At 29.9% G+C, this 68,612-nt stretch overlaps 7 protein-coding genes across 14 annotated transcripts; 6 read left to right on the top strand and 1 right to left on the bottom strand.

The window, feature by feature from the left end:
* Positions 1-7,342: 7,342 nt before the first annotated feature.
* LOC137820054 (GTP-binding nuclear protein Ran-3) lies at positions 7,343-9,436 on the top strand. Its single transcript, XM_068623832.2, has 8 exons — positions 7,343-7,463; positions 7,545-7,614; positions 7,746-7,802; positions 7,892-8,009; positions 8,312-8,401; positions 8,509-8,688; positions 8,779-8,856; positions 9,202-9,436. Exons 1-8 carry the CDS (start codon positions 7,461-7,463, stop codon positions 9,269-9,271), a joined length of 666 nt encoding a protein of 221 aa, XP_068479933.1. The 5' UTR covers positions 7,343-7,460; the 3' UTR covers positions 9,272-9,436.
* A 3,273-nt stretch (positions 9,437-12,709) lies between these two features.
* On the top strand, positions 12,710-15,030 carry LOC137820055 (GTP-binding nuclear protein Ran-3). Its single transcript, XM_068623833.1, has 8 exons — positions 12,710-12,887; positions 12,979-13,048; positions 13,183-13,239; positions 13,335-13,452; positions 13,790-13,879; positions 13,985-14,164; positions 14,266-14,343; positions 14,831-15,030. The coding sequence occupies exons 1-8, from the start codon at positions 12,885-12,887 to the stop codon at positions 14,898-14,900; spliced, it is 666 nt and encodes a 221-aa protein (XP_068479934.1). The 5' UTR covers positions 12,710-12,884; the 3' UTR covers positions 14,901-15,030.
* Positions 15,031-17,506: 2,476 nt separating this feature from the next.
* LOC137820053 (GTP-binding nuclear protein Ran-3) lies at positions 17,507-20,023 on the top strand. Its single transcript, XM_068623831.1, has 8 exons — positions 17,507-17,656; positions 17,737-17,806; positions 18,034-18,090; positions 18,222-18,339; positions 18,957-19,046; positions 19,142-19,321; positions 19,427-19,504; positions 19,811-20,023. The coding sequence occupies exons 1-8, from the start codon at positions 17,654-17,656 to the stop codon at positions 19,878-19,880; spliced, it is 666 nt and encodes a 221-aa protein (XP_068479932.1). The 5' UTR covers positions 17,507-17,653; the 3' UTR covers positions 19,881-20,023.
* A 3,381-nt stretch (positions 20,024-23,404) lies between these two features.
* On the bottom strand, positions 23,405-27,699 carry LOC137820051 (Plant Tudor-like protein). 6 transcript variants are annotated; one of them, XM_090294705.1, is made up of 6 exons: positions 27,539-27,699; positions 26,462-26,890; positions 26,009-26,278; positions 24,979-25,032; positions 24,815-24,873; positions 23,405-24,666 (listed from the first exon to the last, which is right to left on the bottom strand). In XM_090294705.1, the coding sequence occupies exons 2-4, from the start codon at positions 26,858-26,860 to the stop codon at positions 24,991-24,993; spliced, it is 711 nt and encodes a 236-aa protein (XP_090150831.1). In that variant the 5' UTR covers positions 26,861-26,890; positions 27,539-27,699; the 3' UTR covers positions 23,405-24,666; positions 24,815-24,873; positions 24,979-24,990. The 6 variants fall into 6 exon arrangements, with proteins under 6 accessions (XP_090150831.1, XP_090150828.1, XP_090150830.1 ...); XM_090294707.1 differs by lacking the exon at positions 24,815-24,873 and having other exon boundaries at positions 24,528-24,666; XM_090294706.1 differs by lacking the exon at positions 23,405-24,666 and having other exon boundaries at positions 24,761-24,873.
* A 3,950-nt stretch (positions 27,700-31,649) lies between these two features.
* On the top strand, positions 31,650-32,585 carry LOC137822249 (uncharacterized). The gene has a single exon (XM_068627144.1). The coding sequence runs from the start codon at positions 31,650-31,652 to the stop codon at positions 32,583-32,585; it is 936 nt and encodes a 311-aa protein (XP_068483245.1).
* Positions 32,586-42,534: 9,949 nt separating this feature from the next.
* On the top strand, positions 42,535-48,047 carry LOC137822047 (uncharacterized). 3 transcript variants are annotated; one of them, XM_068626940.2, is made up of 10 exons: positions 42,535-42,767; positions 43,439-43,527; positions 43,666-43,780; positions 44,740-44,776; positions 45,173-45,242; positions 45,421-45,525; positions 46,606-46,756; positions 46,887-46,969; positions 47,483-47,576; positions 47,661-48,047. In XM_068626940.2, the coding sequence occupies exons 2-10, from the start codon at positions 43,497-43,499 to the stop codon at positions 47,749-47,751; spliced, it is 777 nt and encodes a 258-aa protein (XP_068483041.1). In that variant the 5' UTR covers positions 42,535-42,767; positions 43,439-43,496; the 3' UTR covers positions 47,752-48,047. The 3 variants fall into 3 exon arrangements, with proteins under 3 accessions (XP_068483041.1, XP_068483042.1, XP_068483043.1); XM_068626941.2 differs by lacking the exon at positions 42,535-42,767 and adding an exon at positions 43,092-43,222; XM_068626942.2 differs by lacking the exon at positions 42,535-42,767 and adding an exon at positions 43,307-43,341.
* Positions 48,048-52,559: 4,512 nt separating this feature from the next.
* Positions 52,560-54,075, top strand: LOC137822650 (RNA-binding protein csdA). The gene is made up of 4 exons (XM_068627590.2): positions 52,560-52,698; positions 52,984-53,359; positions 53,557-53,673; positions 53,756-54,075. The coding sequence occupies exons 2-3, from the start codon at positions 52,989-52,991 to the stop codon at positions 53,654-53,656; spliced, it is 471 nt and encodes a 156-aa protein (XP_068483691.1). The 5' UTR covers positions 52,560-52,698; positions 52,984-52,988; the 3' UTR covers positions 53,657-53,673; positions 53,756-54,075.
* The last annotated feature ends 14,537 nt before the right edge of the window (positions 54,076-68,612 follow it).

Raw genomic sequence — 68,612 nt, 5'->3', positions numbered from 1 at the left:
CAATCATTAAATTTGATTCAATGTAATAAGAGGTAATATGATAAAAAATAATAATTATGTGAAATATTTTTATAATATATAATTTAATATGGTATATTAATTCTTAATGTATATTTGAAACTATATGTAAAATTTTATTAATTTAAGAAATGTAATATTTCATCTAATTCAACATACTAATTATTCATAATACAAAAATAAAAATTATTAATAAAACTATGTATAAATATTTTAACTAGTCTCTTCACTTTTTACTTTTTAAATAGATGTCTGCGAATAATTCTAAGCTTCAATATAATATATTATAACTTATAACACTTCAATAATCAGTAGAAATATAATATAATATTTTATTTGATCGTTGACAACTATAAGTTAACGTTGTAGTTTACCAATTGAAACTTAATATAAATATTAAATATCATCTTTAAATTTGAATTCTCTTTATATTTTTTATATAAAAATAAGAGGAATACTCAACTTAAATTGTTGTTGTCACGTATAGTGAATTTTATGATATAGTTCATAAGACATATATTCTAATTAATGTTTTTTATATTTCATGAAATTAAAGTTAATTGTATTTTATATTAATCTCTAGATGTTTTTTCACCGAAAATTGACGTAAGATTTTAGAGGTGGAAAAAAATTGTAAGTCAAAATCTTTAATACTAGAAAAAGAGAATTGAAATTCCTCAAGATTTTCTAAGACAAAGTCCTTGCTGAATAGATCATTTATGACGTATTAAAGTAGTTATTATCCTTATTTTATATATTAAGAGCATTGGTTATGCCTAATTATTGAATGTATCATTCTATTATTTTGGGTAAATACAAAATGTATAATATTGATTTTACGTAATTACTTTTATTTCATATATTGTTTATATGATGAAAAAATTAAATATTTTTTGTGTAATAATTTTCTTATAAACCCTAAACATGAATACAACATTTATTCATGGTGTTATCAATCATAAATAAAAGTAAAAATGTAAAATGTATGATGATATCTTGAATAAACAATACAATTTGTCATATTCTTTTATGAGAGTAGATGATGATAAAAAAGATGACAAATATTATATTTGTTAAATTACAAAAGTTGTTTATTTAATTCTAAACAACTAATAGACTATATGATTTAACATGAATAAACATATTGCTTTGGAAGTGTGTATACAAAAATACTCTATCATTGACACTTGATTATACACTAATTTAGGAAGTTAACTTTTACACTTATCTGAATTATTAAAGTGTCATTCAATAGACCTATACATTTTTTTACATAAATGGACATGTTTTCATAGAAGAAATATATACCATGATAATTATGAACAAATAGAACTTTGTAGAGTAACTTTATAATATAAAAATATATTTATCACGACAATGTTCTTAATTTTAAAGTATGCAGTTGTCTTGATTTTTTTTCCATATATATATATATATATATATATATATATATATATATATATATATATATATGATTCGTATAGTATTAAAACTCAAAAAAGTAGTGACCAAAGACTAATATGTGCTCACGGGATATGAATATTGCTCGCTAATTAAACTTCCTTGTCACATTCAATCCGAGCTTATGTTGACAAAGTCAATGGGTATACTAATCCAACCAGGAACAAAATTCATGCATGGTCTCGTTCCTTTTTTTCTTTGATTATATTCATCATCGAAAAATATATTTATATTAAAATACAAAATAATTATTATTATGAAAGTTGAATGACTATTTTGTAGAGGATTCAAAATTTAAAACGGTTGTGATTTTTTTTATAAAAACTTTGATATGTTAAATATCACGGTACAACTTACATTTCAGTTAGGTTGACACTTCAAGTAACAACAATCATCTGTCATCACATGAAAAAAAATATTATTTAAAAAAAATACAAAAATATGGGAGACTAGACTAAAACTCGTATGTTAACAAAAACGATACATATGTAGACTATACTTATTCATAAATAATTCTAAAAACATACTAGATGAAAGTTTATTATACCAATGAAATTATTCTTTATGAATAAATCCTAAATTAGCCAATTTTTCAGCACACACATTCCCTTCACAAAAAATATGACTAACCATAAACTTGATTCTCACACAGTAATTAAGATAAATATTTCATCGATTACGAAACATCCACAAAACATTAGTCCTAGCAGTAAACGCAACACAAACCAAGGCAGAATCACATTCAAATCAGACATTAGTAAGCCTCATCTTTTGAACTTCCTCCATAACATGTATAATTCTATAAAACTCAGCAATACCAGTCTGAACTTCAAGAAACACAGAGAAAGCACTAATAAACTTCATCATACTTCCACGAAAAATACCTCCATAAGTAGCAAAACCAAGATACCTCCTAGCAGTCCCATCAGTATTAATGTTAACCCAACATGGTGAAGGAAAATCCCATCTAACAGAAAGAGGACGAATAATTTTACCACTACAAGTGTTAATACCAAAAAACGTAAGCACTTTGAATTCCAACATATCATTCTTCATTGAAACTTTTGATGAATTTCTCACTATACAAGTTAAATATTTAATTACCGAAATAGCCCTAGAAACCTCAATCTTATCTTGAAATCTAGCATAATTCCTCATACACCATATCATCCAAATAGAAAATTTTATCATTGCAAGCTTAATTAATTTAACCAAGAGATTACCATCACTCTTAATAAAAGAAATAAGATCATTCTTATTAGAAAAATGAGAAGTAAGAAAAATGTTGAACTCAACTCCAAATATGCAAAGCATTAGAACATTCAAAAAATACAAGTTTAATATATTTCCCATGCTTTTCACAAAGCGTACACATAGAACATATATGCAAACCTTTATTCTGAATATGTTGATCTATAAGAAGCCGACCATGAAAAACTTTACAGAGTACTAGAGTAGAGTTTTGGAAGGCGGAATAGATGAAGACCAAATGAATTTACCCCAACCACAGGGAACTCCTGGTTCCAAGAAAAAAGTCATAGTCGATTTAAGAGTGAAACGATCAGACTTATCTAGAATCCAATTAGGAATATCGTGTTCCTCCCTAACCATGATATGATTAAAAAATGCAGCATTTGCTGTAAAGATAAGGGAATATTCCAATCATAACCTATCCAAAACTAAGAGACTGTATCCAGAATGCTAGCACCATTAAATAATTCTGCAATATTTGTTAAAAAAGTAGTAAAACACCACTTATCATTCCATAAATTAATAAAAAAAACTTGTACCTACAGTTCAAGAAGTATAATCAAGTATAGTAGAGTAAAACTTCTTAATTACACGCCAAAGAGATGAGAATCTATAAACCATTCTAAACTCGTATTTTGATTTAAGAACCATGGTTTTCAAGAGCAAAGACCAAGACATGTTGCTATAAGCAAAGTTCCAAGCAAGCTTAATAAAATATGCATTATTTTAATAACTAAGATTAATAATCTTCAAACCTTCATTTTCAAGAGGAGAACAAATCGTTTCCCAATTCACGGTAACTGTGCCTTTTTACAAAATATCACCAACCCAAATAAAATTTCGACACAATTGCTCAAATTGGCTAAGAAGTGAAATAGGTCATTTATATATATTAAAGCTATAAGCTAGAAATCCAGTAATCACTGTATTGACCAACTGAATTCAACCCATCATGCCAAGAGATTTACCTTTCCAAGATGCTAGCTTCAATTTGACTTTGTCAACCAAAGGTTGAAGAAATTGTCACTTTGGAGCACCAACAAAGATAGGCACTTCTAAATAATTGAAAGACAAACAACCATGACTATAAGAAAGAATACGTTGAATTTGTTAGTCTTAAACATGACTTTACTTTATCGACTTCATTTTACTGACTTTACATAAAGTTGTAATAGCAGTGCATTTTAATGAAGTTGTAGATCAGATGTGCGAATTCAGCCTTTATTAATTTGTCTAACGATTCAACAAATGTTAATTAAAATCATATGCTTGCAATACGATTTATGCACGAGTATTTTGGATTGTGATTTAGTTTGAAGTCGTTTGTTATTTACACGATTTATTTGAAATTTTTTTCTACCCATCAAAAGTCGTTAGCATAGAATATGATGTCTGTTAAATATAGACCTAGATGATACATTTGCTAACATCTAAAAACACATTAGTTATGGATTTAATCATTTAAAACAAAGGTCTTAATTAATATTGGTCCACCACAAATTTTTCAATCTTTTATGTTTTAGCGGATTTCTAAAATTTTGGATGCTAATCTATACTTTTTTTTTTTATAAAAAATTCTAACCAAGTGTGCTTTTAATTATTGAATTTAATAATTTTTTGGATTGTCAACAACATGTGTTATACCAATAAAAAAGTATGATGAAAAGTCAAACCTATTGTAATATATGGAGGCAAAACTCTTTGTTCTTTTAAAGTCTTTTACCACAATTATATGTCTCATTTTCAATTTTTTCATGAAGTAAATAATATGGAAGTCAAATAGATTAAATATACCTAAAACAAATTTAATTGTGGTCAATCTAATATTCTTATAGAATATCTCAACTCTGAGAAATTCATTGTGGAGTAAGGAATCCCACATTGAGTTAAGATGAATAAGATCAATGGTATATAAAGATAAAGACTCACAAATTAATTGTCTTCAAAGTTTTGGGTTGAAGGTGGTGTCAAATATGTTATACATGAGTTGATTCATGACTTAAAACTTATTAGATCCACAACTCTCAAGTTAAAGTTAAGTAACAAGTCTCCCAAAGTATGTCTATTCAAGGAACCCAACATCATTAAAGTCTATACTTTTTTTTAACATATTCATTCACCCTTAATTTTGTTTCAATATATCTCCACTTGATTATTTTTATTTTATTTAATCTTAATATAATCATTTCCTCACAATAACTTTGTTATTTTCTAAATGTTCAATAATATCTTATTTATATGAAAAAACTCCAAATTTTCTTATTGTTATTATTTATAAAATGCATTTGAATGAATCATATTCTTTTGAAAGACTAAAACTTTCAATTTTCATTTAAAAGAATTTTCTTCATATCTTTTATCATATTTTGTGAGGACTCATTATGAATGTCAACATGATTTATTTTAATATTTGTATTATCGTTGAGTTTATTCATTCTTTAATTTGTGTCTCATATTTTAAATGTGTTTCAAAATTCATAAATTTTAAGAATTTATTAAATAAGAAAGGTAAGATCTTAAGGTAAATAATTTATTTGAATTTATTCTTATAACGAGGATGAATGAGTTTTGAAGGTTTTTAAATAGTTTAAAAATATATATTCAGACAATGTTTAGGTTTTTGAAATGGCTTCATACATTACTAATGGTATATAACTTAGCGCGATATTGAAATATGTAATAGTAACATTTTTAGTTGAATTGGTATAATGATAACCTAATATATTTTTATTCTGATTATTAATATGTTTTATTTATTATTTATAGTATAAAATTTAATGTTTTTATGGTTACTTTTACTTTTTAAATATAGTTTAGGGTTATTATATATGGTTATGAATAATCATATTTTCTAATATAATTGATTGATCATGCTTTTTAACACAACTGATTGTTACTGGTATATGTGGCTGTCAATGCCTTTTTAATAACTGATGCTTTATTTTTTCAATATATATTATAAGTCATTAAAAAAATAACCTAAGACGCTACACACCTTTTTTTTTACGAAAAAAACAGATTAAGAATACTTTATATAAGGAATTCTATATTGAAATAAACATGTGATTTGCAAATTATTGATGGGAAATTCAACAAAGTACAATAATAACTCAACAAGAGCAACATGCAGGGATAATAATTTATCCAACTTGTAAGAATATGTGAGTAACAATAACAAATAATAACAAAAACAAAAACATAAGGAAGACACAAAAATTGTGGAAAACCTTATCAATGTGAGAAGTAAAAACTACGGGCATGAGTCAGTCAATCAAGTTTCACTATGATCAAAATTAGGATATAGGAGAGTCTCAAATCATAACACAATTCGTATTCAAAATAATCATTCAAATAGCAAGACAACATAGATGAAATAGAGAACAATAAACCAGAAAATTCACCAAACTGCAACTACTTTACGTGGCCTATAAGTCACTGTTCCAGAAAACTGTGAACAAAGTGTCAACGGCGACTAGAAGTTGTTGGAAGAATCTTCCTCTCTCTTCACTCTTTTCTCCTTTCCTTTTCTCTCTTTGTCTCTACTGACGGCTCTCACTATGTTCAAGAAAAAACCCTAAAAGTGATTAATATTGGACTACTGCTCAAACAACTTCTCAAAGATCCTAACGGGTCGAATTGAAGTACCACGTATGAACCTGTTGACAAAATTTCTGCCTGATTACGAAGCCGGTGATCCGAAAACTTTCGTCCTAAAAAAATGCTAAAAGTGTTGCTGCAGTGTGAAACAATTTTCTTCCTACTCAAACAACTTCTCAAAGATCCGAATGATCGGATTAAAGTACCACAAGGTATGAACCTGTTGACAAAATTTCAATCCGATCCAACGTGAACAAAGGGTGTCAATCGGAAGTTGCTGGACGAAACTTCCCCTCTTTACTTTTTTCTCCTTTCCTTTTCTCTCTCTATTGACGACGACTCGCACTCTGTTCAGAATTTTTTTTTAAAGATGATTAATATTGAACGGGACCACCATATAAAAAGTGAGATCAACCCAACAATAAAAATCAATTACATAAAAAACTAAATCAATTATAAAGAAAATCAAAACAATTACATCAAGAAAATCAATTATAAAGACTAAATCAGTATATATATACACTCAAAACAATAAAAATACAAATTTAAATTCTAGGTTATAACTTTTGTCTTCCCTGTAAGAGAAAAAAAAATCCACGATCATGCATTCACAAATTGGAATATCAAAATTGTAAACGTGACAAATTTAATTATAGTTGATTTATTTACCTGAATTAAACAGATTTAGATGGCACTTTTATCTGTAGTTAACTTTTTTATATCGCAATAAAGTATAAAGAAGAAGAATGAGAATGTGATTAATCTTAATATATATATATATATATAGATAATATTTAAAAAAATCGTTTGTAAAAATCAGATGTAAAATTATAGCATTAGGTAAAATTGGCAAGGGTTGGATAGGCAGTGACAGTAAGTACAATAACGAGCAAAAACAGATGTCGGGTTGGTGGTTTGAAATTTGAAATTGAGATTGAATCTGTCATTTAATCCAAGGGTGGAGAATGCTGCGTCATGTTGACGCTGGAAGAGACGCTCTCACATCTACCTATAAATAAACTTGAAAACCCTTTCTCTATAAAACCCTCGCTCCTTCCTTCATTCTCAAACCCTTTCTCCTCACCGCCTCAAAACGACACAGTTCTACTTTTCACACCAACACACTCTCCTTCATGGTACGCTCTTTCTTTACCAAATCACTTGTTTTTTCAATTCTTCTTGTAGCTTTTCATTCCAATTGGATCTTTCATTTCTAGGCTTTGCCCAATCAGCAAACCGTGGATTACCCAAGTTTCAAACTCGTAATCGTCGGTGACGGTGGCACTGGTCAGTTTTTCTTCTTTTTTTCTCGCTTTTATTTTCTCCGATTACCCTTTTTTCAGTTATTAAAAGATGTTCTGTTGTAGCGATCTAGGCCATACCTTGGCATATGACCTTATTTGTGACAAAATTTGCAGGAAAGACAACATTTGTGAAAAGGCATCTTACTGGGGAATTTGAGAAGAAATACGAACGTAAGATTCGTTTAGTCATATCAAGATTAAGGTTCTGTGTTTAAAGATTTTCACATTAAACTTATTGTTTATGATTTTGTCCATAACAGCCACAATCGGTGTAGAGGTTCACCCATTGGATTTTTTCACTAACTGTGGAAAAATTCGATTCTACTGCTGGGATACTGCTGGACAGGAGAAGTTTGGTGGTCTCAGAGATGGATACTAGTAAGTCATTTGGTCACAAATTTGTGTAAACAAACCAATCAGGACACTTAACTTTCCATTTTTATATCCACTTATGTACATGTTTTGATTGGTTACTCTGAGTTGGCGTTGTTGCTTTGTATGGTAGTTACTAGTATTCGTAGTTTTTATTTCTGTTAGGTTTAATGTGTTTAGATGTATAGAATCTCATTTCTACCATGAGGGTTTTAATTTGTGCCCCTGGAAGTGTCTCTAAGTTTTTATTGAATTCTTCAGTTATGCAAACTCCTATTACTTGTGTTTAACGGTATTCTACGTTGCAGTATTCATGGGCAATGTGCGATTATCATGTTTGACGTTACTGCTCGATTAACATACAAAAATGTCCCTACCTGGCATCGTGATCTTTGCAGGTTCGTAAATGAAATCATCTAAGCCATTTTGAATGTGTTGTCTCCAATTTTTGGAATTGTGTGGTTTTTTGACACCATGAGCAATTTTTGTCTGAATGATTTTTCAGGGTCTGTGAAAACATCCCAATTGTTCTTTGTGGTAACAAGGTTGATGTCAAGAACAGGCAGGTGAAGGCAAAGCAGGTTACTTTCCACCGGAAGAAAAACTTGCAGTATTATGAGATCTCAGCTAAGAGTAACTACAACTTTGAGAAGCCATTCTTGTATCTTGCTCGTAAACTTGCAGGGTATAGCCAGAGTTTGCACTTCATAATTTCTATTTACACGTTTTAAAATGCATGTCAACTTATGTTTTGCTACTTGGGACATTTCTGCAGGGATCCTAACTTGCACTTTGTAGAATCTCCTGCATTGGCTCCACCTGAAGTTCAAATTGATTTAGCTGCACAACAACAGTAAGTCCATCTGTCCATGAGCTTCATCATCGTTTCTCCGATTCCATCACCCTTTTATGTTTTATGATTGCCAAATTGCGTTGAGTTAAAAATGCTTTATAAAAGTGGATTGTAGGTAGTGAGGAGAATTGTAGTTAAAAGTGACTCCCATAATGTTAAGTTTAATTAATCATGGGGCATGGGAATTGTTTCCAATAATACTCTTTCCCTGCCAACATCGACATCTCGTTCATATGTTTTAAATTCCACAAATGCACTGCTTGTTTCATGAAGGTCTTTTACATTTATTATTGTTTTCATTTGATTTGATTGTTTCTTATATTAATGTGTTGGTGACTTTTGCAGGCATGAAGCTGAGCTTGCTGCAGCTGCCAGTCAGCCCCTTCCTGACGATGACGATGACACTTTTGAGTAGAGGATCAATGTAGTGTGTTTATGGAATGTCATCCTTATCGTTGGTATTGTATGCTACTGAAGTAATTTTGGGGGTTGCAGTGTTGACATTTTTGGATTTGAATTCGACATCTGAATTCAATTATAATCCGAGATCCGTTGCTTAAATTAAATCTCATTTTTACTATATTGTGGGTGTTTTTAAGATGTGGATTGGTTGCTTGGACAATTATTTTTGTCTTCTAAAACACGAGGCTGTGCTATTTGATTCAGTTATTATCCAACGGTGAAGAAATTGGTTGCATTTCACAGTACACATTTTTTTTAAACTTAAAACTGATTGCTTTGTAGTGATAGTTAGGCTCCCTAATATTATTTAGATCTATAGAAATAAGAATAATGGGTCTGATTTTCACAGAACATAAACTACGTCATTTTAATGTAAAATAGTATCGTAATTATCCTTTCAGAAATTAGGAAAAAGACTAATTTGTGATTGTTTATATTTGTAAAATTAGTTTAGAAAAAACAGTCGAATTTATGAGAAAATCAAATAACTTAATTTTAATTGGTTTTAAAACTGTATTTTTTTTATGTAGTTTAGATAAATTTATGACTATTTTTTGAGAGAACTCGAGTGATTATTTAATGAATTAGAATTATAGGTTCATCGTCATGCGCGCCAAATCTTGGTTTGTGGTTTTATTAATTTGTTGTTGAATTGGTAAGATAGTGGTTTCTGGTTTATTAGTTTTATTTGATTTGTGATTATATAACTACATAACTATATTACTATTACTATTAAATTACAATTTAAAACAATAAATAAATATAAATACTGGTATGTTATAAAATAAAATTAAAAATTATATAATATATTTCGTCTAGAGTTATTTATATGGTTATATTTTAATTTATGTACCTTTTAGTGTATCGTTCTTGTAATTTTTATCGCCAGTAATTTTTTTATCTTTAAAGCTTATAATGTTTTTTTTATGTATGTATAAACTTATTTAACGCTTAAATTTTGAAAAATAAATTCAAACTGATTTATCAATAGATGAATTGATTCTGAGAAAATTAGTCCAATTTAGCTTCCACAGCATTGCATGTGATATTGGAAGGGTAGGATCGTGCTGCATTTGGTACATTTGATCAGTGGCTTTTAATTTGTTTAGAAAGCATATTACTGCAAAAGCAGAGATTAAGGACATTATGATGCACTTTCTTGCTTTTAATATTATGTTTAAAGTTTGTTGGGCAAAACCTAAAAAGTAAAATAATTATATTTTTTTTTTCTATTTCTACATTATGATAAATATATGTAAATTAATTATAATTTGGGTGGGATGAAATGTACAATTGACAAAAAAATGTTTATTGAATTATCAAAAAATAATTAAATTAAAACAAAACATGTTAAAAATCTGTCATTTAAAAAGGAAAATATGGAAGTAATTAGGAAACACTCCTTATATATATATATATATATATATATATATATATATATATATAACCTAAGATAAAATAAAATACAGTATTTTAAAAAACAAGAAATTAAGAAAGAAAGCTTTAAGGTGTGGGATCCATGACTAACGTGTAATATAATTTAAAGTATTTCCCTTTTTTTTAAATTGATAAATCTTTAATCAGTGTTTTAGAAATGATGAAATCCAGTTCTTTTTAATAACGATAACGACCAAAGCAACGCAAAGAAATTAGTTGAATCGGATTACAATTTTTTATATGTAAAATGAAAAAAATATAATATATTTCTAGATTTAGAATACGTATTCTAAAATTATTTTTTTAAATGTGATCTTGATTTTTTTTAGATATATTTTCAGAACATAAAATTCTATTTTAGATTTATTTTTCAGAATATATTTTTTAAATTTCGAATTTTCAGTTTTGAAATGAAAGATAATTTTGGAAATTTAAAAAAGTTTTGGTGCGGGTCACAATTTATAAGGTGCTGGAAGAATTTGACGCAAAACAATTGCCGATACTATGTCCCAAACGAATCCAAAGTTTTTTTTAGTGGCTTAAAAATCCGAAGTTGATAAAATAAAATCAGGGAACCAGAATATTTTGACCCAATAATAATAAAATCAAGGCAATTTATCCCTCCACCATATATTTTTTATATACACCCTATGTAAGTTTTTAAATCCAATTTTCTCTTTGTCACATATTTGTATACGAATATTAATATTCGGAAGTCACATATTTACTTATGGATATTAACATTCGGAAGTGTTAGTTTTGCCTACTAATATTGGTATCAAAAAGTGTCATGTTTATCTACGTCATTCAAAATTGTATTATTTGACTATGGACATCTTTATTCGGAAGGTACCACCATACTTTCGTATATACATCTCTAGAAATCAATCTTTCTCATCTTTTTTGTTTTACAGTGTGTGATGATTTTGGTATTTTTAATGGATTAAAACCCTCTAAACCAAACCAATTTAAAATAATATAAGTAAAATCAACATTAAAATGTATTTATATGGTCAAAACAAAATTAAGTTATACTTCAATATCAAGTTCAAACAACATCATTCTTGGATAAAAATATTACAACAAATGTTATAATACATAATCAATCATTCTTACGTGAATGTCTTATGACATACACATCTCTGTCATACATTGCTCATCGTGCTAACATCAGGCTTACTTGTATTCTTTTCCACACAAAGCTTTTTCTGGTTTAATATAATCTTCAAAGTTCTTATTTATAACTAAAGTATTATAACTACCACACCTTCTTCTCACATATGTAGTTGGTCGCATATGGTCCACATTAAAAATAAAATTCTCCTCTAGTTCTCACCAAGTTCCTAATCATAAAATACGATAAAATTAATTAAAAAAAATGCACCTACACTAACTTTTATATTTCCACATTCAGAATCACTTGAAAACACTACCTTATGGATTTTCTCATCCGAAACCCATACAATCTATATCTGAAAACAATAAATAAATAAAAAATCCTTTCAGACATAATCATCTACAACCCCTTTGGATATACACTTATAGAACACATAAAAACACTTCCACATATATATAACTTTACCATTTTGTATTACTTGTTTTTTACTGCGTATCCTCCTCCGTCAACTACACCTCCTTTTCGTTACGCTACTGTCGTCGTTGTCATGACTTAAGAACGCTGGTGAATGGAATTTCGAATATGTTGAATTTCGCCCTTGCCTGAATGATCCGGAAGAATGAATGCGGTGTGGAGAGTGTTAGGTGTTGGTGCATCTAAAATTTAATCTAATTTTATTTCATTAAGGGTAAAACAGTAATTCCATATTAACCTATTGGTGTCAATAGAATATGATATGGTGCAGTGAGAATCTATCTAAAATCAAGAAGAAGTCTAGAGAGCTTATGCGTTGGGCCGAGCCCAGTTAAAGATTGAATTCAAATTTAAAGTGAGCGTAATCAGAGGGTGGACACCGTTGCGTTAGGGTAACGCGTTCATTCAAAATACGGAACTTCAAACCCTTACCATATAAACCCTCGCTTGGGTGTTTTCTCTCACAAACCCATATCTCTTTGATCATTTCTCGTTCATTACCTTTAACCCAACACAGCGTAGCTACATTTCCCATTCCATGGTATGCTATATGCTATTGAACTCTTCTTTCAACGCTTTTCTTTCCACTTTTATTTCGCACTTCCGTTTATTCTTCATCTTTTTCGATGCAGGCTTTGCCCAATCAGCAAACTGTGGATTACCCGAGTTTCAAACTCGTAATCGTCGGCGATGGTGGCACAGGTTATCTTTTCTTCTTCTTTTTTCTCACTCTTATTTTCACCATTTAGCCTGTGTTTTCAGTTATTAAAGGTTATTCTGTTGTAGCGATCTGGTTATACCTTGGCATGTGAACTTATTTGTGATGAAATTTCCAGGAAAGACAACCTTTGTGAAAAGGCATCTTACTGGGGAATTCGAGAAGAAATACGAACGTAAGATTAGTTTATAATTAAGATTAAGGTTTTGTGTTTAACATTTATTTCAAATCAAACTTCTTGTTTATCTTGATTTTGCTTTTTCACAACAGCAACAATTGGTGTGGAGGTTCACCCGTTGGATTTTTTCACTAATTGTGGAAAGATTCGATTCTATTGCTGGGATACTGCTGGACAGGAGAAGTTTGGTGGTCTCAGGGATGGATACTAGTAAGTCTTGTGTCCACAATTTTTTTCTTTTAACAGTATTCTATGTGTATCTGATTGCATGTTGTAGTTTGCATGGAAGTTACCTGCACTTTTTAGTTTTTATTTTTTGTATGACGACTGTTAGACACACACACTCATATATTTATTGCATTTAGTTTTTTAATTTGTTCCACTGGAAATTGTTGGTCAAATTATAGAATATAGGTTTATATTGCAAGCCTGTTTTATAGATTTGATTTAGGCCTAAATTTTCTAATGAAAAGGTGTGTAAGAATTTTATTTGTTATGCTGTGATACCAACCCTTTATGTTGTGTTAAATGGTATCTTATGTTGCAGTATCCATGGACAATGTGCGATTATCATGTTTGATGTTACTGCCCGACTAACATACAAGAATGTCCCAACCTGGCATCGTGATCTTTGCAGGTTTGTAAATGAAGCCCCTAATCTTTTTCGGCTGTGATGCCTCTTATAACTCTGAATTTGGTTTATTTGGCTCCATAAGTAATTTCTGCCTAACCTATTTTTCAGGGTCTGTGAAAACATCCCAATTGTTCTCTGCGGTAACAAGGTTGATGTCAAGAACAGGCAGGTGAAGGCAAAACAGGTTACTTTCCACAGGAAGAAGAATTTGCAGTACTATGAAATCTCAGCTAAGAGCAACTACAATTTTGAGAAGCCATTTTTGTATCTTGCACGTAAAATTGCAGGGTAGAGCCACTGAGTTTTCATTTCTTACATTCATTTCATTTTATACTACGCTTTTAAATGGACACCAATTTATTTTTTTTCTAACTGTGTCAATTTTGCAGTGATCCTAACTTGCACTTTGTAGAATCCCCTGCATTGGCTCCACCAGAAGTTCAAATTGATTTAGCTGCACAGCAACAGTAAGCCATCTGTCATTAACTAAATTGTTTCTCCGATTCTATCAGCATTTTACTTATTATTGGTTTCTTGGCATGATAAGAAAAAGATGGGTTGTAGATTTGTCAAGTGTGCGTTTTGAATTAAAAAAATTGCTTAACGAAAACGAATTACCACTAACCAAAATAATGGGGAGGAATTGAGGAGAACTGTTTGAGAAAGTGTCTTTTGTGTTGTTAGCTGGGGGAAGACTTTGCTGTTAAATATACTTAAATAATAACGAGGAATCGGAATTGTTTCGTATAATTAATCATTCCTCTTCTGCCAGCATTAACATCCAAACAAAGTGAACTAATTAGCCGGCATAGCTTTCATATATTTTTAAATTCCACAAAATGCATGACTTGTGTTTCGGAAAGGTCCTTCTAACGTAGTAGTATTGTTCTCATTTGATGTGGTTTTGTTCATTTTAAATTTCTTATATTTATTATGTATTGGTGGCTTTTGCAGGCATGAAGCCGAGCTTGCTGCAGCTGCCAGTCAGCCCCTTCCTGACGATGATGATGACACTTTTGAGTAGAGAACTAGAGTGTTTATGGAACAAATGTTGGTTTTTGTAAGCTATTTCAAATCCTTTAAGGGGTTGTAGTGTTGACACTTCGTTGTTTAAATTACAATTTGTTTTTAAAGTAAAATTCTCATTTTTACTATGTAGGGGTGTTACGAAGGTGTGAGCTGGTTGTTTCAACAAAATTTTGATCTTTTATTATGCAAGGATGTGCGTGTTGGATATTTTCAATTACACATCTAGGAATTAAGGATGTGATTTTCACAGAATATAATTGAAGTTAATTTGGTGTAAAATAAATTGGTCATTTTTTTTAAAAGTTAGATTTTTGTTTTTATTTGATTCCTCTGTTAAGATAACCTGACATTAGACGTTTCTGGTTTTATTGTTTATAATAACGGTATCACTGATATTTTAATAGAAAATGTATTAAGATTTGGAAGGGAACATTTGATATAAATGAAATTTTAGTAGTTGGTGTCTATTGATAAGGAAAAACTGAGGCTATTTTAGTGGATTCTAGAAGTCAAATCAATACTGTATTAGTGAGAAATTTGTGGTGTAGATTTTCTTATATAAGCACTGAAGACATATCTCAGTGAAAGCTGAAACCTGTTTTTTGTGTTCATTTTCATTTTTTGGTGTCTAGTTTGATGCACTAGGGTACCATCCCTTCCTACATATATATATACATATATATATATATATATATGTCTTTTTTTGCATTGCTAGTAAAAAAGAATTAGTTGTGTTTAATTTGTTTATATTGGCATTAACTAAATTGAAATTTATAAGTAGGGAGAACTAAATGTATATTGTTTCTTAAAAAGTTTTATTTTATCTTCAAATGTTTATGTTAAATTTTAAAAGAATAAAAATTTGGAAAAATAAGTTTTAATTCAAACTAATTTTTCTATGCTAGTTGTTTTTATTGTAGTTTTTAATTTGTGTCAATGAGTTTCTTTGATGGGCTCAGCTGGACTCAAACAAGTTTATTTCTTGGGCAAATTCTTCCTACACCCAACATTTCACAATTTAAAAAAATCCAAAAATAACCTTTATTTCGAAAATGAAAATTCGAAATAGAAAATAGTACATCCCGAAAAACATGCGCCCAACACAATTTAAAAAATTCCAAAAATAACTTTTATTTCGAAAATGAAAATTCAAAATAGAAAATAATACATTCCAAAAAAATAATATCCGAAGAGCATTTTGTGTTTCAAAATAGAAAAATAATACATTCAAAAAATATATCCGAAGAGCATTTTGTGTTTAAAAATCCGAAAAAAAAATCAAAAGCTCGGATAAGAAAATCCGTAATATAAAAAACAAACAATACATTAAGGTTATTTTTGTCTTTTCCATTGAAATTAGGTGCAGTGATATGCATTGCCTATTTCTTGTCCATTTATTCTGCATCCCCCACTAGTTTGAAGGTGCACCTTCATGGATGGTGAAATTTTAAAAGTGTTCTCCTATTTCATATTTGTAAAATGTATTTTTTTTTACCTTTTAAAATACATTTCTAGATTTAGAAATACAATATAAGTTGGATAATTCAAAATATATTAAGTATAATTCCAAATACATTAAATCTGAATCGTTCATTCTGTGTCTGGAAATATATTTTGGATTTTAGAGTCTAAAATGTACATTTGTATTCTATGATGTACATTTTGTAATATAAATTTTGTTTTTAAAATTATATATTTTGTAATAAAAAATATTGATGTTTCATGAGAATGAAAGAGTAAATTTGAAATGGTACAGTCAATGGGAGTTCAATTAAAAACTTTACTTTTATATTTTGATTATACCAATGAACTCTCCTTAATCATTTAAACAAGTACAGTACTTCTCATATAACTTCTTTTTCAAAGTTTTTTAATCAGCAAAAAATTTGATTTTTTTTTTTTGTAATAGCACATAAATTAACTGGTATAAATTTATTGAATCTAATCAATTTAAAATTGTGTTAACTATTTTAATATGAATTCTTACTCTCAATAGAAATCTTATTTAACTATAAAAATATTTTATTCAATAAAAAAATGGTTTATATAAAAAAAAACTCCAACTTTTTATCCCATGACCTGTTGCTCATAATATCTTATATTATTAATTTATTTGTTAAAATTTTAGTAAGTTTTTCAAGTATAAAATAATTTTATTACAGAGTATATCTCTACTTTAATGCAGAGAAAACCAAAGTATAAAAAAAAATGTTATAAAAAGGATATTTAATACTAAAATGGGCAGTGTTGGTGCATTCCCATGCTTTTTGAAGTTGCACACCCATATGGTGGCAAACGAGTAAAATTTGGCAAAGTGATAAAACTGACCTTTAAAAAATATATTCTGAATGTTATATTTTAAATATATATTATAAAATATAAAAATTATATTTTATAAAGTACCATTTAAAGTATCAAAAAATAAGTTTTAATATTTTAGAATATACTATATGAAAGGTTACTGTATTGCAGAATTGAAAACTGGAGCAGCAAAAACGGTAATAATTTATTTTCAGTATTTATAGGGTGCAACTTGAAAAGTATGGGGTTGCACAATGCAATACCTGTAATTAATTATATTAGGAGGCCCATTTATGGAAAAAATAATATATGACCGAAAAAGCAAAGTCCAGGTGGAAGAGGTGCGTGAGGTTAACGCTGAGAGGAACTCTCTTGTGAGAAAGGGGAACTATTATAAACCCTTGCTTTCATTTCTCTCTGTCTCCTCTCTCAGTCACCGCTTTCACCATGGTTCTCTTTCTTTCTTTCTGTTTTTTTTTTTTTTTTCAATTTTCTCTCCACATTCGATTAACATTATATTTTCATCGCAGGCTTTGCCAAATCAGCAAACAGTTGACTACCCAAGTTTCAAGCTCGTCATCGTCGGTGACGGTGGGACAGGTGAATTACTTCTTGCTTCTTGAGGGTGATCCACTTTCATTCTTTCTTGATTTGAAACCGTTAGGGTTAGGGTTAGGGTTTGGTTATTTCGCAATTGGTATTGTTTGTCTGGTTTTTCTTTTTTGGGGAACGATCTACCTTATTTCTAAAAGTAAAATTTCAGTATCGAGTTGTTCATCATCAATATGAGTTTTATTGTTTTATTATACGATGTTGGATCTTTACAGGAAAGACCACTTTCGTGAAGAGGCATCTCACCGGTGAATTTGAGAAGAAATATGAACGTGAGATTTTTTTTTTTTTTTTTTATCAATTATTATTTGTGGTTAATGATTTATGCTCATAGTTTGTTTTTGTGTTTGTATTTTATTTGCGTTTATCATCTTATTTGTTGTCATGGCTCTGTCTCAAACAGCCACTATTGGTGTGGAGGTTCATCCGTTGGATTTTTTCACGAACTGTGGAAAGATTCGTTTCTACTGTTGGGATACTGCCGGGCAAGAGAAGTTTGGTGGTCTCAGGGATGGATATTAGTAAGTTTTTTTTTTTTTTTTGCGGGAACTGGCAACAAGACCGCAGACTCCCTTTGTTATTCTAATGTTTACATGTAGATGACCTGTGTGATCATTTGAATCCAAAGGGGAAATACGAGTTGTTATACTGTTTGATGCTTAGAATTAAATAGCACGCATCTCTTCTGTTTGCATGTTGTTGGGAGCTTTCATCATCTATGTGTTTCTTGTTTCTTACATGGGTTATTGTTTTGAATATCTACATTGTATGACAAGGCAAGACTGAAGATTATGATTTATTATATCTTGTTGTGCTTACATACATCTTTCAATCATAACTTCTGCATGTGTGTTAAATGTTAGATTTGTTACTTGTGAACTAATATTGTTGTCCGTTGGCATTGTTTCCATAATTTTATTTTATCATAACTATTAAAGCTTTTGCGTGAAAATTGCCTGGCTCTGCATGTGTTGTTAATCTTTATAGGATGAATTGGATAGGATGAATTGGATACGTAAGAAATTTCTAATTTATTCTTTTGGAAATGTTTATTGGAAATTTATAAAACCCCTAAGCTTATCTTTATATATATTTTGATCCCTTTCTCTGCTTTTAACTCATATTCTTTATATTGCAGTATCCATGGGCAATGTGCAATAATCATGTTTGATGTTACTGCTCGGCTAACTTACAAAAATGTCCCTACCTGGCACCGTGATCTTTGTCGGTTCGTAAATGAATTTGTTAAAACCTGTTTATTAGTTTCATACGAGTTCTGTATACATCAGATCATTGACGTTTTCTGCCCAATTGATTTTTTAGGGTTTGTGAGAACATCCCAATTGTTCTTTGTGGTAACAAGGTTGATGTAAAGAATAGGCAAGTGAAGGCCAAGCAGGTTACTTTTCACAGAAAGAAGAATTTGCAGTATTATGAGATATCTGCAAAGAGCAACTATAACTTTGAAAAGCCATTCTTGTACTTGGCTAGGAAACTTGCAGGGTACCTCCAAAACTGCTAGATTTATTTGCAGTCCATATTATAAGACAATTACAAACTTCTAAATTTATTTCTCCTAAAATTTTGCTACTTGTGTCAATTTTGCAGAGATCCTAACTTGCACTTTGTAGAATCTCCTGCTTTGGCTCCACCCGAAGTTCAAATTGATTTAGCAGCCCAACAACAGTAAGTTACCTGTCCTTTAGCAAACTAATTCTTTATCAGCAACCTGTAGTTCTTGGTCACGGCTTCTCTAGGATGATAAAATAGGTTTATAGAACTGCATGGTTGTATGTTGAATTTAAAAATGTCCTAATGGTTTGTCGTCATGGGTATTATATTAGGTTTTTAGTAGGCTGTGTTATTTTAGTTTCTATGAACTAAGAGCCTCCGAGTTGTTTCATATCGATCAAACTGAAAGTATTCTTATTGTATTTGGTCATCCAGAGTTGTTCAGATTTTTTATAATGTATGAATTTGTGACTTTTGCAGACATGAGGCTGAGCTTGCTGCAGCTGCTAGTCAGCCCCTTCCAGACGACGACGATGATACTTTTGAGTAGGAATTGTGCGTCTGTGGACCATTTTCCTTAGTTACTGGTATTTGTGTATGCTACAATATATGTTTTTTGGGGTTGTGTATTATTGACATTTTTGAACATGGATTTGAGGTTTTAAATTCAATCATTATGAGGTGATTTGATTATGTTTGTTTGGTTATCACGTTCGGCATTCCTGTTGTTCAGTGTTTTTGACGCCCGACAAATACATTTTGCATATATGGTGGGCAAAGCCATTTATTTTTTTTAGTCAGTAATCACTTCATATATTATCTTCCAAGTAAATGAAGTGATATTAGTGACTCAATTCTCTAATAACTTTTTGAACTTGTATTTTTTCTGAACATTAACGTGCTTGAAAGATCATTACAAGCACTTCTCAAGAAAATAACATTGCTATCCTTTACTCTGAGGGTGAATCTGTGGACCGGTTAACATGCACTAATAAGATTAAAATAGATTAAAAGGATAAATCGAATATAATTTATTTAGGCAGTGTGATCTTTTAAAAATGTTTAGCTTGTTAAATTTATAAGCAAGGTTTTTTGTAGCGGTTGGACCCTCTGAAATAAATTTAAATGGAAAGGTGAAATGAAGTTGTACCTATAAAGTTGGGCACCTTTCTGTCAGTACAGGGGATTTTCACAGTATTCTTTTACTCCAACAACTACCACTCTTTCTGAGATGTAATTTTTATAGTGCTGAAAGTGCATGATGTAATAAATAACGTTGCGTTATTCATTTGGCCGAAGATAATAAAATGTGACGTTTATAACTACTTAACTACCTAGCATTACATAAATCATCAAAGTCGACACATGTCCCGTTATCAACATGGTGTTATCCATATCTTATTTTTATCAAATACTAACATAGAGAATAAAATAAAAAGAGAAAGAAAAAGGTAAAAAAAATCATAACAAGATATTCAAGTCTTCTTTTATTGACAGTAATTTGTTTTCTTTTTACATAATACTTTTTTTTTTGCTGAGTGATTGTAATGTGCTTTTTTACTCCATTTTATTCTTTGGTTCTAACGTTTATAGTCCAACCTACTTTAGTTAGCTTTAACTTGCGTGAATTAAAAAAAAGAGTTAAATGATTATATAAAGAAAAATCGTAAGAAAAAGATACTATAAAAATTATGGCTATGCTTACTCAGATTTTAAAAACCTCAACTTCATGTCTTTATCTTTTATCTTCAATAATCAAAATTGTACTCGTAATTCCTACCAAAACTTTAATGTTTCGTGAGAATATGTCCACAAATGTAAAAAAATGTATTAGACTATGTACCATTGTGATTACAAGGATACAAACACATCTCGAGCAATTATAAAATTTACAGTAGACATTTTTGTCACTAACCTTTCATGTTATTTTGAACTAAAATTATTTAGAAATAAAATGTTGGAAAAGATATTCTAATGTCAACTTCACGAGCAAACATATACACTCGATTGCAACATCACACTTTCGACTGGAAAATATAAAAAATATGTTGTGTTTCGTTCTATTGATGACATACAAATGAAGACCGACGAGTAGATGGAAATGATGTCTGATTTTACTAAATATAAATCCTAAACCCTAAATTAACTCATCCTTCCTGCATTCACTGAGTTATATATATATATATATATATTATATCATTATATTTAAATTTAAATTTAAATTATACACTATTTTAAAATATATTAATTATTTAAGTTATTAATAATATTAATTATTGGTTACATTATTCATTAGTTTGGACTTGAGTTTGGATATCGATTATGGATTCTCACTAGTTGGACTGGATCAACTGTTGGCCTTTGATCAACTCTCGAATATGTACTAGCAAGAGGCTCCGATGATATAATCAGAACTGATTTTAGTTAATTATTAGATTCTACTTACTTCTTGAATTAATTACCTATTTATAGTACTTTTTATTAGACTTTAGATCCAATTGAATTGTACATTGTATTTATTAAACATATTAAACGTACTTATACCTATTTAATAGATTTTGCTATAATATTTTACTATTTAATCATTTATTCATTTTTATTTAGTTTTCAATTTTATTATCGATTTTTCAACTTTTCAACTATTCGACCTATAGTGCAATTATTAATAAAATTATATATATAATATAAAATATTAATATATTAAATATTACATAAATTTATGTAATAAAATCATTTAATTATACTATTAATAAATATTAATAAAAACATATAGATATAAATAATAATAAAATAAAATTATAATATCAACAATATATATATATATATAATTATATAAAATAATAAATATGTATAATCATTTTTATTATTTTTATAAATACTAATATACTTAATAATTATATTAGTTAAATAAATAAAAAATATATTTTATTTTATTTTTTGTTAAAAAATACTAATAATTATAAATACTATATATTATAAAAATTTAATTAAATCAAAATTATAAAAAAAAATATCATAATTTATTATTTTAATTTTTTAATAACAAAAATAAATTTATAAACTTAAATTTTACATCTTTAAAATAATTTATAAATTTTATCAATAACAAACTTTAATAAATCATCTTCATAAATTTATTTCAATATGCATCCTCTACCTCACAAGTTCACTCTCTTCTCTCCCCCGACAAATCTCACACCCATCTAAGACCATTGTTTAATTGCAACATCAAACTTTCCAAAGGAATACTCTACCTCACAAGTTCACTCTCTTCTCTCCCGACAAATCTCACACCCATCTAAGACCATTGTTTAATTGCAACATCAAACTTTCCAAAGGAATACTGATAGTTAACACTTAGTAGCCCTGATTACTTTTTTACACAAGATAATTTATTGATTATTGTCAAGGTTACAAGTATTTTTTTTATTTCAACTCAGGATTATAAATTTATAAAGGAACGTTTAAGCGTTGCTTATGCGATATACCTAGTATAATTAAAACATTAAAATATTTTATTACAACACCATTAAAAGACTTGGCAGATAACATTTTTAAAACGAGTAAAAATGTTCTTAATATGTATTATGTTAAGAATTTTTTTACTAATGATATATGCCTTTCATTTAGTTGCAGAAATTAATTTAGTGATATCTGTTTAAGAGACTAATTAATGGAGACCTTGAAAACAAAACAGTAAGCTTCACTATCTACTAATGTTTTTTTACATCACTAGTTCTTTGATTAACATGCGTAATTTTGGCCTCCATGTACTAATTTATGAAAAAGCATTTAATCTTTTTCAGAAATCTTTAAAGCCTAAGTGAACAGCTACATTAAAAAACATTACGCAAAGCAACCCCAATTATGTTTACATTGAGCGACACAATTGCATTATCGTCCGCAACTGGTCGGTTGCTCAATTCCCCTAAATAAGAATATGAAAAACATAAAAGAGGGATTGGGAGTGTCAATCTTTTACTGAATGAATTTAGCCTACAATAGATACGAGTAATAACTCTAAACATTAAAAGCACTGTAATTGGATCCAACAGCACATTAACAGAACTGTAATAACTAAAAATTACTGGAACTATACTTCAATCGAATACACAGCACAGGCTGCAATCATACAAAATTTGAACATATTGTGACTTAACTGCGCATAATACATCGATTAAATTGATTATTCGCGATATAACATATTCAAAAAAATTCAAAATACGGAAAACAAGCCAGATTTTACACAAACACACAATGAGGCAAACCAAAAATGCATCAGAGTTGCATCATCTTCTCAGGTACTTGCTTTCCACATTTGATTTGGAAGAACTAAAACATTGATCAGCTCAGCAAATGGGATTCAAATTGACCACAACGAAAAAAAGTGCATTAGATTAAATTACCGAGAACTATGTTTATGAATAGCCGATATAAATTTTATCTCAATATATAACATTTCAAAATAAACAGTCAAGAATCAGAATGATGAGGTTGCAAAGATTAACAAAATGTCATCAACGGATCTCGTTAGCGATCAGTATGTAAACCCAACACACAATATAATTATTTGGAGACAAAAACAAAACGATAGGGATAAAAAAACATAAATTTGACCTCAATGAGAATAATGATAGAAAATGGTGCTCCATGTCAATGAGAATCAACGGATGTCCTAACACTTTTCTTGATGGTCAATTGACAGTGTGCTTGACAATATCGAGGGGCTGAGAGATGTCAGACATTTTGAACTTAACAACATATACGCTCAGAAACCACTATAGAAAGGAGGAAATGAGTTTATTGATTTTTGAGTATGACGGGAATATGCGAATCCTATGTTTTTTACAAATTCTTAGATACAGTAAAGTTCCATTAAAAAATTACTTAATGGAGTATTTTTCCCAAGACCTGCTAAAAAACCATCGTTAACATGTTTCCTATATACGCCAATTTCAACAATGTCAAGATAAAAAAAAATGTTGATGAACTCGTGGAAATTATAAGATCCAAGCCTAAGAAAGTTTAGAAAAATAAGAGCATTAAGTGACCAGTTCAAAAAAAGGTACAATAAGACAGCATGAAATGGGCTGTCAGACAGTGGTGAACTGACATTAGAGAATGGAGAGAATAATTTTGCAGACAGGTCAATTATGACCAAACGACCCTAAAATAATTAGGTCAATTATGAAAAAACGATATGAGATTTTTACCCGTCTGATGTAGTGGCTGCAAAGCATTATTGCTGCTGCAATTTGCTGCCATGTCAACACACCGGACATCTGCTTATGCATCATGGAGAGGCCACGGGACAGAAATCCAGGGCAATTAGCTACCTGATATATAACACATTCTGAACATCCTAGCATCACTTTTTTTCCACTGACAGGATAAAGTATTCAAGTAACAGTGAAGATAATTCACAAGGTATGCAAATAAATGAATTAAATTGTTATTATCTGAATAATTGCACTATAAGAAGACCTTCCATACGAGGATCGTGTTCTTGAATCACATGAGTAACCCTAAAGTGAGATCGTGTTCTTGAATCACATGAATGATAAAGCAGTGGTCAGAAATTTCTAATCTCAGTAAGAAAATTATTGGTAGATGTGACCAATTAATTTGCAGAGAGAAAAGAAGCAAACCTAGTATCATATTTAGCCATTGGAAGCAAGGCATGCAAGCCTCCTACACTGGCCCTGGAAAATTGTAGTTGATTCATCAATAATATTCAAATGGCAGAAAAGTTGATGCCATAAAATAAATCGCTAATATATTTCATTCAAATTAAGTATTTTAGATCAAATTCAGAAGTATAATCAAGGTGTCCAGGCAAATCAATTACTTGGCAATTAAATGACATACAAGTAGCTAAGGAGACAATCAGTTGAATATCTCATATCAGCAAATCATAACAGGTGTAGAAGCCAAGAACTTGTGACATTGAAAAGGAAAATTATAGCATCAAATATAAGGAGAGAGAGAGAGTGAGACTAGCAAATAAATAAAGAGCATCGTAACTTGATATATTCATAATGAGTGTATAGCAACATTATTTTCCCAATATAGAAATATTAAGAAAAAATAATTCAAAAATATGTACTCTTCTTCAGAACCTACTAAGGCTGTACAAATAAGGAATTAAAATGTAAACATTTAAAAATTCTGACCACATGAACCTAAGTTCTTTATCTCCATCAAATGTTCATCATTTGAAATATTGAGTGAAATTCGAAGGTTAGTCAATAATTCTTCCTGTTCCCAACTTAAAGAACCAGAGGCATACATAACTTCTAGGGTACTGTGGTATGCATGCAACTCTAAACTATGAATTCTTTCTGCTGCAACCTCACTGGGAGAAGTGGAGCATCCTTCATCCACATCTCCAACATCTAGAGATTCTGCATCACTGCAAAGGGTATCCTCATCCTGGCAAGGACCTGGTAAGGTATCACTGGAAATTTTATTTGAGTTACTACTTATGACACTACAACTGCCAACAGAACTCAGATCACTACAAGAATAATCAGGTTCTTCAATTCGTTCAAGAAAGTGTGTTGAAACATTACAAGGATTCTCCTTTCCTGTTTCATAATATTTTTTGGTACCATTAGTAAAGGAAGTATGCATGCATTTTTCACCCATATTATTTTGTGGGTAAACAACAGCATATACCTTATGCAGCGAGGGGGCTGTGGTTACAGCTTTGAATCTTTCACACTCACCCATATTCGACACAGCCCTTAATTTTCTGGGATAAGACTCAACAAGAGAGGAGACAAAAGGTGATGTTCTTTTCAATGTTGAAGATGAAATCAGGCAAGGTTCCTGGTGATCACTGGCATCTAATCCTGGAGAAACAATATTTCTGCACTTATTTTCAGGCTCATCTTTGGAACTGTTAGAAATCAAGCTAGACTTCCCAACTGGTGACTTGACAGATCCCTGAAAGAAGTATGAACAAATATCAGGACATTGAATTAAATTTACGAGTACTCAAGGAATCTCTATAAATAGATCAGATATTCAACCATAAAGAAAGTAATCAAGCTTTGGAATATTAGCTAAAATTAAAAATTAAATCATAAGCAAAGCTGTATTATTTATGTTGAACAAATGGAAATTTACCTTAGACTTGACCACCCATTGACCATTTTGAAAAGTCTGGCGTGCCCTCATGTTTACCTTGAGCACCGTTAACTCTTTGCAAGATACCCACAGTCTTACCAGGTAGAAATCTCCATCAATGAATTTCAAAACAGTAGCTGCTCTCCAAGAACCGAAATTGTAAACCTCCACGTGATCATTAGCTACCCAACTCCCAATACCTTTAACAGGAGGGGGAGATGGTCTGATGGCCTTTCTTGAAACTCTCTCTATGCTAGCTTCACTTGTTGTACTAGAACGGTCATACTGAACACTGTAGGTGTGCCCATTACCAGAAATTATTCGTGCACATCGCCATTCCACACTAAGTCCATCGGTATTGCCAGGGATCTCCACTTTAATTCCCTTTCTCAATCTCATGGTGATGACTACTCCAACTCAGACACGAATCTGTGGCATTAATACTCGTACGTTAATATCACAGAAGAAAAATCACAAAATTGTTTATATCAGATACCCTAGAAGGATTATAGATTATCTTCCTATACAACTCCAAGAAAATATTCAACAAATTTTACCAAAGATGGAAATAGAATCAAATTTAAGGTTTTAAACAGCCCACGACGGTAGCAAAGTTAGGGTATACCGAATCTATATCGCAATTCAGACCACGATTGTGGATGCATAGATTGCATTTGTCAGCAATTTCTCACGATAAAACCATGACAAAAACAAAAATTCAAAAACCTTGACCGGTGTTGCGAATCACTAACTAATCAGGCAAGTGTGTCAATCGAATGAATTCATAAAAATCAAACTTACTGCTATGCTCAACAAAATAAATCTCCGAAAAAATTTGCAACGAAAAAAAAAACTACATTGAATATTGTCAACGCGATTAATTGAAAAGTAACTAAAATCTTAGAATAGCTACAATTCATAGAAGCGGACTACATAAAATAGACCAAATAAACTGGAAAGGGAGGTAACAGGATCAAAATTTAAAAGCAGGTATCGCAATCGAAGCAGAAACGTTTAAATTGTAAAAAGTGGCATGAATCGAAACAGCTCTAATAAATGAAGATGGTGAAAAATTACCTTTATCGACGATTCACGATGCGAGATCGCTTACAACCTCTGAACTAATCGCTGCGCCTGTAAGTACCTTTGATTTTTCGAAGGGGAAGAGTATTGAAAAATCGAACAAATTAGGGTTTCTAAGAATTTATCGTCAAAAATGGCATAATTGTGCAATTTATGGGCGCACTGGAGATAAAAATAGCCATATGGGCCGCAATGGTTTGGGCCCATATAATTTGTACTTTTTAAGAAAATAAATATCAAATTCATTTGCTATATAAGTTATGTTTACTATATAAGAAATAAGTTTTGCTTACTATATAAGAAAATAACTAGTTTGTTAATTTAATATTGATTATTAACAATTTTTCTATATATATTTTTTACTGAAAGTAAGAGCTATACCCAATATAAACAAGTAATTCTAAAATATACGCAAAACTAAAGTGACCCGTGCTATACTAATTAATATTAGAAGATAGTATCTGATAAATGTTAATTAGTTAAGATATTTAACATATTTAAGTCACTTTTGTTTTACATATTTTGTAATGTTATCAGTGATGCCCGTGACATCTCAACTCTATTTAGTAAATAATGTAATTAAAAATCATTGTTGTTGTAACTTTTAAGATAATAATTATTCAAGAGAGCATATATCTTATTTATCTATTATCTATTATCTATTATCTATTATCTATTATATCTTACCTATCTTATTTATCTATTATCTATTATATCTTACATATCTTATTTATCTATTATCTATTATATATTACATATCTTATTTATCTATTATCTATTATATATTATATATTTTATTTATCTATTATGTATTACAAGAAACGGTTTTGCAAAGTGAATGGATGCAACGTGATAACCCAATTCTTTTACTGTCAATATGTCACTAAATTATTTTATTTTTAATTCATGAAATATATAATTATGTTAATTAATTTAATTATTTATTTACTTATAAAACATTTAATTATGATTTAAAATTTTAAAAAATCAAAATTTATACCTATATATAAAGAGATTCCCCTCTTTAACTCATTTTTTTTATATTTTCAATTTTACCCTTATATTAATATTTATTTTATTGTTTTATTTTGGACATTTTAGTTATTTTTTTTAAAGCATTTAATAAATAACTAATTACTTTTATATTTAATTGAAAACTGTTTTTCTTTTTTATTTTTAAAACTAATATTCTATCATTTTTGTAAAAAAAGATACCAATTTTAAATTTTGGATGTGAAGTAGTTTATTTACCATTTTGTATTGGTTTTTTACCCATATCTTCACCTCTCTAAAAATCATAATTGTTATTCCTTCTTATCATTTGGTTTCTTGTTCTTTATTTGTAAAAAAACACGAATCACTATGACTCAAAATGTGATTGATATGGATGGAGATGTCAACGAGGAACAAAACAACTTATTCTTCTTCACTACATCCTTCTTCATGGATCACATATTATTCTCATCACCAATGTGGCATGGAAGCTTCTCCAAATTTGACAATAGAATTTTGAGTTTATGATTTCTAACGTGATCTTTCTCGCACGAGGCATGGAAGAGGTTCGTTGCATTACGAAAGATTGAATCTTTGTAACTTGGATTTGTAATGGTAATCTGTTGTTTATCTCGCCTTTCGCAACCAAACCTTTAAGGTCATTGATTGGGGGCGGTGCTCACACTCTCTTCTGGCTTGCAGGTTCGCTTACTATTCCTCTTTATCAAATTGATCATTCTTTCATTTCTTTCTTTATTTGTTTCCATTAAATTAAGAATTATTAATAAATATAAAACATTGAATCATTTTTTCTTTATTGTTGTAGTAAAATTATGACTTTAAAATTTTAACCATAAAAAAAAAATTGCGGACAGCAGGCACTTGACATGAACGTATGTGTTTCTACTAGTAATAATAATGTTGATATAAATATATTAATCTTATTTTAAATTAAAAAATATTATAAGATTCATTTTAGATAAATGCATGTAAATAAAACCATGATTTAAATTTCATAAAACATGAATATATGTGATGAAATTATCTACAAATATAAATACCTATATACTGTGTTATTTTTTTATTTCTTTGTTTTATGTGTGAAATGATATATTATTAATATTCTTTTATTTATTTATTTATTCACTTTCAATAGAAGGGTAAATACATGAGAGAAACAATCATACAAACTAATTATATAACAACTATCATAAATATAATGTTTATGTTTGTAAAGTTGATATATTATCATATGTTTAACCTCAAGTTCGTTGAGATAATATCATTAGGGTCAATAATTGTATTTGATGCAATCTTCGTTTTAGAGCTTAGAGTCCCATCACGATTTTGCTCTTAAAATGCGTCTTAGAGGATTAAAGGAGGAAGATGTATTTAAATTGTCCTTATCCTTGACTCCTAAGTGATGTTGGACTATTGAGTGTACATAACATTAATGTTCCAACCTCAAGTTCGTTGAGGTGACATCACTAGGGTCAATTGTCGCATCCGGTATATTGTTCACTCTGAAGCTCATAACTTCGTTATGATTATATCATCAAAAGGTACCTTAGAGGATCATGGAAAAAAATGTATTTAAATTGTCTTTATTGACCTCTGAACGATGTGAGGCTATTTAGTGTACCAAAACATTAATTATATATATATATATATATATATATATTATTCTATACTTAAAACATTAATATATTTTAGTTAAGTTTATTCTAATAATAATCATATTAAAAATGTATTTATTTAGTCAATTCTATAAATAAATAAATAAAAGAACATAGAATTAAACATCTTTCATCTTCTATTGAGTGCAAGTGTAGATGTTTGAAATGATTGAAAATCTAAATAAGTTATTTTTGTACTAATTTGGAATATTTAAATTTATACTTATATCTAACACTTGCTATGAATAGCTTTGAAACTTAAAATTGTTTAAAGATGTCTTCATTATTATTTGAATTTTATTTATTTCGTTCATGTAAATCCTTCTTGTAGTTAGACGTGTTTTATGCAATTTGAATTCTTCTATAGCCTCTGTATTTAATTAAATCATGACTTCAAATAAGTTTACATCTTTAATTTTAACCTGGTTTATTTTTTGATAAAAAAATTGATTAATTATGTAATTCATATCTCTCTCTTTATATTAGAGACAACAATCCAATTTGTTAGAATTATCCTAATATTTATATTTTTCACTTTTCAATTATCTTAAATGTAAAACTGCTTGTATAGATGGATTTAGGCAAATAACTGATTCCATTCTAAATTCCTATTACATATAACATGAAAGTGGCTCTGGTGCACCTGTATCAAAAACTTTTGTTCCTATTCACAAATCTTATGAAAATCTTTTGAAAATTATTTTTAAACATACTTCTAACATACAAAAAATAATCATTCAATAGTAACTAATTTAAAACAACAAATAACTAATTACTACATTAACTAATTTTAAGAATAATAAATAAATAATTAATATATTAAACAAAATAAATATTACCTTATAAACTAAAATATTATTAGTATTTAAAATAATTTTTATTATTAATAAAAATTATAAATAATTTATAAATTAATTTTTAACATTAGCTACTAACTATTTTATATTCTAAATTAATCACTAATTTATAATAAAAGATTAATTCATTTATTTGGTGAATTTAAAATTCTTCAAAATGTATAGGTGGACAGATACACTTATTAAAAATTTAAATTGATGGTCTTTCACAATTTATAGGTGGACAGATACACTTATTAAATGATTTATTTTGGATTTAAATGTTTTATTTTGAATATTGCTGTGAAAATATATTTTTCTGTCTAGCCGAATAGTGTTTTTTTTTCTTCTCAATATTAGTGTGTTGGCAGGAGCACGAGACCAATGAGAAATGACAAAGATATATAGATTAAATGTGTTACAGCCCCAAGAGTAGGACAAAAATCTAAGCCATTTCCAATGCTAATGAAACATTGAAACTATCTCTATATATACATAATTTACATAACCAAAGATGTAGGGTTTAAGTTTAAGCTTCTTAAATACTTCAATTTAAAGCCTAAAAAACTTGGGTGGTTGAAAGGTGGTACTGAACACGAGATGTCGTCAGTAATATCATCATCCTCGTCTCGTGTTTTTGATGCCATCAATGAATGTCTGTTCCTGGTTCAATCAGACTCAACTGAAGTTCAAGAGAAAGCTCTTCAAATGCTGGCTTCCATCACCAAGGTCAGTTCCCAGAACAGAACCTCACTAGCTCAAACAGAAGGAGCCATTCCAACAATAGCCACACTAACAAACTCTTCCTCCCCCATCATCCAAACACTTTCTCTATTAACCCTCTTCAACCTATCCCTCAACCCAGATCTGAAGCAATCTCTTGCTGACATGGAAACCATTTACTACCTCAACTCCCTCATCACCAACTCATCATTTTCCCTTGACTCCTCCAAATTGGCCTCCTCGTTGATTTGCAGCTTGGCCATGCATGACAAAAACAAGGCCAAGTTTGGGGTGGCAGGCACAGTTCAGTTGCTAGTGAAAGCAGTTGAAGGGTCTCGTGGTTCTGATGCGCACCACCTTCTGAGTTCTCTGGCTGAGCTTGTTCATTTTCATGGAAACTGCACTTTGGCAGTGCGAGCCGGGGTAGTGGCAGTGCTACTTAAGGTGGTGAAGGGTACTGATAATGAAGACCTGGCAGGAACTTCTCTGGCTGTTCTTAGTCTCCTTGCGAGGTTTGATGAAGGGTTGAATGGTTTGAAGAAAACGGATGAGATAGTTAGGGTAATGTTGAATGTGTTGAAGGGTAGGTCTTTGTTGAGCAAGGAGGGTGCTGCTGATATCCTTATCCGTCTTTTTGATGACAGTGAAGACTGTGTCACTGAGGCTTTGATGCTGCCGGAATTTTCAACCGTCTTGGCTGATCTTTGTGTGAGGGGTTCGGTGAGAGTTCGTGACAAGGCGGATTTGTTGATGAAGAAGATGGCACAGGTGAGCTTGGACTCTGATATGGACGTATGCTCCCTCCATGCTTAACTTGCCAAGCTTTTATTTTGCAATTTATAAGCACCAATCAATATGTGTCACTTTTAGATTGAGTATTACCAAGTATAAAATTGTGGGACAAATTGATGGGAAAAAATGTGTTCACATTTTTAAATAGGTTAAATTATTATTATTTTCTTTAATTTTACCCTTTCTTAATTTATAAATTACGCATTATAATAGTGATATGAAGGTTTATTGATGATGGGGTTATTTTTTTTTTTTTTTATCAAAATGGTGTCCGTTTAAAAAAAATTATAAATTTAGGTAAGTCGTGCCTAATTAGTACTATTACGAAGTGAACTTTAAGCCTAAGTCAACCCCATAAAACCGACTCATACGGTTGAGGTTTGCACCCACTTATATACAAGCTCACGCCGAGACTGCCAACTCGTGCGTGGGACTATATATTTTTGGTGGTCCGATAGTGGCCCGATAGCGGGTGGCACAATAGGCCTAACACAAACACTCGCTAGGATAGGCTCAAAATGGCTCTGATACCATATTACGAAGTGGACTTAAAGCCTAACTCAACCCCATAAAACCGGCTCAATGGCGTGAGGTTTGCACCCACTTATATACAATGAAAGGCTCTAATCTCTAGTCGATGTGGGATCCCCAACAGGTACGACTTCATATGCAGAAGTCGTACCAATTAGGCACGACTTCTGCCATGTCATACTGAAGTCGTGCCAACTTGGCACGACTTTTGCCCTGTCATACTGAAGTCGTACCCATGTTGATTATTTTCCGCTTTAAGTCAACATTTTTAAACCTCTTATTGAAATTGGATGCTATATAGCGTATGCAATACACTGAGGTTAAACCATCTTCGGAAGCAACTTCAGGAGATTGTAATGCTGATAATATTGTTGTTCCTCTATCAGTAATCATGCATAAATTTGACTGAGGTGTGACATATGCTCGTAACAATTGGAAAAACCATATAAGGGCTTCCTTTGTTTCACCTTCAACAATGGCGAAAGCTAATGGAAAAATGTTTTGGTTCCCATCTTGACTATAATAATGATTGATACACATTTTTTTATTACCATATTTAAAATTATATATAATAATGATTGATAGAAATTAAGTAATACGAACAAATATTTTTACAGATTCTTAAAATATTAAATATTAAATAAAATTAGACACATTTTTCTATTATCATATATAAAATTATATATAATAATGATTGATAGAAATTAAGTAATACGAACAAATATTTTTACAGATTCTTAAAATATTAAATATTAAATAAAATTAGACACATTTTTTTAATATCATATATAAAATTATATATAATAATGATTGATAAAAATTAAGTAATACGAAAAAAATTTTTTACAAATTCTTAAAACATTAAATATTAAATAAAATTAGACACACCTATTTTATTATCATATATAAAATTATATATAATAATGATTGATAAAAATTAAGTAATACGAAAAAATATTTTTACAAATTCTTAAAACATTAAATATTAAATAAAATTAGACACACCTATTTTATTATCATATATAAAATTATATATAATAATGATTGATAGAAATTAAGTAATACGAAAAAATATTTTTACAGATTCTTAAAAGATTAACCATATATAAAATTATATATAATAATGATTGATAGAAATTAAGTAATACGAAAAAATATTTCTATAGATTCTTAAAATATTAAATATTAAATAAAATTAGACACATTTTTTTATTATCATATATAAAATTATATATAATAATGATTGATAGAAATTAAATAATACGAAAAAATATTTTTACAGATTCTTAAAATATTAAATATTAAATAAAATTAGACACATTTTTTTATTATCATATATAAAATTATATATAATAATGATTAATAGAAATTAAGTAATACGAAAAAATATTTTTACAGTTTCTTAAAACATTAACCATATATAAAATTATATATAATAATGATTGATAGAAATTAAGTAATACGAAAAAATATTTTTATAGATTCTTAAAATATTAAATATTAAATAAAATTAGACACATTTTTTTTATTATCATATATAAAATTATATATAATAATGATTGATAGAAATTAAGTAATACGAAAATTTTTTTTTACAGATTCTTAAAACATTAAATATTAAATAAAATTAGACACGCCTATTTTTATTACCATATAAAATTATATATAATAATGATTGATAGAAATTTATTAATACGAAAAAATAAATTATATATAATAAATTAATTAATACGGGGCAGAAGTCGTGCCAAGTTGGCACGACTTCAGTATGATAGGGCAGAAGTCGAGCCAAGTTGGTATGACTTCAGTATGACGGGGTAGAAGTCGTGTCAAGTTGACACGACTTCAGTATGACAGGGCAGAAGTCGTGTCTAATTGGTACGACTTCTGCATATGAAGTCGTCCCAATTAGATACGACTTGTCTAAATTTATAATTTTTTTTTAAACGGACACCATTTTGGTAAAAACTAAAAAAAATAACCCAATCATGGTCAATAAACCTGATATGAATTTAAGGGTTCCAGAGATACAATATAATTCAGTACAAGAGGTACCGTGTAATTTATCCGAGCAACATTGATTTAGTTTCTAAAATTAAGATATTATAATTTAGTTCCAAAATTTGTAACAAAATTAATTTCATTTCTCAAAATTGATAAGTTATACCGTTACTTTAATCCTTTCAGCATTAACTGACAATGATTTTATCTTCCAAAATTATAATAATAAATAAAATTATTAATACTAAATAAATATTCCATGTATTATGCTAACTTATCCAAAAATACTGTCACTACTTTGGGTAGTGCAGTACCTCCTAGTAGGCCTTCTTGACCCTCGCTGGCATTCTACATTATTTTTCGATTTACACCACATTTTTTATTCTTTACACTTTCTAATTTGTTTTTGAAATTTTAGAGGTTACTCGTCCTTCTCTTTACACCTCCATTTTAAAAAACTTTCAAAGTCTCTCTTCACACCCCACTCGCTCATATTCAAACTCCCCAATCCTCATATATGTAGCACAGACACTCACATGGATACTGATATGACACAGACACAGATACGGAGATACTTAAAATTTCTAAAATGTAAGACACGGGGACACGAATCTATATATTATATAATTATGAATTATATAAATTGACAATAAAAATTTATGTGTACAAGTATGTTCCAGATTATTTTTCGGAGCGAAAAGATGTTTTTTCATAATTGGTTCACAATAATTTGTTTCTTAGTTTTATAATCATAATAACAATTTATACAATAAAATTTGAATTTTGAGAAAATTAATGTATTTTTCTTTTTTAAAATTGTGTTAAAATCGTACTATAATTGTCAGAAATCTAACAAATACTTTTTGAATTTGACAGTTCACAGATACGTGTCCTACAGATGTCATACGAGTGTCGGTGTTCGACACAAGTATCGGACACCGACTCGCCATTTAAGAGGAGTATCAAGCTTCATAATTGTTACTCTTTGTCTCCCATTGTCCTTCTACGTTAGTTGCCACACCTCATTTCTTTCTATTTTAGCACAATTTATTCATTACTTTTTGTCTTCAATTTGAAAAAAAAAATAGTATTCTTAATAGGTAAAATTATTTTTCAGTATATATTCAATTAAGATATACAACATAATCTTTTGTTGTTGCTTCTGTTTACAACATTCACAACATCAACTAATTTTTGCTGTGTATTTGGTCAATATATCAATGAAAACTATTTTTTATAATGTAGTCATATATCATTAAAACTACTGTTGTTTTACCATAGACTTAAAAAAAGTAAATTAAGGAAAGAAACTGAGTTAAATAAGAAGGAATGTAGAAAAGAAGGAATAGAGAAAAAGTGGACAGTAAAAACATGAAAGAGATCCACATAAAAAGATACGGAGGATGGTGAATGAGTTACTATAAGAATTAAAATTAAATTTAGTAATTAAAACTTTGATAATTAATTAAATACCAAATTATAAACTATTTATTAATAATAAAAATTAGTTTATATGTTAATAAAAAAAATAATCTTTAAAATAATATATAATTTAGTTAATATAACAATTAATTATTTTTTATTTTTAAAATTAATTTTTTTAATAATTTTTAGTAAGAGTGAAGAAAAAAAATATTCAATTTAATTTTTTATCATATTAAAAATAAATTTGAAATTTAAGTCAATCTTATAAAATCAAATTCATGATATCTTTATCCACTTATATCCTATCAATTATCATGCTCTTGTTCCATATTAATTTATCTCACAAATGTAGCGGTCTTAAATGAAATTTAGACAATTTCAATTTTAAATAAACTTCTTTCACTAACAAAATTATAACAATAGTTGGTAATACGATATGAGTAGTATACTCAAAAAACAATTTAATCGAAATAAATATTGTTTTCTAATATAGTGTTGCTTTGTCTTTTTTTTTTTTTGACAAATTGAATTCTAAAATTAAATTGAAAACATTAAAATTATAATACTTCCCAAAGCTCAATTTTTAAAGATTAATACGATACTCACTTTTCCTAAATTTGATGACTAAGTTAAAGAATAAAAATTAACTATAGATTTTTAAAGTATTTAAATAGGCCGTGGAGAGGACAGTTAGATTAATTAAATATGCACAGAAATAATATAATATTTAAAATAAACATAAAATCTCCTCACAAATAATATTAAATTGATAATAAAAAAATTAAGTGCGTAATTATTTGTTTGGAAGCTTAGATCATTGGGCCTCATACTCGGCCGAAAGCACCCGTGACCACTGTCCGTTATGGTATTCGCTTTAAAATTTTGGAAATTTATAATTATTGATTAAAAATGAACTATTTAAAAGCATAATCAATTTATAATTGTGGATTAAAAAATGAACTATTTATAATTATTATTTTTGTTTTAAATAAAGTGAATGCGTATGAATATAAATATAGTGTTGGAAGAAATAAAAGTTGTCCAACATCCAATATATTCTATTGCAAAGCAGCAACAACCCGTAATAACTTTTTTGAAGCCTACCTCCCACCTTTTTCAACCCTAGCCCACTCAGAAAAAAACAATATTTTAATATTGTTTTTATTATTAATAACTTAGATAGCAATAAAATAAAATAAAATATATGCCTGAAGGAACTTGTGTAAGTGGCATACAGAATATCAACGACGTGATAATAGTTTTAAATCTCCATAGATTCCCGACACACACCATTTCAAAATACTAGCTGGAATTTCTGCTTTCGAACTGTTCACAGACACTGCATCTATTTTATTTTATTTTATTTATATACCTATCTTACACCATCAACACCACTAGGTTTAGGTTATTAATTAAAAAAATCACAACTTATTTTACTCATTCTGGGGCTTCGCATCACTTCACTTCTTAAAACCCTTCTTTGTAGGGTTAATCTTTTTATAGCATGATATTTAATTATTTCTATTATTTCATTTAATATTTTTATTAGTTTTTTTTTTCTGTCTGAGATGGAAAAAAAAAATATATATATATATATATGTAGAAATTCATTTTGAAAAAACAAGTTCCATATATCCCTTCTCCGCGCCCAAACCTACTTTACTTTTAAACAGTCAACCATGAAAAGAAGATTGTCGATTTATCGAATGTTTCTGTCTGAGAAAACGACAAAACTTCATCACACTTTAATGTACTTTAGGTATAATTTGTACCTTTCTTATAGTAAACCGATACTTATTTTAATAATTAATATATACAACTAAATGGCCAAGACAATTAATAATTAATTTTCCAAAGTAATCACTCTAATTATTTTAACTAAAAGCATTCTGAATTCAAGTAAAAAGATTTAAATGCTTAATTTCAATTATTTTATCACAAAACAAATTTAACAAAACTGAAAGGAATGCATAACGATGACTATATTTTAAAATCACCAATGGTGTGAAATCTGTTTAAGCTAAAAAAAATGTCAAAAACATTAACAAATTTAATAACCTTCTTACATAATCAGTTTAGTCCAAGAAAGATAACTTTGATTTTATTTATTTAGCTTTTAGTTATTCAAACTTAGTTCTAAACTGAAACCCAACTTTAGTACTATTGGTTCGTCAATAACTTGCCTATTTCACACTTCATTCAATAATTAACAAAAAAAAAAGCGTAATAAAATTTGATTTATATAGGTTACTAAATATATTCATTAAAACTAAAAAAATGGCTTCAAAAGTGCTGACTATGGACATTTTTTTTTCTTCATGTTTATATTTTCCTTTTGTTAATTTATAAAATTAATGTTTGTAACGATTAAAAATAAAGATCACACAATCACGAGAGTCATCAAGAAGAAGTCAAAATTTGTGATGATTTAGTATGATTAACTCATATCGCGTATTAATAAATAATAACGACCATATGATTATATAAGATAAGAGTTATTTATCTATGTTTATGTATTGTTTACGATTATGTTTATTCAATATATAATAATTCTATATAGGTATATTCAAAATCATATATACTGAATTTTAATTTGTATTATAAGTAATAAAATATCAAATATTAATCACAAAGAATAATGAAATAAACCCTGAATATATTTACATAATTCAGACTAATACGAGTTGCATTGTTACATCTAATACTAATTATAGATAAACTAGTCAGATTAAGTGTTTTTTTTTTAAGATTCATCTAGCAAATTGACTTCAACACGCAAGTTTCTTCCAATAATACATTCAAATTTTGCAACTATAGTTTCGTTTAACAAATTATTTCCCATTCAAAGAATTACCAAAATTATTGGATTTTTTTTTCTTTTTTGTTTTCACCCCCAAGTTCCTTTGCATAATTTTATTCATTTATCAACATCAAAATACTTGAATTCAATGCATCAAAACTTACTATTATAACATCTAATATTTTTTTTCCTACTTTATTTACAAACTAACAGCTGAAAAATATAAAAAAATATTCAAAAGTTAAAAAAATCAATGAAATTCACATCAAAATGGAATAATTTAATAAATGAGTTAGTCATTTACTATGAATAGAGATAAAAATACTTCGATTATTGGACAACTATCTATAACTCAACGTACATTAAATTAAACTTAGATATATTTTTTTTTCTTTTCTAAAAATTGTGTTGTGTGTGGACTTTCATAAAATTCTATTTTTTATAAATTTTCTTTATAACATAATATTAACTCATATATATATATATATATAAAGTATTTTTTTTAAATTCAACTTTTATATAAACTAATTTTAGTTTATAACAAAATTATTTCATATTTCATTATTATTTATTCAAGTGAAATAATTTATAAAAAAAAAATAAGTATTCAATGTCTTTAAAATAATTATTCAACATAAATACTAAAAAGAAGGAAAGTCTTAGATTGTTAAAAAGGTTTTTTAAATGGCTTATTTAAAATAACTATAAACAATTATTTTACATTATATAAATTTATTATAATATATTAAAACCATGCATTTATTTATCTTTCTTAATTATTAGTATGTTACCCAAATTGGGAAAGTTAGATTCATATGGAAGAATAAACTTGTATTTTCTTTAAGAATTTTGTTGAAAATTACTATTTTTAAATAAATAAATTCTTTTACTATATTGTATATATAACAATGTAATATATATTCTTACAAAGTGAAAGTTTATTATCCGTCCTCTTTTAAGTATTAGGTTTCGATTTCTTGATCTTTATCTTTTCACGCATTTCTCTTTATATAAGAATAGTATAAATGTATTCCGACACTTAAATTAGTATCAAGTAGATAATAATATTAAAATTTTGTCATCTTATTTTTTATTGAGGGAGTTAACTCCTATATATAATTATTATACTAGACATTAATATAATTATTTATTGGACATGAATGATTAAAGTTTCATCCAATATAATTCAAATATTTATAATTATCTTATGAAAATGTTTATTTCGTATTATCTATTAATTTAATTATAACGTTAAATTATAATTTAGATGTGTACAACAACTTGATTCTCAATGTATTAAGATGTCGAGAAAGTATTGATGTTTGAGACATGCTCAGAACCAATAATTTTATATATATATATATATATATATATATGTGGTGAGAAGGCATATCTTAAAAGTAATATAAAAAAAATAATCATCAACAAGTCAGACGAAAATATAATAATTCTACCAATTTTGTAACGATCTCTTGATAACTCTCATCAAATTTTTAAAAAATGAAACTATATTTTTAAAGATAAAATTCAAATATTTTTTTAAGTCAGATTCAAAACTCACAAAACTCTTACCCACTTACAAAATATTAATATTTGTAATAAAAAAAATTTAAAAAATAAAAAATGTTCTTAATGAAAATATAAGAAAAATGCAAAATATTAAAATAATTTTTAAAATTAAAAAAAAAAATAAAAAAAAATAAATATTTAGTGGGGTGTAGAATGAAATAATGAGTGTCAAAAAATCATTTTCCTTTTATACACATATATTCGACATCACTAATTTGTCTCTACCCATATATTTTAAGAATTAACTAAAAATGTATATTTTAAAATGAAGTAACCCATAAATACGTTTCCAAACTTTCTGTGTATTTATTATTTCTAAACTAACCTGACTAATAAAGTAAAAATATTTACAATAATGAAGGAGATTATCATGTGGCAAGATCTATTTTGGAGTTAATTTAAAAGGTTAAATTTTTGAAAAAATCTTGGTATTTTGAAAAAAAAATTGAAACTTATTTTGTAGTTGTCTCGATTTACTATGGTATTCTGTAAAAAAAATAGTTTTTGTAAATAATTACATGTTGATAATAAAGTTTCATAATTTAGTAGATAATATTATATATATATATATATATATATCATAGTTTTATACTCATGATATTGATGTTATTTAAATAAATTCATTCACAATTTTTCATCATTTCGATAGGCATTGTTAAAATGATCTAATATGGAGTGTGATTTTTTTACCACTTATTATACGCAAATGAAATATTAACCAATTATGACTAAATTTCAATTATAAATATAGTTTATTTTTCTTAGCTGATTTTTTTCTTATCTGCATAACTCAAATTTAAAGATTGTGTCTGAGATTTTCAAACTTAATTTCACTTAGACTAAGGTAATGCTAATGGAAGTGCATTTTATACGCTACTTTTGTAAAGGCTGAAAAAGAAACATCTCTTAAATATTGAGTGGAATGTTCCTTTCGATATATCATATTTTAAATGTATTTCTAAATAAATTTTAATAATAACTGGTTCAGTTATTTGAGTATGGTATATTAATTATTATAAATTCTTCATACGCGTTTAATTTCCTTGAATAAAAAAAAAGATTTTAATAAATTTTGAACATAAATAATCAATAACTAAACCTAATTCATATCATAATTTAATTGTCAATCATAGCTTTAAAATACAATTTATGTACACAAATATTTATTTATCATACTTTTAAATGTAATATTGTATAAATATTCAAATAATTTATCGAATATGAATTTAAATTATATAAAAGTGATTTAGTGCAACATATAAGTTGAAATAGTGGTATATTTTACTTATAAATTCTATATGATATAACTAAACATAATATTAAATTTAATGTGTCATGGAAAAAATTGGATTGTACCAATTTTACTTCATGTATGATACATAATCTCAATCAAAATAAACTTAAATAGAAAGATATTATTTTACATCAGTTTAAATTTTTTTAAAATTTCTTCAATTTCTCACACTGATCCATATTTTAATAAAAAAATAATCTTCCTTTTACTTTTGAAAGTTATAATTTGGAGTAATTCACTTTTGAATAAACACATTCCGATTCATTTAAATAAACAATTATTTCATCAAAATTTCAGAGTAAATAAATAGAAATTAAGTTTAAGTATATGTTAAGTGTGAATGTGATGATGAGTAGCAAGTAAGGGGCATTGTGGTCAAGAAATGGTTGTAAGAAAATAAGCATCTATTTCTATATGCTTGGGGCTTTGTGTTGTAAGTGTGAAGAGTGAAGAGAGAAGTAACAAAACCATAAGAGCTGGGGAAAGTCGTGGGAACGAGGAAGCCAACAAGACAAATCAAGGAGAAAAGAAAAAAGCTCTTGTGCTTTTTTGGGTTTGTTTCTCACCAGCTAGAGTTGTTTAGGTTTGTGCAAAGAACAAAACTTTGCTCACTTTTTTCCATTTCCTTTTTCACCTTTCAATCTTCTTTTTCTTTTAATTTCTTTTTATGTGTAAGATTCTGGTATATATGTGTATATATTATCATATAAACGAGAAATGTACCGTCAAGTTCATACCACCAACTATGAATGACATCATTCCATAGTAAAGGTTTCAACTTCATTTACTTAATGCTATTTTGCACATAATTTCTTTTGGAAAATTCAAGATGGCAAATGGCTGAAAAAAATGGATTTTTATAATAACCAAATATTCTTATTGTTGTCTTAGGCCAAGTGCTTTCCTCGCTTTATTCAATTTCTATGAGAATAGATTCTCCAATCTTATTCTCTTTGTGTATTACAGAGTAAAATACTTGCCTTGGCTCCTTCTCTGCATTTTTGTGCTACATTTATTGTGGATTCTTGCTCACAAAAGGTTTAAGACTTTTTTTAAAAGAAGATTTTTTTGGCTGCATCCGTTTCTATCTCCTTTTCTTAAGTGCCTTTCACTTTCTGTCAATTTTCAACGAGATTTTAGCTAGTGTTGTAAGCAGGGTAGCTGATGCAGATTCATTCATATTTTTATTTTCCATTGCCACCCTCCCATTTGGGTATAAATAGAGATTGCTGATGTTGGTGCTCTTCATTGCAGAAGCTCATCTTAAGCATTGTGGCAGTGACCTGAGCATTTAGCTGTTTGAGTAGAAAATATGAGCTACAACAGCTCCTCAATGACTTCTGGTCTGTTGTGATTCCACATTTCCATTCCTTTTTTCCTGCACTCTGCATTTATTGATTTACTAGTGAACCTTTCTAGCTACTATATCATCCTGGATTTCTGGCATTTTTCAAATGAACTTTACTGCTGCCACGTTTCAGGTAGTGGAAGTTCTAGAAGGGCATTTGAGTTTGGGAGGACCCATGTGGTCAGACCTAAAGGGAAACACCAGGCTACTATAGTTTGGCTACATGGCCTTGGTGACAATGGCTCGAGGTATATCGATAACTTGAATCTACTATACAGTCATATGGTTTAATGAGGGATGCTATCTTTATTAGAAGTGGAATACATCTCGCGATTTATTTAAGTGAAAAGTTTTCTTCTTTATGAGCTGGTTGGAAAATGAAATTAAAAGGTTATATTTTGAAAAATAAAGCTAATTATACTTAGCAATACACTCACATGTACTTTCTCAATAACCGCCCTTGTCAATTTGCATGCTTGAACAGTTTGGAGTGGGTGATGTTTGGAATTTTAATATTTGTATAGGTTTATTTCTTTTTTTCTATTGGCAAACTCAGTTGAGTGGATACCTTCTCTTCATGCTTGAGATTATGCTTTCAATGAAATGGTGGATTTGATTTCTTTTAATAAATTCAAGAGAGGGGGGGATAAGGGAATGCCAATATGTTGTCCTATCTTGGTGAAGTTTGTTTATTAAATAAGTTCCTAGACTCCATATCCTCTTTTGGGAGATTCTTGCCAATTGATTGACACAAAGGTACTAGCCACCAAAGTATTATAAAATTAATTTTACTTAATCTTCTAGCTTGAAAGTTTGCAGTAAAGGAAACCTAGAGATTTTTATATGCCAAAAAATAGAAAGGGGACCACTTGACTAGCTATGTTGTTACCAAAATTTAAAGTCATTAGGTACTAATCACCAAACAAAGATACAAATAGTCCCAATGCCTATGTAATAAACTCTTGATCTTCGTGAATTTTGAAATCAGGTTGATTAGGGCCTGTGTATTAATATGATGCAAATTATGCCATTTATTAATGTGTGGCCCAGAATTAGGTAGGGGTGATGTAATTCTAATGTGTATTTAATCTGCACTAGCATAATTCTTAGAACATAAATAGTCCTAAATTTTTTTAGTTTAACTTGTTTGTATAGCTAGTTAGATTAGCCTATGGTGAATAAACTGGACCTTTATTTTGTTTTGCAGCTGGTCCCAACTCTTGGAATCTCTTCCTCTTCCAAATGTAAGAATAAGCATACTTTGGAATTTTTTTCAATAGTTACTGTACATATAAGGTTGCACACCACATGCTAATATGCAATATTTGGAAAACACTTGGAATGCTTGAACGAGCTTCTCCATAGTTCCTTTAAGGAAAGAGGAATTAGAAGAAAAAAATAAATGTGACGTCTTCATAAGCTAAATTTAGTTCATGCATTAGTTAAAAATAAAAAGTTAGAGAAACTATGAGAAAGGTTCTACAAATTAACCAATGCATGAACTAATAGTTTATAAAAAAGACTAATTTCAATTTTCTTCTTATATTTCTCTTTTAAAAGGAGCTTATAAACAAGCTCATCCAAAGAGGGTCCTGTTACTCAATCAGTCACTATCTGTTTTCTTGTAATTTATGTTGCAGATTAAATGGATTTGCCCAACTGCTCCTACACGGCCTGTAGCTATATTTGGTGGATTTCCTTGCACTGCTTGTAAGATTCAATGCTTGAAATTATACGTAATTCACTTGCAAACACCATTGTTTGTTTACCATTTTCTTTTTTACTACAAAATTTGCTTCTACACTGCAGTATATTTGATGTAGAACTATGATGCCAGCTCCTTTTTAACTGTCAAGAATAGTCTAATTTGATTGAGGCATCTTACCAGGGTTTGATGTTGGGGAGATTTCAGAAGACGCTCCTAGTGATTTGGAGGGTTTAGATGCTTCTGCAGCACATGTTGCCAATCTTTTGTCAACAGAGCCTCCAAACAGTAGGTTTTCCATGATCACTCAAGAAACCTATTGATATGATCTGGCATTTGTTTTTTGCTCAAGGGTATATTTCATTAACGGAAAGGATCCCTGACATTATAATAGGTCATCTACAAGTTTTGCATGTGTCTCTCTTCTTGTTAATTTTTATATGGCCCAGCTTATTTAATATCTATCATGAGAAGATTGACACAAAACTTGCACATGACCTAGTCGTGTGAAATTTGAACACGAGAGGGTCCATTCTCAATCCACTACATTAACTAAATCTATAATAGGAAATGCCATAATGGAAAACATGATACTTGGTGCTAAGATCGCAAATACAGAATAAATCCCCATACTGACCGTTGCTCGTTTTTAATCTATGTTTTTACAATCTCCTTAGCCATATATATTGATGGGTACATGAAGTGAGCTATTGCTCATGACAATGTAAAGTGAAAGTAAAGGGTTTTCAGGTATTTTAGAAGTGTTCAATGAAATTATCAGAAATATTTGAATATTACTGAAGTAATCAGCATGTTTATGGTCTCTATATTCTTTTGTAGATTCCATATAATAATTCAACATAGTTATCCTGTAGAGAAATTCATTTTATTGATCATTCTTTGGCAAGTATTGGTTCTGTGAGTATTGTCTAATTACATGCATGTTTGGGGGAAAACAAGTATTGTAAAGGGATAGAGAATTTTTTAGTAAGGAAAACAACTTATTTTATCTTTTCACTATTTCCTTGTTAGTACATAGAGGAATGACAAGCACCACAATCATTTGTTTAAGTAGGAGCAGCAAAATATTCTCAATTTCATATTTATCTGCACAGAAATTGGTATGATGGTAGAACAAGAAAAATTACAAGCTTACGAGTCCATAGCTTAGTTTTGAAATAACCTTCCACATTTGCTACCAATAAGGTGTTTAGATTAATATGCTTCTACATATTGAGTGAAATAGTATTTAGTAAATCAATAAATTAGAGCACAGACAGTTATTCATTTATATTTTATTTGTGGGAATGTTTTAACTAAATTCAAGTTACTTGTAATTTACTTTAAATTCTACTGTTTAACGTACAGTCAAACTTGGTATTGGGGGCTTCAGCATGGGTGCTGCAACTGCACTTTACTCAGCTACATGCCATGTTTTGGGGCACTATAGGAATGGAAACATTTACCGTATCAACTTAAGTGCTATTGTTTCTTTGAGTGGCTGGCTTCCTTGTTCAAGGTTTGGTTTCTACCATTTGCCATAATGAATATGCAAATGATCTACTAATATTACACATCCACCAATAATTTCCTTCCTTCTCCTTGAGCTATACATTATGTAATCCACCAGAAGCTTGTAATTGATCCAGGACCTTGAAGAACCAAATTGAACAATCACGTGATGGCATAAGGCGTGCAGCATCGTTGCCCTTATTTCTCTGCCATGGAAAAGGTATTCATAAGTTCTATCCTGTATCATTATAGCTTAAAGTTCAAATTATTATCATTGGGAATCTTTTCCTTTCCAGTTTCCATTCAGAGGAGACCTATATTTGTTTTTGTAATCAATATTTCAGAATTAAACATCTTCTTGATACATGTATAGCGAGCAAATGCCTTGTAGGAGTCACTGTCAAAACTCTTGACCAGTACTTAATACTTAATGGGAAAGTGAACAGTTTTCACCTGTACAATTCATTGCTTGAGTTTGTACTGATTTTTCACATGTTGCACTTAGCAGTCTGAAATTCACCAGTTCTTGAATTCACCATGTCAAGATCTTCATTTGATTAAACTTTTTGACACTTTTTGTGAACTTCTACAATGGGAGCTTGTACAAGTTACTGCAGTATACTTTGCTTCCATTTTCTGTTGTAGTTCAGACTTAGAAGTGATATGATAAACTCTTGAATCATGGAGGATAGTCCTGATTTGATTCCTGATGAACGTTTGATTGTTTTTGCAGGTGATGATGTGGTTGCATATGAACATGGAGAGAGGTCTGCAATGACCTTAAGTTCAGCAGGATTCCCCAATCTTATGTTTAGGAGCTACAATGGGTATGGTGCTTTGTTGTGAAGGCTATGAGTTATGATATTTGTGGATGAGAAAAGTGTAATGAATAGTATACTGTTGGTTTGCAGGTTGGGTCACTATACAGTCCCTGAAGAGACTGATGAAGTTTGCAGGTGGCTAACTGGAAATTTGGGACTGGAGGGGTTTCGGTTGAACTAGAGAAGAAAAGTTGAATGAGCATAGTTTTATTTAGGCGAATGAAAGAGAATAGATAGTGGTATATTGGTAATGGTATAGCTGCTTCCTTCTCACTTTTATATTTTCATGCTACTAAATAAATGGTCTTAACCTTTAGTGCTTTGGATTTTGGAATGCGTTGGTGGAAGGACATGACTTGGATAGTTTCCTTTACACCCACCAAATTTTGTTTATTTCTTTCGGGCATGGATATGTTTCTTGCTTTCTGTATTCATATTTTCTCTTAAATAAAGTCAATTTTTAATTTTATAAGCAAATGTGACGAGGTTAACTATTTCCTTGGCCAATTCTTGGTTCAGTTATTTCAATTCTTAACAGACTAAACATTTCATCATTTTTTTGGGAATAAATCAGTGTTAATTGTGTAAAGAGTTCTATATTGTATAATTCAAAAGTATTTTCGACTTTCTGATGGCACAATTTGAATGATTTCCATTATCTTAGTTGTCTTCTTCAATATTATTCATCATCAAGAAGAAAACCCACCATCAAATATTGAGCTTTTTCATTAATGATGTCATCGTTTTTTTGGCTATTGTGACTTTTGATAAGGGGATTACGAACATTGAGTGCAACCTGAGCCACCACTAATCCATTTTTCAATGAAGAAAGTCGCATAATTTCTGAATTATATAATTCAAGAAAGATAAAATGAAAATTTTCATATTAATGAAAATATAGAAGAAATGTCTAGGAACAAATGTCCCTAAAAATGAAACAAAAATTGGGCTATTTATGATATAGAGTTTGTTTGGACCAAAAAGGATACTGGCCTAGTTATAGTGTTCTTTTATGCTCTTATCTTCAAGGATGTTTTCTTTTTTCATAAAATTCTTGCTAGCCAAATAAGTTCGTGGGTGGAGGAATGTGTGCATATTATGTTTTTAAAATATATAATTTAGGACTTTATCCAAATAATTTATGTCAATTTAAAAGAATTTCTTTTACTTAAATGTTAATAAGTTAACATTTTTTTTCTTCTTAAAAATGTTAAAATATTTTCGATTTTTTTTATCTGGATAAAATGGGTTAGTAAGCAAATTTATGAATTAGAATGTTTTTTTTTTTTCATTATGGGTCTATTTAGTCTAATGTTTGGCAAATTCTTCCTTCACCTTATCAATTTGAAGTTACACCCTATTATCTCAACTTACCCTTATTTAAATAAGTGAAATGATAAAAGTACTCATGCAAAATGACAAAAATAATCTTAAACAAAAGAGGACGTGCGGATAAAAAAAAATACTTTTGGAACCCTTCTCTAAAATACATTTCTAGATTTGGATTTTTGTAATACATTTTCAGATTTGGATTTTTGGAACACATTTTTGAATTGCAGAAATTCTTTTTTGGAATGCATTTTGAGATTTTGTGTTTTAGATTTTCTTTTTTAAAATGTAATTTTTGAATTTCAGATTTACTTTTTCAGTATTTTTTAAATTCTAGATTATCAATTCTGGAATAAAGGATAATTTTGAAATTTTTGAAAAGTGACAGAGTGCATGTTCAAATTGGTATGGTACAGGAAGAATTGTTGAATATTAAATATTTTGATTTTATTAATAAAGAATTTATTTTAAAATTAAATATTGAAATTTACTTTTTTATATATAATATTGTATTTATTAATTTTGAGTAAAGCAAACATACACTTACCTTGTTTACGAACACCCAAGAGACAATACCAATGTAATTGGTATAGAGTAGTTAACTAAAAGTAATCTTTAATTGATTATTATTAGTGAGATTTGAAAAAAACCCACAAACTTTACTATAGGTATAAATCCACCATTCAACAAAACCTATTCAAATATCAAATCGAAAATATTGAATACATATACACCAAAACGACGAGGATATTTGTTTGAGAAATATTTGAACACTTTCTTACTCATTTTTTTTAACATACTCTTATTAATTGAAATGTATTAATAATTTCAAAATTTGGTTTCACAACTTATTTAACGACTTTTAAGTCTCATTTTTTTTCTATCTTTATATAATAATCTTCTTTGTTGGAGTTTAAGTGAAAAAATTCCATTATTATTTTTACATGTACAAAATATTTCTATATATATATAATAAAAGAAGATGGACATTTGGGGACTCTCAGAGCATATTATAAAAGATATTGGAGGTCTAAAAAGTAAAAGAAAAGAGAAAACTTTTATCATTCTGATGGCGTCACTCATGTCTTTCTACCAACTCACGTGCATGCAACCATAAAAAACGAATTATATATATGTAGCTCTAATAATACATACATTCTTATTCTAATTAAATTTTCAAATATTCATAATTGGGTTTGTGTGTGTTGTACCATAAATCATATGAAGACAAATTCGGAAACAGTTAAAACTACTGTACTACATACGGTAATTTGTCGCTTTACATGATACTGTAAAACTGGAAATTTTCTCAAATCAAAGTGCATGTAATGTCTCTGTCTCTTCCTTGTTTTTTCTGCTATAACACTGATATAACCAAGTATATGTACACACACTCACATACATATACATAATCTGTGTTTCTGATATTCTGATATAAATTTGAAAATTGTTGATGTGTAGGAAATGAGAATAAAATAGATAGATATATCTGTTGTTTGTGGTGTATATGTATATATATATATATATATATATATATATATATAATAAGATAAGATTAAAAGATAAAGTAAAGATTATAGAGAAGTATACGTTAGATGGGTTTGGTGATGCATGGAAGCATTTCCCAATAAGAGAATCGAATCAGTACTCTCCCTCCCCTTTCTTTTTGCTTTCACAGCTTGCTACAGCCTTCTTTACCATTCCCCAAGAAAAATGGTGGGTGATTTCTATTAGTTTTAAGATTTCCTTCTTTTTATTTTTTTTGGGGTTTTTCGAGCTATATGTTTTTCCCTCTTTGCTGTTATTCACTGTAGCTAATCTCCTTTCTTTCTCACGGAGAGAGAGAAGGAAAAAAGAGTGAGAGAATATGCGATAATGAGGAATGAAAAGAACATGACAGCGAAAAAGCCATATCAGTGTAACGAAGGGGAAAAAGAAAAAGAAAAGATGGTCAAAATTTGAACCTCGAAGACTTCTCTTCCATCATCATCAACTTCGACTATCTTTATCGAAACTCTACCAAGTTTTGCTCCTTGCTTTGATTTTTGAACTATTCCTTCAATTCCAATCAACATTTAGTCATCAATGAGAATCGTTTCTCTTTCACTAAGTGGCATCGTAGTGCAATAATTTGAACCAAGGACGTTCCTTGAAGTAATGCCCATGCAACTTTTACTTTAACATCGCCTACGTCTTGGAGCTATACATAATTTCACCCTCTAGATCTTCAGCATCTGACATGCACGAGTGATCCTCCATTTTTTCATTATAATATTCATTAACACAGATTTATATGTTTCCTAGTCCAAAATCTCGTCGCCACTATCATTACTATAACACTCTCATTATGGTTGGGTTAGGATAAAGTTCTGCATGTGTAACCAACACTTCTCCAAACATGAACTACTATTTGCATTCGGGACCACTTTAATTAAACATCAGGATTAAATGACATCTATATATATATATATATATATATATAACTTCCTTTCTGTAGAATGATTTTATAGTATGTGAGAAATTCTTTTAATAAGGTTGGTAAAGGAGGATTGGAAAATGATGTTGATCATTAATTAGGTTAGTAAGAGGGAGGGGAAATATAGTACAAGATTTAGGTAGTAGGTAGGTATAGCCATAGGCCAAATGTTGAGTTAAATATATAAAATATCAAGATAGTGAAGATTACATAAGAGGGTTTATGTGATATTATAATCCTTTTGACTTACGCCATAAAGAAATTAAGTCCCAAGTACAAAAGAGGAATATTGAAAAATGAAAAGCAGCAGCGATTTTTACCATGCATGCATAGTTTGTGACGAGGCTTATAACTCCAGGGCAGGTTCTGAAAGTATAATATTGAAAGTAAGAGATGACATGACACCTCCTTGACAATTATTATTTATGAATATGGGAATAAGCTGGTCCACTACGCACTGGGGTCAACAATCTCTGATATTAAGGTTTTCCTAGAAGTATGAGGAATATTCATTTTGTCTGGTGATAAACAATGAATTTTTCCCTCCTTCTTATCCACTCCTCTCATTGATCAATGACATCAAAAAGAGGAAAATTAAAAGAGACCATGCGGTGGGTGATCGTAAGGTAATAATAAGGACCATTTTATCGTGATCTTTTCTTTCCCCCACCACTTCACTATAAATGAGGGTCCAATTAACACATATCCACAGTCAAAAAGGTCTTCTGCTATCATTTATGGACTACAACATTTAAAAGACAGGGCACGGGCAATGCCCATAGTGGTGTTTAGAGGTTACAATGCATGCTAATTTGCTTTATGTGGGGACAAAAAAGAGCAGCTTGACAAAGTTGAACAACTTAGTTATAATTTCCATAATCAATTTTTGCACAACTTACTATTTATAACATCCCCTTTTGTTAGCATATCTATCTATATAAATAAAATACACACACAAAACTGTGTACTTCACATCTTGTATATCTCTGTAATGTGTTATTTATTATACAATTAATATGTATGGTGTGTATGGAGTGGCACTTGAAAAATTCCTTTTACCTTTTTACCAAATTTAGTTTATGATGATATCACATTGAGTTGAAGGAAACAAGAAATAACCACCGGTTGCTCTGCCTGCACTGGCCTGCTACTTACTTCGATCTGCCCGATTTTCGAGGCCCTAATTGGCAGTATATAAACCACCCCAGCCTCTGCACTCATCTGCACCATAACCACAGTTCAACAACATCTCTCCTGAGCTACTTCCACTCACTCACTCACTACTACCTTCAATTTTTTTTCACTCTCATTCATTCTCCAGAGGTGAATGTTATTCTTTCCCCACTTCAAAGTGTTCTTCCTTTTTCAATTTTAACGTTTCTCTTTCTCTTTTCCCATGCACATCTTTCCTTCTGCACTTTGTCATTCTTCTACGTTAACATTGTTTAGTTACATGCACCACCAAGTGATTTAAGTTTTATTATATTTTCTCAAAAGAGAAATTGTGTAATTCTGATTTAATAATCTGTTAGAAACACACGAGGAATTGTTTGAATACTAACTAACTAACTATATATATATGCATGGTGGTATTTGGAAACTATGAAGGGAAAATGAGCAGACCAGGAGATTGGAACTGCAGAACATGCAACCACCTGAACTTCCAGAGAAGAGAATCATGCCAGCGATGCGGGGAGCCAAGGAGTGGTGGCGACTACGGCGGCGGCTTCGGAGGCAGAGGCTCTTCCTCGTTTGGCTTCACCACTGGCCCTGATGTTCGCCCCGGTGACTGGTACTGCACCGTCGGAAACTGTGGAGCCCACAACTTTGCCAGCCGCTCCAGCTGCTTCAAGTGCGGTGTCTCCAAGGAGGACTCCTCCACCGGATCATACGACGTCGACATCACCCGAATGAGACCCTTCGGCTTCGGCGGCGGCTCCTCCGCCCGCCCTGGCTGGAAATCCGGTGACTGGATATGCACCAGGTACATATATATCACTTCGTTTAGTATTTATTATAGTACCAAGCAAATTTAAGGGTTTTATTATATTTTTTTAGTCATTAATTAGTCTCTTTGTTTATGATGATTATAATTATTGTTATTATGATTAGGATGATTTAAAATAAAAAGTAAAAAGAAGTATGAGTAAATAAAACAGTAATGTGGTTAAAAATGTGAAGGTCTGGATGCAACGAGCATAACTTCGCGAATAGAATGGAGTGCTACAGATGCAATGCACCGAGGGACTCTAGTAGTGGCAGGCCTCCCTATTCATCGTAGAGTTCATCATCGATGTGGTAATTGTAATCTCATCTTCATCATCAAAATAATTTCATCATGCTATGGCTCTCTGATGACCCTTTGTTTTGTAATTTGCAGGTTTGCTGTCCAAGGAGAGAATCAAGAGGCTATCCCTATTTCCCAGTGACAGTTACTTTTTTTGGGTCTCTTGCTTCCACATGTTACTTTCTTCATCGTCATGATCTGATGCGGATATTTATTTTTGGTTTTTTGAATTTGATGTTCTTCCAGCTAGGAGGGTTTAGGTGAGTTATGATTTTTGAGGTTTTGTTGGCGGCGAGTGATTCTGGTATATGAGTCAGCAGCTAGGCCATGTAGTTTTTCAGTGTTAATGTGTTTTCACTGTGATTTGGTGCAAAGCGTTCTTTATCTAATTCTCCCAGATGTGTTCAGAAAAAGATGCTCTTTGTTTCTCTCTTTCTCTCTTTAACTCTCACATATACTCACACATATATACATATATATAGCTTTACAGTGGGGACGTGGTCCAAGGAATAACCACTGTAGTCGTAAAACTCAATGTCACACTCTCCATCTTCTTTAATATAAGGACCACTACCAACCAGTTTGCGTATAACAATGCCTATGCATGCATGTATAATAATAGCACTCTTTTAAAACAATTCAACACGCGCGCTTTCTCATTTTGAAATCAAGAATAACTCATACTATGTTGCTTTTATTTTTTCTTTCTTTGCTCAATTTAATACTTACGATACAGATCAAACTTTCAAAACCCAGCTGCAATCTTCAAAATCTATATATTTGGTAGTAATGGCACTATTTGTTCGTACAGAGTCGCATCATGTTCCTATTAATATCTAAAATAAAAATGTCAATCATTTTTCTTCATAAATTAAAAATTTAAATACATTTTATGTAAAGATTAATTAAGATCATGGATAATAGTAGTCGACCACCTTAAATTTTCTCATATTCATGTTGTATGATACACTAATAGTTATAATTATAATATCTTTTTTATCAAAAAAAAAAAAAATATAAAAATATTTAAGAAATAACTCAACTCTTATAAAAAAAACTCTCTCACCCTAAAAAAAGCATGGACCTTCCAACATTCTATAAAAAACTAGACCTAGTACTATCTAAGTATTGTCTTTCAAAAAGATAGCCATATAGAAAACTAATCCCCCAAAATGTTTACAATAGCAGGTAAGACAAAAACAGAGTACAAGTCTTCAAGAACCTTGCGGCATTCTCTGTTAAACAAGTATAATTATAATACTAGTTACAGAAAGAAAAGAAAATCGGGGTAAATTTTACTCCCTTTCAATCTTTTGTACACAAATGATCTAATTTCTATACAAAAGTTTAAGAAGGACTTTGATACGTTTCACATCTAAATTTCTTTTCCACATCAACTTCAATACCAACAATATTATCACTACTAAAAAATTATTAAACAAAAACTAATTTTAAAGAAAAAATAATAATTAGTCATTGTATTGACTAAATTATATACTATTTTAGAAACTAAAAAATATTGATATTTAAAGTAGTTTCTAAATTTATAAACTAGTTTCTAAATAGATATCTAATTAACTAAACCATATCTAATTAAGTAATTGATATCTAATTAACTACTAAGATTTTAGGTACCAATTTTAAAATCTACAGTATTTGGTAACTAAAACTTTGGTATCTAATTATATACCAATCACTACAAGAAAATCATAAAATAAAAACTAATTTAAAATAATAATAATAATTAGTTGCTATAGTGACTAAATTAGAAACCATTTTAGAGACAAAAAATTTTTGGTTACTAAATTAGTTTCTATTATTATTAAATAGTTTCTAAATTAGTATCTAATTAGCTACCAATGTTTTAAAACCAATTATATGCAATTATTGTACGATATTACTTCAGTGAAAATGTATCACTTCAGAAGATTTTGCCACAAGGCATGTATATGGGACAATTCCCATAGCTAAGAAACATTGAGTAACGCTTTCGAAATCTGTACGAAGATCAACCATTTTAACATTGGGTACTATACGATATTGTACGCAATTATAGTTGTCTTTTGATAAACTTCGGTAAAGATATATCACTTCAGAAGATTTTGTCACAAGGCATGTATGGATAGTTTCGACAGTCCTTAAAAGAAGAAAAATTGAGTAATGTTTTCGAAATCTGGACGAAGATCAACCATTTTAACATCGGGTACGATATTACGCAATTATATGCAACTGTAGTTGTATTTTGATAAACTTCGGTTCAGAAGATTTAACATTGGGGAAAAAAGGATAAAAAGTCTTAGGTAGTTACAGGAATATTGATAATATATTATATGGGTGAGAACACAAACACTATAATAATATATTTATACACGGGTTTAACCACATCCAGAAGGTGAAACCCCATATTCTATCTATTTATCATATTATGACATATATGATTTTATTTATGAGGGAGGATTTCCTCTTAGTTCAAAAAGAAGAAAAAACCATTAGTATGTTAGCACAATTGAGAGTCAGTCATGGCAAGAAATTTTGTTTCCAAAATTTTAAAAAAAAAGTCAATTATGAACTAATATACTTCTTGTATAAGATAAGAGTTCAAGGAAGTATTTCGCCAGTAATGACACTGGGTAAGAGTTATATTCTATTTGCTCGTCAGAAAGAGATTTGCTTTTCGGGAGGATAACACCAGAATACATTGAATCCTGTGTTCAATAAATAACGACACTACAGACACCAGAATCATGACAATCACAAAATTCAAGGTTAGGTTACATTCCATAATTTCTTGATATATTAATTTTTATAATTATCTTTATCACTACATATAAACTATTAATTATATTGTGCAGCATGTTTAGGTTGAGTTGGCTTAGGCCCAATTAGAGCCAAGTTAGTTTATGTCCATATAAAAATGAATTTAATGTAATTGACAAAGTGGATTCAATATAATTAACAAAGTGGATTTAATGTAAATTTAATTCACTTTAAATGGATTTAAAAAAAATTCCAAATCAATCCATTTATTTGGATCTAGATTGGATTTTGGAAAATCCAATCCATGCCCACCCCTAATAGGAACAAGGAACTTAAAACATGGAGCGCAAGTAAACTCAAAAAGATAATACTATCATAATTTTATGCAAGTTTGTTCATGTTGTTGTTTATGTAACTCTTGAGTAATGGAAAATTAGTAAGCTGTGTCTTATTCATAGTTTTTTGCCATGCAACAGGCAAAGGTGATGGCAAGGGTTCTCACAAGATGCAAGATGGTGCTGGTCCAACCACAAGAGACCAGTATGACCAAGACTAGTAATCTTAGTGCTCCTTTATACCATACAATTCTTAATTTTCCTTTTTCACTAATATCCTTATTAATTAAGCTGAAGCTGCACATCGAAAGAGAAAATTTAATAATTAGAAATAATAATTTTAACCAATCTCAAATAGAAACAAATGGTAATGCATATAGAGGGTTACAAGAAATATGTTAGAACTCGTATATATTTGTGTCTTTATTCTAATACAATAATGTAAATATTCATACTCACATTTGTATGCATCCAAATATTTATTAAATATTTTTTGTACTAAAAATAAAAATTAAAAAAAACATGTTATTATCAATAATTTGATGTTAAAATAATACTTTTTATTATATTCAATAATAAATATTTAATTGCATAAATTTTGAAACAACATAACAAATACATCAAAAGTGTCTTATTAAGGAAATAATAAATATCAAATCAAATTATACGCAATTATTGTACGATATTGTACGCAATTATATGCAATTGCAGTTGTATTTTGATAAACTCAGATGAAGATGTATGACTTCAGATGCCACAAGGCATGTATGCGGAAGTTCCCACAACCAAGATATATTGCTTTCGAAATTTGTACAAAGATCAACCATTTTAACATTGGGTACGATATTGTACGCAATTATATACAATTGTAGTTGTCTTTTGATAAACTTCGGTGAAGATGTATCACTTCAGAAGATTTTGCCACAAGGCATGTATGTGACAGTTCCCACAACCCTTACAAGAAAAAAAAATTATTGAGTAATGCTTTCGAAATCTGGACGGAGATAAACCATTTTAACATTGGGTATTGATGGAAGAGGGCCAAGCACCACTTCAAAGGAAGGCCAAACACAAAGACATATGGGATCAACTACAAGAGCAATGACCAAGAGGCTTGATGAGGATTGGGACACTGCCACTGATGACAGAGAAACTTACCTACATGTTCCAAGAGGTCCAAAATCAAGCGTAGCATAGTCTTTAAATTCTTGTCAAAATAGTATATGAATTTTCTTTAGTAAAATGTAATTAGGATGAATTTTGGTTCTTAAAAACCAACCTAAGTTAGATTAAGGTCACTAGAACCTTCTATCTAACTTAGGCCGGTCACCTTTAGGCGCTTGAATCATCACTTTGGTTTACGCTTGCCATGTGACTCCTTAGGCGTCACATTTGCATTTCATTTGGCTAGCATTCCATTGTCATTGACTCTTCATTTCCGGTCCTCCAAGCCTATATAAGGAGGAGTCTCTCTCATATATTCTTAAGATTAATTTGAGTAATGAAATGCTGCCAAAATGTGCCATTCTTACTCCTTTGCCTAAAATCTCTTAAGATTTAGGTCTCTAATCTTCAAACCTTTCACATACAAAGAGAGTTGGCCGAACTCTCTCACTCTCCTACTCTTCATGCACCTCTAAGGCTTACACAACTCTTAGGAGAGCCTTATTCCACCTCAATCCATGGATGCTTCCGCCAATTCCACCTCAAAAACTGCAAGTTGAAGAGCTCAAGCTATCAGGTATGATATTGTACACAATTATATGCAATTGTAGTTGTCTTTTGATAAACTTGGATGAACATTCAGAAGATTTTGTCACAAGGCATGTATGAGACAGTTCCCATAGCCCTTACAAGAAAAAAATTAAGTAGTGCTTTTGAATCAACAATTTTGGACATAGGTACGATATTGTACCCAATTATATGCAATTGTAGTTTTCTTTTGATAAACTTCCGGAACATGTATCACTTCAGAAGATTTTTCTACCAGGCATGTATGAGGCAGTTTTCATATCCTTAAAAGAAGAAAAATTGAGGAGTGTTTTCGAAATTGGATGAAAATCAACCATCTTAACATTGAGAATAAAGGATAAAAAGTCTAAGGTTAGTAAGGTCTACTACAGGAATACTGATAATATATTATATGGATTGGAACACAGACATTATAGTAATATATTTGTACACGGGTTTCACCCAATCCACATGGTGAAACCCCCATATTCTATCTATTTATTATAACTTATATGATTTTATTTATGAGTGAGGCTTTCCTCTTAGTTCAAAAAAAAGGAAGAAAAACCACTAGTTTGTTAGCATAATTGAGAGCCAGTCATGACAGGCAAAAATTTCTCCAGAAGTTAAAAAAAAAGGCAATTTTGAACTAATATACTTCTTGTATGAGATAAGAGTTCAAGGATGTATTACGCTAGCAATGACATTGGGTAAGAGTTATACTCACTCGGTAGAGAGAATGCTTTCCGGGAGGATAACACTAGATCACATTGAATCTTGTATTTAATATATAATTTAAGGTTAGGTTACATTTCATGATTTCTTGATGTATTAATTTTTATAATTACCCTCATCACTAAATATAAATTATTAATTATATTGTGCAGGAAGAAGAAGTTGAAGCTGGAGATCGAAAGAGAAAATTTATTAATTAGAAATAGTAATTTTAACCAATCTTAAAAAGAAAAAGATGGTAATGCATATAGAGGGTTACAAGAAATATGTTAGAATTTGTATATTTGTGTCACATCTTCATTGCAATACAATAATGTAAATATTCATACTCACATTTGTATGCATCCAAATATTTATTAGATATTTTTTGTACTAAAGATAAAAATTAAAAAAAAACATGATATTATCAATAATTTAATGTTAAAATAATACTTTTTTATTATATTCAATAATAAATATATAATTGCATAAATTTTGAAATAACCTAGCAAATAAATCAAAAGTGTCTTATTAAGAAAATAATAATGATCAAATTATACGCAATTATTGTATGCATTTATTGTACGATATTGTACGCAATTACATGAAATTGTAGTTGTATTTTGATAAAGTCCGGAAGATGTATGACTTCAAATGTCACAAGGTATGTACGAAACAGTTTCCACAACCCTTACAAGATTTAACAATTTTTGACATGAGTACGATATTGTACGTCATTATATGCAATTGTAGTTGTCTTTTGAAAAAATTCCTTGAACATTCAGAAGATTTTGCCACAAGGCATGTATGTGACAGTTCCCATAGTCCTTTAATTGAGGAGTGCTTTCGAAATCTGGGCGAAGATCAGCCATTTTAACATTGAAGAAAAAATGATCAAAAGTCTAAGGTTAGTAAGGTCTACTACAGTAATACGGATAATATATTATATGGTTGGGAACACAGGCACTATAGTAATATATTTGTACACGGTTTCACCCACATCCATAGGGTGAAACCGATATTCTATTTATTTATTTTAACATATATGATTTGATTTATGAGTGAGACTTTCCTCTTAGTTGAACAAGGAGAAAAAACCACTACAATGTTAACACAATTGAGAATCAGTCATGGCAGCTAAAAATTTTCCCAAAAGTTTTTAAAAAAGGTAATTATGACTTATATGAGATAAGAGTTCAAGGAGGTATTACGCCAACAATGACACCGGTAAGAGTTATACTCTATTTGTTCATCAGAAAGAGATTGCTTTCCGGGAGGATAACACCGAAATACATTGAATCGTGTGTTCAATATATAGCAGCACTGCAGACACCAGAATCAGGTAATCCCAGAATTTAAGGTTAGATTACATTTCATTTTTTTTTATATATATTAATTTTTATAATTACCTTCATCACTAAATATAAACTATTAATTATATGGCGCAAGCGGCTGAAGCTGCACATCGGAAGAGAAAACTTACTAATTAAAAATAATAAAAATAGATAAAGAAGGTAATCACTTGTCAATAATGATTTATTAGGAAAAAAAATTTAACTAGTCAGAGATGTAACTGATTAACTATTAGAAACAATTATGTAATGTTGGAGACCTTTAGAAATAAAGTAGTAAAACCAGTAGTGATATAATAAATATTAATATTTTGAATGATGTAAAACGTTTCAAAATTTACATATAATACATTAATTCATAAAAGGTAGTGATATTTTGATATTAAAAAATCTATATTTTGATATTAAAAAATCTATTTAATAATCTAAAATATTAATATATTATATATTATTAAAATTAATTGTTAAGTTCAGTTTTTTTAAAAGGTTAAAGTAAAAAAATTCTTGATAAAATTTATTGCTTGAATTTTTTTTCTCGATTTATGTCAAAGTGTCACTCAATCATTCTTGAAACTTTTCAAAATTTTAAGATTTTTATTTTGAACCTTGTTGCTCTTTTAAAATTATGATATAATGTATATAAAAAGTTTGTGAAGAGAAGGAGCTAATCCAACTGAAAGGGAGTTTATGCAATGGAGAGTGTTTTAAAATTTGTTTAAAAAACATGAAATAGGATAATTTCTTAAGTTCAGAAAATTTATAACTTTATTTAAGATAGTTAATATTTATTAGAATTTTTATGAGAAATGATGTTAAATTATTTTAATTTGTTATTAATATGTTTGCCATTTTCGACTTTTGAGCACTTGCCTCGTTAAAAAGTTCTAATTTATAATATTTGTGATATAACCTAAGTCATAGAGTCACAATGCATGTGAATCTACGTATACAAAAATAAAAATAGATTTTGTTCACCGTTTTGTTTTTAAAAAGATATCCTGATATAGTTGAGAAAGTAAAATGTATTTAAAAAGTTATTGATCTTAACTCATAAATAATATAAGGTTATTGGAAATATTGAAACAAAAATATTTAGTAAAATAATATTAAATAATTAATAATTTATTTTGAAAATTTAAGATTTATTATTTATTACAAATACATAAAAGGTATATTTTTTTAAAACAAGAATAAAATTTAAATTTATACTTAATTAGTATATAAATTAAAAAATACAAATAATTTATAGTAGCCAATACTTCAATTTAATAACTAAATTCCTTAATTTTTAAGTCAGTGTTCAATAATTAAAAGTAATGATATTGATAAAAATAATAAACTGTATTCATCATATAAATAACTATATATTATATTAAAGAATTAGAAAAAAAAATCTTATTCATATTTACCCATGTTATATATAACATTGAAAAAAAAAACTTATGCATGTAGACCAATTTATTAAATTGGGCAAACTCTAATGGAGCAAAGTTATGTAAGATAGAATTATGTGGATAAACATATGAGCTAGTGAATGAAAATATTTAATTTATTTTTTATGTCTAAATTTTTATTCGATTTTTCATATGGATTATAAATAATATCAATTTATAGCATGTGTGAGTGTTATTAATTTTCAACCTTATAAATTATAAGGATTAGTTAGATTTAAATTATTTTTTAATATTTATAAATGTTTTATGTTGAAATAAAATTATTTTTTAATCAAAGTAAAATTGTTTAATTCCTTTTACGATTTCTATTTACAATTTTCTCAAATAAAAAGTATTCATCATTTTATGAATGAAATATGAATTTGTTTAAGGATTTTATTCTTTGTTGACACATGAAAATATTTTCGGATAAGGTTAAATTTTAAGTGCCGTTGTAAGTTCTCGTAACAATAGTAGTGGAAAGGTGGAACAAAGGTGATTATTGTTTCCTAATTTGATTAACAGAATGAACTTTCCCAAATTTATAAAGATGCAATTTATGGCTAGGTGTGAGTGGTATTTCTTTTTGAATGCATCACAATAAATGAACATGGAAAACCATGTTCATTGGCTCGCCTCGTCCCGTATAAGGTTCCATCTACAGTCGTCCGTGTACCGTTCTTTTTTTTTTTAGAGAAATTCAATAAAAATATTTGTTATTAAAAAATTAATAATAAAATTGAATAATTAAAAAATAATCGAATATAAATTGATTATAATTAAATAAAAAAGTGAACCTATGTTTTTAACTAATATAACACATAAAACATCAATATTCTTTTATTCCTTTCGAACATCAATAATTTAATTAAAATAAAACATAAACATCAATATTCTTCAATTTGAAAACATACCACACATCAAACAATTACACCACTATGGTCATGGTAAAAAATCAAAATAAAATATGATCTTACTCTCACAATAAACAGAAAAAGAAATCTCACAATAGTATTTTCAATTCATATTAAGATATATAGAATACATTACACTACTAGAACATAACCCTAAAATGAAGATAGATATGTGTTTGATGTAAGTACACAATTTTCACTTTTTTTTTCTACAGGTTAGCACGAGTAGCCAACCTCATCTCGCTGCCAACCTGCACGGACTGTGAATCATGCGAGAATGACTTAAACGGATCGACAGGTTGAATTACTAAGTCCGCCTCATACTTTTTGTTGACTACAAGCTGACCCACCCTTGTTGTCATCCCTATAATATATACACTAATAATATATAGTATACAATAAGTTAATTAACGATTGTTATTTACCCCATTGTTATCATCCCTATAATATATACACTAATAGTATATAGTATACAATAAGTTAATTAACAATTGTTATTTCTGTTATTACCGTACATTTCTCTAGTTTACAAAAGAACAAATTTACGTAATTTATTTTTAACCAATCGGCAAATATTTGATTGGTTAAACAGGAAAATCCTTTGGCACTAAAGTAAAACTTATCTTACATTACTTAAAATATCAATTTCGTCTATTATTTTATTGATCAACGGAGGGGGTTTAATCACCTTGCTTAATTAATCAAAACCAAGCATTGTGGTTTTTAAAGCAGATAAAGAATGAGTAGAATTTTTAAAGCATCAATTGACATAGGATTCCGAAACTTTACAAGCTTATGATACATTTCATGGGTTTCCCCATTGACCTCCTGGGTTACGTTTAACAGCAACATTCATTGGTCAAAAGTAACACACTTCATTAATAGTGTCTGCTACTACACTCCATTATATAGCTTTTAACAAGATTCTTTAAATTCACTTTAGTCTAAGCTTTATGTTACTTCATATGTTTTGTTCAATCATGTGTTTTGGTGAAGTACCTCCTACTTGTTTGCTCAATCATGTGCTTTGGGGTTCCAACTATGTATGCAATTTCAGCCATTTTTAGCACAATGCATATTATTGGCCTGCAATTGCTCACACGCAATCTCATTATACTAAAAATCAGTTCATGAAATTCAAAGGAGAAGATTTAATGAACCATTTTTCAATTACTCTTGAAGCCTTAAACATTTAAGAGTGTGCCAGCACATGCTTTTAATGAATTGTTATTGTTTTTTGAGTGGCTGTGTGTTAGTTTGTTGATTTCATGGCAATCTAACAAAGACAAGACCTACGAAAGACCCTTGTTTATAAAAGCAGAACAAAAACATCTTTAATCATGAGGATTTGTAATGTCAGTTGGGTCCCAAATACCATCAAAACTAAACCACCCAACGAGTTGAAAACTCTATACTGTGGCAGTCAAGGTTAGGACTTTTTATCCAATTCAATGCACCAAAAAAATAAGATACACTTTCAAAAGCTTTAGTTTCCCTTTTCCTTTCTTTTCAACCCAAGCTAGCATGTTTAAAGGTTTCCTTTTGGTTTTAGCTTTGGTTTACAGGTCAAACACACTACCTCTCCCAAAGATATATAATTGAGAGCTATGCATTTCCTACTTCTGCTACGTGGGAAATAACTAGCTAAGGGACCTATCTATGCCAAACACCTAAAAATGAAAAAGAAAATCTAACTATTTTAGCATCGTTCAACACTTTTTCTAATATCTTTGAAAATAACTATCTATACATTAAAACCAATCATTTCTATGTCAATTATGGAGAAAACGACTTTCTATATTAATTATAATATTAATTATAACAATAATGACTTTTTTTAAAAATTATATAACTGTCACTACCAGAAAATCATTAAATAGAAACTAATTTAAAAAAATAATAATAATTAGTTGCTATAGTAACTAAATTAGATACTATTTTAAAGATTATTTTTTTTTTCTAAATTAATTTTTATTACTGATAAATAGTTTTTAAATTGGTATCTAATTAGCTATCAAAGTTTTTGCTACCAAATTTAGAATCTAAATAATTGGTAGTTAAAACTTTGGTAACTAATTAAATACCAATTTAGAAACTATTTATCCGTAATAGAAATTAATTTAAAAATCAAAAATTTTATTAGTTTCTAAAATAATATTTAATTTAATCACTATATAACTAACTAATTTTTTTTTTCTAAAATTGGTTTCTATTTAATAATTTTCTAGTAGTGTGTATTGTAGTCATGATACCCAAAATTTTTATTAGTTTCTAAAATAATATTTAATTTAATCACTATATTATCTAATTAATTTTTTTATCTTTAAAATTAGTTTCTATTTAATAATTTTCTAGTAGTGTTCATGATAGTCATGAAACTAAATACAAAGTTAGGAACAAACAAAAAACAATTATCAAATAATATTATATATATGTATATATTTGTATGATGCATTTCATATAATAAAATACAAGTGTATTAACATTTTTTTGGAGGCTAAATGTAGTGCATCATGTTAAGTTTTAAACTAGTTTCAAGATTGAAAGTCAATTATTTAAGAGTAAATTTAGAATGTTTAGTGGAATCCTTACGTTGCATCAGACAACTATTGAATACTTTGCTGACAGCTTAAATTGCAAAATTCTAAAATTCCTTTTTAATTATTTGTACTGTCAATCGGGGCTAATATAAAGAGGAGGAACTCTAGAAGTCCATAATTAAAAAAGCCACTGATAAATTATGTCATTGGAAGTGTAAGTTGTTATCTTTTATAAGGTTATCTTTTATAAGAAGGTTGTGTTTAATTAAATTTATACTGATATCCCTACCTCTTTTCCGTTAGTTTTTTTTTTTTTAATTCTAAAGAAAATGACCAAGAATCTAAAGTTTTTATGGGAAATTCAGAGTAAGTTTTTATAGCATGCCAAGGAAGATATACTAGGGTAGTTGGAAGAACACGTGTTGCCCAAGGAGAGCTCGAGGTTTAGAAGCGAAGGTGCTACTCTCTAAATAAGGTTATTGAAGAAACTTAAAATAGCTAATGAAAATAAAAATGAAGCTCAGTTCTATGGAAGGATTCAAGAAAGGCGAGTGGAGGACAAAACCTGGTTTGATAATATCATATCAAGAAGATTAGGTAATGGGGAAAAAGTAAAATTCTAGTGGGATAAATAAGATAGATTCATAGAGAGTTTCTTCAAATTGTATATAGGGTCAATACAACAACATGAAGTAAGTAACATGAGAAGTTGGGTGGGAGACTCATGGGAATGAAGAACATGTTGGTGTAGGGAGTTGTTTACATAAGAAAATTCTGACAGTTGAGATGGTTGGATGAAGAAAAGGTACAAAACAATGTGGAGGAGGATAAATGGTGGTGGAGGGAGAAGCATAATGAAGTATGAAACAGTTGAAAACAGGGAGACAGTGCTAACGTCCCTCTAAATATCATTTTCTTCACTTGGAGAATTATTAGGAATATTATCCACAAAAGTCAATTTGAGAAAAAGGTACAGAATACAATTACAATCCGAGTAGTTGTGCTTGTTTTTTCAAAGAAAAATCAACATAATACAATTACAAAATCCAATCCATAATTATCCAAATCCTTAGTTTTAATCTATTTAAATGATTTATTTCAAATTTATATTCATATTTTTAGATTTTAAATCCAATCTATTTAATTGAATGTGGATTAGATATATATTGGATACATTTTCGGATTACCCAAATTGCATTTTGGGTTAGATTTTGACTTGGCCCAATCCAGGTTGAGCCAAGACAATCTGGGCCTAGGTTGCGCAAAGTCGACCCAAGTCCACGTCGAGACGAGTTGTCCGGGCCCAATTCAAATCGAGTCGGTATGGGTCAAAGTCGAGCCAAGTTGTTCCGAGTCAACCTTGGGCCAAGTCGAGCTGAGTGACTAATATTGAGTCGACCAGAGTGACTAATATTGAGTCGACCAGAGTTGGTCGGGACCGATATCGAGCCGAGTTGGACAAGACCAATGTCTAATAGAGTCGGTCTAAGCCCATGTTGAGTTGTCCGGGCTTGGACCGATGTCGAGTCGTCCGGGCCCGGGCCGATGCCGAGACGTCCGGGCCCGGGCCGATGTCATGTCGTCCAGGCTCGAGCCGATGTCGAGTCGAGCAGATCCAGGCCGATGTCGAGCCGAGCAGGCCAAGGTCGATATTGAGACGAGCGAGCTCAGTTCGATGTAGACCCGAACAAGCCCGGGTAGAAGTCGAGCCGAGCAGTCCAAGGTCGATGTTGAGCCAAGCGGGCCCAGGTTGATGTTGAGCTGAGCGAGCCCGAGCTAATGTCGAGCCGTTCGGGCTTGGGCCAACATTGAGCCGTCCGGGCCCAGGTTGATGTCAAATCGTCCAGTCTCAGGCCGATGTCGAGTCGTTTGGGCCCGAGCCGATGTCGAGCTGTTTGGGTCCGGGTCGATGTAGAGACTTGCAGTCCTAGGCCAATGTTGAGCCAAGCGGTCCCGGGCCGATGTCGAGCCGAGTTGGTCCGCCTCCAAGTTGAGTCGACTTAGACCTAGTGACAACAAATCGGGCCCGTATGACTCGACATCGGCCTAGGACCGTACGACTCAAGTTTACGTGGACTTGGGCAGACTTGACTCAACCTGGGCTCGGATTGTCTTGGCTCAACCTGGATCGGGACATGTCAAAATCTAACCTGGACGACTTGACATCGGTTCGGGCCTGGACGACTCGACATTAGCCCCGGCCCGGACGACTTAACATCGGCCCAGGACCAGACGACTCGACATTGACCTCGATCCTCTCGGCTCGACATCGACCCGGGCCCAGACGGCTAGACATCAGGCCCGGAACCGGACAACTCGACATTGGCCCATGCCCGTACGACTAAACATCGGTACAAGCCCGTACGAATGGACATCGTCTGGGCCCGTACGACTCGACATCGGCCCAGACCTGTACGACTCAACATTGGCTCGGGCCCATACGACTTGACATCGGCCCAGGCCCGTACGACTTGACATCGGCCCGGGCCCGTACGATTCGACATCAGACTGGGCCTACTCGGATCGACATCGGTCCGAGCCCACTCGGATCGACATTGGCCCAGACCCGCTCTGGTCAACATCGATCTGGGTCAGCCTGACTCGACATCAGTCTGGGTCCGCTCGGCATGACAACGTCTCGGGCCCGCTCGACTCGACTTCAGATCGGACCTGCTCGACTCAACATCGACCCGGGCTTGCTCGACTCAATATCGGCCTTGACCCGCTCAGCTCAAAATCGACCTTGACCCGGACGACTCGACATCGACCCGGACCTGCTCAGCTAAATATCGACTTTGACACGCTCGGTTCGACATCGGCCTGGAGCTGAACGGCTTGACAATGGCTTGGGCCGCTCGGCTTGTTGTGGTGATATCCACCAGGGTAAACAATCAGAGAATGGGAAAATTGGGTTAGATTGAACAAAAAAAAATACCTCAATTAAAAACAAGGTGATATAAATAAAGAAAAGGGGAAAATTTGTAGCCAGGTCTTGAGCAGTACATCTGGAAGATATGCAGCAATCAGGTACTCCTTAATTGTTGCAGTGAATTCATATATCTTGTTAGTAATTCCCTCTGGTGCAGGTCCACCGTTTTCCATAATCCCAAAATCCTACAACATGGAAAAAAGTGACAGTTACAATCATTTGGAGTTAATTTTACAACCAATTAT

The sequence above is a fragment of the Phaseolus vulgaris genome, chromosome 9, assembly GCF_051622355.1.
Source record: "Phaseolus vulgaris cultivar YP4 chromosome 9, ASM5162235v1, whole genome shotgun sequence".
In the NCBI taxonomy this organism is placed as follows: Eukaryota; Viridiplantae; Streptophyta; class Magnoliopsida; order Fabales; family Fabaceae; genus Phaseolus; species Phaseolus vulgaris.
This window is presented reverse-complemented; position numbering and strand designations above follow the sequence as displayed.

What these genes read in the sequence shown, in the direction of transcription:
- LOC137822047 (XM_068626940.2), top strand. Translation starts at nt 43,497, where the DNA reads ATGAGCTACAACAGCTCCTCAATGACTTCTG. An exon ending in CTTGGTGACAATGGCTCGAG is followed by an intron (nt 43,781 to 44,739) that starts GTATATCGATAA and finishes TTTGTTTTGCAG; the next exon opens with CTGGTCCCAACTCTTGGAAT. An exon ending in GGCTGGCTTCCTTGTTCAAG is followed by an intron (nt 46,757 to 46,886) that starts GTTTGGTTTCTA and finishes TAATTGATCCAG; the next exon opens with GACCTTGAAGAACCAAATTG.
- LOC137822650 (XM_068627590.2), top strand. Translation starts at nt 52,989, where the DNA reads ATGAGCAGACCAGGAGATTGGAACTGCAGAACATGCAACCACCTGAAC. An exon ending in GGTGACTGGATATGCACCAG is followed by an intron (nt 53,360 to 53,556) that starts GTACATATATAT and finishes AAAAATGTGAAG; the next exon opens with GTCTGGATGCAACGAGCATA.
- LOC137820053 (XM_068623831.1), top strand. An exon ending in GGTCTCAGGGATGGATATTA is followed by an intron (nt 18,340 to 18,956) that starts GTAAGTTTTTTT and finishes TTTATATTGCAG; the next exon opens with TATCCATGGGCAATGTGCAA. An exon ending in GATTTAGCAGCCCAACAACA is followed by an intron (nt 19,505 to 19,810) that starts GTAAGTTACCTG and finishes TGACTTTTGCAG; the next exon opens with ACATGAGGCTGAGCTTGCTG.
- LOC137820051 (XM_090294702.1), bottom strand. Translation starts at nt 26,860, where the DNA reads ATGAGATTGAGAAAGGGAATTAAAGTGGAGATCCCTGGCAATACCGAT. An exon ending in AATGGGTGGTCAAGTCTAAG is followed by an intron (nt 26,279 to 26,461) that starts GTAAATTTCCAT and finishes TACTTCTTTCAG; the next exon opens with GGATCTGTCAAGTCACCAGT.
- LOC137822249 (XM_068627144.1), top strand. Translation starts at nt 31,650, where the DNA reads ATGTCGTCAGTAATATCATCATCCTCGTCTCGTGTTTTTGATGCCATC.
- LOC137820054 (XM_068623832.2), top strand. An exon ending in CGTCGGTGACGGTGGCACTG is followed by an intron (nt 7,615 to 7,745) that starts GTCAGTTTTTCT and finishes CAAAATTTGCAG; the next exon opens with GAAAGACAACATTTGTGAAA. An exon ending in GATTTAGCTGCACAACAACA is followed by an intron (nt 8,857 to 9,201) that starts GTAAGTCCATCT and finishes TGACTTTTGCAG; the next exon opens with GCATGAAGCTGAGCTTGCTG.
- LOC137820055 (XM_068623833.1), top strand. An exon ending in ATTCGAGAAGAAATACGAAC is followed by an intron (nt 13,240 to 13,334) that starts GTAAGATTAGTT and finishes TTTTCACAACAG; the next exon opens with CAACAATTGGTGTGGAGGTT. An exon ending in GATTTAGCTGCACAGCAACA is followed by an intron (nt 14,344 to 14,830) that starts GTAAGCCATCTG and finishes TGGCTTTTGCAG; the next exon opens with GCATGAAGCCGAGCTTGCTG.